The sequence below is a fragment of the Polypterus senegalus genome, chromosome 8 (assembly GCF_016835505.1).
Source record: "Polypterus senegalus isolate Bchr_013 chromosome 8, ASM1683550v1, whole genome shotgun sequence".
NCBI lineage: Eukaryota > Metazoa > Chordata > Cladistia > Polypteriformes > Polypteridae > Polypterus > Polypterus senegalus.
The window spans coordinates 187,499,136-187,565,910 of NC_053161.1; the positions used below are offsets into that span (position 1 = coordinate 187,499,136).

Sequence of the window (66,775 nt, forward strand, 5' to 3'; positions counted from 1 at the left end):
GGAATGAGCCTGCCAAATTTCAGCCTTCTACCTACACGGGTAGTTGGAGAATTAGTGATGAGTCAGTGAGTAAGTGAGTGAGTGAGTGAGTGAGTGAGTGAGTGAGTGAGTGAGTGAGTGAGTGAGTGAGGGCTTTGCCTTTTATTATTATAGATTAATTAATATAATTACAAATTATACAGCCCAGGCTAGATTTTTTAGACGTGTCAAACGTGATTTAAAAGGGAACTACTGCATATTATTTAACTAGGTGTGATTTTTAAAGGGCTGAACTAGCAGTTATCTCAAGCTTTACAAGCTAATCTTTAAAAATCCCTTAACTTTAAAAGATCCATCCGTCATGGACAGAGGGTCTGCGCGGTCTCAAGCACGCTGACGTATTGGGGTAGGAGAGTTTACAGACAGCTGCTGACAAGCAGGCGAGCTCACAGGGACTCACCCAGCGGGGAATGGGTGCTCGAAGCACACAACTGTGTGAAGGCGATCGCGCTCCACTCTGCAGCAGGGGCTGTGCTCTGAGAGAGAGAGACAGAGAGAGAGCACACAGGCCTGCTTGCAAGGGGTCTGCTAAAAGCTGGGGCTGAGAAATGCTCGCAGGGGCTGCTAAAAGCGGGGGTGCTCGATTTCTTTCTCTCTCAATGTGCCTATTGCTGCGGCAAGATAACAAAAGAATCTGTCTGTGAGATGGAAAAAAGTCTGGAGCCGCAAGTCATAAAGCAAAGATGAGATATTTGAATTTCGTGTTTATATTAAAATCATAGATAGAACAAAATGCTTTGTTTTTTATACCGGCCTTTCAGAACTGCCAGGGAAAGTGTTGGGAGGCTGACCGTCAGGTGCTGCCTCACCGGGGCTGAGGTAGGCCCTTCAGGTTGGCAGGGTATGGATGGGAATGTGCTGGGAATGGTGCAGGGCCGAGGCGGCAATCTGCCTAGACTGATCAGGACATGCCACGGGCATGTCTGGACTTGTGCTAGGAAGAGGGCGGGGGCCGAGGCAGACCCCCGGGCATGTCTGGGCCTGTCAAGGTAAAGGCTGTAACATGCCCAGGCTTGTCCTGGTGAGAGGGGGGGCGGTGGTGAGTTCAAGCAGGGGGAAGACATCCATCAAACTGCCCGTTGACAGTTTTTGGAACCAAGCAGGTGCAGGGCAGGTTCAATGAGGGGGCAGACATCCATCAAACTGCCCTTGACAGAAAGGAGAACCAATCAGGTGCAAGGGGAGTGGCTTCAACAATGGGGCAGAAATCCATCAAATGCCCTTGACAGAAAGGAGAACCAATCAGGTGGAGGGGGAGGGTTCAAGGCGGAGTCTGGGTGGAGTTTATTGAACCAATCAGGTGCAAGGGGCGGGTTCAACGAGGGGGCAGACATCCATCAAATGGCCCCTGACAGTTTATTGAACCATTCAGGTGCAAGGGGCGGGTTCAAGGAGGAGTCTGGGCGGGGACAAGGGGCCCTTAACCAATCCGCCACCAGGGGGAGGGGCTAGGTCACAAGGAGGGGCGGGCAGGGGAATTTCGGGCGTGACGTCATCAAGGGGTTACGGGGTGGGACTTCCGGTATGACGTCATGTCGGGATTTCCGGTATGATGTCATAGGGTGCTGGGCTTTAAGGTCATTAACCATTTTGATTGACAGCTCTAATTGCGATTTTGACAGAAGGTGCCTGGCTTATACTACTGACGGGTGCCGGCGTGTCCTGCAGACACCCCCACTCCCTCTGAGTGCGCACACAGGTCGGAGAGATGACCGGTCAGATGTCCTTCTTGCCGACCAGCCCCTTCTCTGCTTAGGAAAGTGGGGGGGCATTACGGCATACTTTCCTTGGGGTGGGACAGCAAGTGGCAGCAGTGTATCACAGCTCTGCCCTTGAGGTGACAGAGGCGCCTACAGCGATTGATCAGAAAGGTGACCCTCCAACAGGTGTAGCCTCAGGGCTGCAAGGTGCTTTTGAAGTGTCCATGATCAATATGCACCACCAAGAGTAGCCTCTTGCTCTATTTCTCTCTCTCTCACTCTCCATGTCTGTGGCACTGTGGCATGTTGGCATGGGGGCCCAGGTGCTCAGAGTTGGCCCTCACTCACACTGGGCAGGGAGTGGAGGCACTCTGGGACATTGAACTGCCACTTCCAAGCGGACAGGTAGGTGCCCAGGTTAACCCTGCCAGTCGATGAGGTTGGGGGAAGGCAACTCAGTGACCATCTCATGAGAGGGCTGGGCAGGCACCAGAGAGGATAGTGCCTGCCACCCGGGCCACTCCAGGCCATGTGTCCGGCCATGCCCTGGGGATGACCCCTTTCCTGGAGGGAAAGACGTGGAAACTCAAGAGGGAAGGGAGGGCATCCTCAGAGGGCACCCCATCCATCTCCCTGGCCCAAGCCCTCCAGAGAGAGAAGGAGGTGAGCCCAAAGCAGGTCCTGGGGGTAGAGAGACACAGGGCCGGGGCCCAGATCTCATTGGAAAGGAGGCATCGGTAATGATCTTTCTGCAAGTTTGCCTAATTAAATCTTGTTATGACTTTTACTTCCTCTAGATAGTCAAGTTCGATTGTCTTCTCGGTGTGTAGACACAAGTTGATCCATTCAGTGTACCACGTGGGTAGCCCCAGACATCTGAGGTCATCTCAGACCTCTTATTGCTCAATCTGGGAAGAACTGGGAGGAATGCAACTGGATTACCAGTTGACATCATTTATGGTCAGAACTACGATGGTATCTGATCATCTTCAAACATTTGACTTTCGTTCTTGATTAATGAATCACTTCCAACAGCTGGGGCGATTTTCATGACACTTGGTACACGTTTCTCATTGGTCGACTAAAAATACTGTAGGATGAAATCAACCCTAACCCACCCCCTTCTGGGTAGGGTGGGGGGTGATCTTGAGGTCTTGTATGCATGTTATCATCCAGTTGACACTCGGAACGACCACCAGAGGGCGAACTGGAGGCAACTGCCAGCATTCTGTATGTTTGAGTACCACCCTAAGAAGGGAGTGGGCTAGGGCTGATTCACCTTACTGTATTTTTAGTCGACCAACGAGGAACATGTGTACCAAGTTTCATGAAAATTGCTCCAGCCGTTTGGAAGTGATGCTGAAACATACAAACATACACACATTGACTGTTTTTTATATATAGATAATTGATAAATTCATCTTCGTTGTATATTATTTTTTCCTTATTCTGCCAAATTCTTAAACTGTTTTAAAAATGAGAGTAACATAAAACAACTTCACTTCCACTGAAAATATCCTAATGTTAGAGGACCAGACCTCAGACAGAAAGACAGACAGACGTGTGGGTGACGTGTAATGATGAGAACAAAATGCATGGACCTGAGTGGCTCTCTGTCACAGAAATCTGTCAGCTGTAGTGGGGATTGTGGAGCTGCTCTCTTGGAGCCACCGTGAGTGGAGTGAAGGGTCTCAGCAGGAGCTCCTGAGATATCACAGTGGAATCGAACCACAGCTGAGAGTGCAGATTTGTGTTTGTAACTGAAGGCCCTTTTATGTCCCACTTTTTACCCTTTTTTATTTTTTGTTCCCTCACATGCCCTCTGCCAGCTCTTGTGGTTGAGGACCACTCCTCTCATATGCTGGCATCATGAATATTTTTATGTAACGACTGAAGAACATTTTCTGTATGTTTATTTAAATATTGGGCACTTTTAACACAATCTTAATAATTGCAATTGACTTTATAAAAAAAATGTCAACCTCTCCCCCAAAAGTGCTTTGCTCAGTTTGAAATCCATTGGTTTAGATAGCAAAAAGTGTCAGTCAGCATAATTATAGAAGAATAAGGCCTTCTACCTCCGAGAATGAATTGCTTCTGTTAATAAATTAACTTTAAAAGTCTTAAAATGTAAAGATGTCTGCCTTTTTAAGACTTTCAGGTTAACATTTTTGTAAAAACCAACTCTAGTTATTTTCAATTAAGAGCATTTTTAATGAAGAACACTGAAAAGCACAAAACCAATAAACCAATTACTTATCAAAATAGGTGTCAGATTAATGAGCTACTGATAAAGACTGTTGTACACATTAAGTATGCCTTGAATAAGCGAATATATATATATATATATATATATATATATATATATATATATATATATATATATATATATATATTTTTTTTTTTCAGGTAGATTCAGGTAGAACTGCATGGTTCAGGTGGACCATAAGTCTGTCTTTTTGGGGTAACACATCTCCTTCTCCAGCTGCTTTGTGTTTTATTGTGTGTTGTTGTGCAGATGTGGCAGTGCTACTTCAGCAGAAGACTTTCATCTTGGTAGCTCTTATGTCCGGTTGATTGTGTTCAGCATGTGGATGACTGCAGGCTTTTCCACAGTATATATGGGCACCTTATCAATGACAATGTCAAACATCACTGCATCTGTAATTTCTTTCTTTCTTTCCACTGTGGGCCCCTTTAATCATTTGAGTTGCGACAGGAAATGACGCCACTACTGTTACCTGCTTTTTAGGTCATTTCATGGCTGCTGCTAACCTGTGCATTTCATAGACCTACTTGCTCGTTTTACTCGGCTGTGACCTTCTGACGGAGATGCTGCAATGCGTTTGTTTTACTGCTTCATTTAGTTGCCACAGACTTTACAATGTCCAGTTTGAAATCCATTGGCCTAAATAGCAAAGGATGTCATTTAGCACAATTATAGAATAATAAGGCGTTCTACCTTTGCATACAAAATTGTCTGTTAATGTGTTAAATTTTGACAGTCCTAAGATGTATAAACTCAGCGGTTTAAAGATTTTCAGTTTATTATTTTTATAATAAGTCATTATTTTTCAGTTAAGAACATGTTTAATGAGGAACATAGAATAACACAAATCCAATAAACTGATTATTTATCAAAATAGGTGTTTGACTAATTAAATACTGATAAAATTGATAAAGGCCATTGTACACATTAAATGTTCCTTAAATGAAGGTAGTCAGTGTTTGTTACTAAAGATATCACGATAACCAGAATTGTATCATAATAATAGAGAAATTCCACAATGTCCAAAACTATCAAAACCACAGCAAAAAGAGAAATCCCATTCATTTTCTGTTAATTAAAAGTCCTCCATTATTCAATTGAACACTATGTCTCTCATTTTGTGTAATATAATACAAAATATCTGAATATTAACAGTAACAACAGCTTTAATACAGCAGAGTATCTATTGAGTTGTCACCCAGCTATCAGTTAAGTAAACTTGGACTGACTTTAAAAGTATCAAAACACTTTGAATTTTAATGTGTAATGGACTTGGCGAGTCCCTAAGTTAGCGCTGGGCTACATGGGTAAAAAATAAAATCTCAAATATTTTAACACCTTTAACACCAATTTACAATTTTAATTGATCTCATTTTTCCTTAAAAACACAAATACATTTTGTTTTAATTTTAACAATTAAAATAAACAAAAGTTTAAGAATTTCCCACATATTTCTTGTGTCACACATGTGAGTCAGAGCACCTTGGCGGCTCATCACAGGCATGCAGTACCCAATTTGATCGAGAGGGGGCGCTGCCGCTAACAGTCATTCCTCTGCAGCAATGTGAAGACGCCCCATCACTGTCAGCCAAAGGAGCTATAAAAGGCCGGTGCCTCATCTCATTTGCACCCAAACCTGATAAAGGACAGAGCTTCTGTAACTGGCCGCTTCAGACATGTACAGCAAGTGGCTTTGAGACATAAGCTCCATAACATCTCTGTTCTTGATTTGTTTCACCTTTTTATAGTCCATGTAAACAGTCCTGACCCTAAAGTCCACCAGTGAGGCCATTTCCAAAGGTTCATCTGTGACAGGGTCACTGTGTTTTCCATCAAGGTGCTCCTGTGTATTTTATTTTAATTAGTTTTGTAAGCTCACTATCTCGTGCCTCAGGTTGTAGGAGACTGTTTGTGAATAGATGAAGCACCAGACTGAGGTAGGAGACACTGACACAAGCCCCCCAGACAGGGCGCCAGAGGAGTCTCAGGGTGATTTCACAGTTTTATTCACTGACTTTAATACGTCGAAGTATTGCCATGTGGGCACAAGGTGCCTGCTTTTCTTCTCTGATCCCAGGACCGGGTGATGGTTCTGTTGCTGAACTCACTCAATCATCCTTTGCCTTGAACCCTACTTAGATGGGGACTGTGTGATAAGCTGGTGAGTGTGAACATCAAGCTCAACTTGTACCACAGCCATCTCTCTCCTGCTTCCCCAAATGAAGGTAAAGAGTGACAACAACCTTTTAACAAACTCCTGTGGCACAGTCAGCCCTGAGGTCCTTCACACCATTCTCTGTACAGAAAGAAAGAAGAAACAAAGTGCAGTGTGACAACATCGACTACAGTCACACACAGCGCTAGACACTGATATGTACAAATTATTTTAATGCAATTTTTATAGAACCAAAATATTTCACCCTTTAACATTATATTGATGTATGCAAAACCCTCTCTTTACTAATGACAGACACACACGTGTGCAGGTGGACATACGCCAAGTGTCTTCACTGTGTGTCTGCCACGTGTGACGCATGTGGGCAGTTTGTTGAAATATCTATTACAGCAAAATGAAATAAAATAAAAATAAACAATTAGTGTAATTTGAAATTTTGATTGCTTCCTTTGCTCAATTAAAAACTTTATAAAGCACCTTTCAGATAAATAAATGCAACTTATAATTAATGCATTATTAAAAAATCAATCAGAAATATTCAAATCATTGAGAGGCTCACCTTTGGCTCCAAAGCACTTCAGGTGCATTCACTCCTTCACTTTTAGAGCTTTGATCAGGTTGCTGCTACTGTCCATAGTCATTGTGACTTGGTAGTCTTCCTTGAAGTTTTGGGAGGTCAATGCACCTTTCAACCCCTGGAGGATTACTCTGCTGGCGGGGTCACTGAGGAAGTGAGATGTTTGGTGGCAGACACTTTGAAGAGTCCACTCATTGGTCACAACATGTGCTGTCACATTCAGGTAGAACTGCATGGTTCAGGTAGGCCATAAGTCTGTCTTTGTGGGGTAACACAACACCTTCACCTTCTGCTTTGTGTTTTATTGTGTGTTGTGCAGATGTGGCAGGGCTACTTCAGCACAAGACTTTCATCTTGGTAGCTCATCTCTGCAATTGATTCTATTCCACATGTGCATGACCCCAGGCCTTTCCACAGTATATATGGGCACCATATCATTGGAGATGTGAAGCTTCACCACATCTGTAATTTTTTTTTCCACACGGTCCCCTTTCATTATATGAGCTGCAATGGGAAAATGATGCCACTACTGTTACCAGCTTTTTTATCTGCTGGAGTATGTGAATTTCCCCTTGGGATTAATAAAGTATCTATCTATCTATCTATCTATCTATCTATCTATCTATCTATCTATCTATCTATCTATCTATCTATCTATCTATCTATCTATCTAATAGCAGACTTTTCATGGGTGCTGTCAGTCTGTACATCTCACAGACCTACACGCTCGTCTTACTCGACTTACTGGTTCCTCTGATGGAGATGCTGCAAATTTGTTTTGCTGCTTGCTTTAGATGCCACAGTGCTTTATAGTGGACAGTGGTCTGTTTGACGTCAGACTTTGTATAACTGAACCATTTCCAAATGACTGAGGGGACACTGCCAGTTTTAGACATGAGCTTCTCACTTGTTAACTTGTGTGCTGCCATTTTGTGTGTGAGGAGGCAGGCAGTTTGATGGACAGCAAGCTGTATTTACCCGGGAAAGTGAATCAATATTTTCATTTCTATACTTCGTCCTAAACCAAAAACTCAAATTCATCAATAAAATCGATTTATTGCCCAGCAACTCCAATAGATAACAACAAGACTTAAGTGCTAAAAGCAGATTTCTGATATACACTAAATGTAATAAGCACATTGTCAGAGTGTTACTTTTGTTGATAAAAACGAAGAGGAAAAATACTCGTCAATGACATTTTTTTTCTTTGATGAAAACTGAACAAAATCGAAAATAAAAATGCTCCTTTAACGATGAACACTAAGACAAATGCTTTTAAAATCATTGTTGATAGAAACTAAACAAGATAAAAAGTTATAGACAGACAACTGGACATTGAGCCATGTGAAGACCTTTGCACATCTCTGTCACACACAACCTGGGGCTTCATGTATAAATGGTGCATACGCACAAAAATGTTGCGTAAGAACGTTTCCATGCTCAAATAGCGATGTATAAAACTTAAACTTGGCTTAAAGCCACGCACATTTCCACGGTAGCTCCAACCCTGGCATACGCAGGTTCTCTGCTCGGTTTTGCAGACTGGCGGCACTCAGCGTCAAAGCAATGCTTTTGTTCCTGTGTGGTTATCCTTTCTTTTTTAGATCCACATCCCTGACACGGTTTTATCAAATACACTGAAATTAACCGCATTATTGCTTATTAGTTTAATGCATCTGATTGTAATTAACCAGTAACAATATAATGGTCCACAGAATGGTCAAACTATTCTAAATACCATAGCGGCTTTAGCGCTGTTACTCTCACTGCACCTTCTTCTTCTTCTATCAGCTGCTCCTGTTAGGGGTTGCCACAGTGGATTATTTTTTTCCATATTACTCTCACTGCACCACTCGGAGTATTTATATCACTGTATCTGAGTGTGGAATCACAGCAGCAGCTGATCGGAAAGAGAATTATCAGTATACAGCATCAAGCACACGCTGCCTCAGCCATGCTGTCTATTTGAACTGCTCTCACATGGCAAACGCTTCAGAGCCTTTCTTGTATGGACCTCGCGGTTCAGACACAGTTTCATCCCAAGAACTATAAACGCACTCGATCAAGTGCTCCTTGTAGAACTGTTTGTACTTATAAGTACAATTACCTCACTGTAAACTAGCGATACAGTTACAATATTGCACAACCTGAGCCACTTTATAAAGCACATGTGTATTTACAACGCTGGGTATTTCAGCTAGTATCTTCAGTTGCAAGAAGCAGATCATGGAATGTTGCATAGTTTACTATCAAATAATGCAAAAAGTACAGTAAACTATGCAACATTCCATGATCTGCTTCTTGCAACTGAACAGGGCACCGTGGCGGATGTTTGCCGAATGGCAGACCAACCACATGCGTTACCTGGTAGGTAACCACCCACACAATTCAGGTCGGGACTCAGACTACGAATGCAATGAATGTAATTCCTCCGATCTACAGGCTGCCAAGTAAATGAACAACACGCCGTGGTGCATCGTAAAGGGACTTCGTCTCTGACGTCTGAGGTTCGATCCCCAAGAGGGGTGCAGTAGAGTGTGTATGCCTGATGAGCCCAAATGAGGGTGTACTCTGTCGCGTACTCTTTGCATTATTTGACAGTAAACTATGCACTATATTACCAAACTTAGTTTTCTAATTTCTATTTTGTTCCCAAAACACATAATTTGGGAAATAACACATCACTTAATTAGCCCAGGAGTCCAATTAAAAACAGAAGCTGGTTGGAACAAAAACCTGCAGCCAGAGTGTTCCTCCAGGATTGAGGCTGGGAAACAATGCGTTAGTGAAAGTAATGCAGTCTCTCGATTAATTACCTATAAGTTATTTTTGTAATTGTGGATTTGCACGCAGGCTAAGCAATAGCAAAGTCAGATCACTCAGGTGAGACACTTTGGAAACAGCACAGCAGAGGCTCTTTATCAAGAGTTCAGATATTGTGGATTGATGTAAAAAACATTGACTCATTTGTTATTATTATTATTTTTTGACAAGCTAATGGTGTAAATATAAATCTTACAAAAGTAAATGTTGCAAACCTAACAGAGTGATTCTCTGACAAACCAGAGTTTAAATGTATTTTGTTACAAAAACAGCTTTTAAGGGTTTGGTTAAATGTAAGAATCCTAAATTATTTTGGAATTCACTAATTCAACAGTGCAGATATAACAATGTTTGAATTTATTTTTAGTTTAATTTTAAGCAGTTTTTTCAGTTATTGGACAGAAAATATGAGAGAATAAATGTAAACTGTGCACGTGTTCAGATACATCAGAGAGTCCATTATGATCTCATTCTTTATAAACCCTGTGCTGAAATGAAATGTGTGCTGCTTGGTCGGACTTTTTGGTAAAATTTTACAGCAGCATAACTAAGGGGCAGAAAAGTGTGATGACAGAGCAGAGCGGCCATTAACTGACCAGGGACCTTTGGAGGAAATCCTCTCTACAGCTAACTCTTCATTTTATGTTCAATAATCAGTACATGTGGTTTGGCTCCTGAGTGTACATGTTAGTATAATAATTTACAGGTACAGTATGTTCTGTGCATATTCATGTATTAAACAAGACATCCATCTGATTTGGACTGTTCGACTAATTTACTTTTACTTTTCGTTGACTAAAACCAATTAACTTTTTCTCAATTAAAATGAATTTATTTTTTGTTGACTAAAACTAACAATAACTAAATGATTAAGGTGTGACTAAAACTAAAATGCAATTTACTCCAAAGATTAAGACTAAAACTTAATGAAAATGTATTGTCCAAATGAACACTGCATTGTCCATGAGAGGTGTCAGTGATTTACAAATCTGTTTTTTACATACCGTGTTCTTAGCCTCATATAAATGTTCCAAATGTCTGAGATACGCCAACACCTAAATTATCAAAACTCCAAAGACAGACTTTTCACTGGCTAATGTAAGGTCTCTGAACAATGACAGCCTCCTAGTACTTCAGTCTTGCAGGTTGAGTATCCACAAAATAACCTTAAGGGTCCTACAGAGTTCTGCACAAGAAGACACAGCCATTGAATTCATGTGTCCCAAAGGTGTCACGTCTCGTAATTGAATTCTGAGGCCTCAATCAGATTGTGGATCGCACTATCTGAAGTTCATGTTAACCATCGACTTTCAGTTGCAGAGTCCGTTATCAAGTTGTGGACTTAAATCTCCTTTCAATCCTTCATGTCAAAATGTTGAGAGACCTGAGTCTGCCATCCCTCTGCTCAGCTCTTGTCATTTGTTTTTAATTTCTTGTCCTCTTTGTTTTGTTTCCACAGTCCCCACTTGCTGAGAGGTCACAGTAAATTTACTTAAAGGAGCCATCAAAAAAGACAAACTGCCATTCAGATCACAGAATCATAAGATGAGTGAAGACAGCTAGTGTAAGAAATCTGTGTCCATGATCTCCAAGAAAGGGAGACGTGATGAAGACGTCAGAGCTCTGTCTGGTGAGTAAAAGCTTGGAGATGTTTGTTTTTGACGTTAAACTGTTTTAAAGTGTCACACTTTATGAAAAGGAAACAGACTTCATACACAATATTTATGTGCTTGCTGTTAACTTTGTAGATGGACTGCTAGGTAATATCACCCAGTGTAATGGAAACTTTTTTTATGTTTTGAATCTTTTCACTTTTTATTTGCTCCTAAAAGTTGAAGGGGGCGGCATGGTGGCGCAGTTGTAGCACTGCTGCCTCACAGTTAGGAGACTTGGGTTTGTTTCCCGGGTCCTCCCTGTGTGGAGTTTGCATGTTCTCCCCGTGTCTGTGTGGGTTTCCTCTGGGCACTCCGGTTTCCTCCCAAAGTCCAAAGACATGCAGGTTAGGTGGATTGGTGATTCTAAGTTGGCCCTGGTGTGCTTGTGTGTGTCCTGAGGTGGGTTGGCATCCTGCCTGGGATTGGTTCCTTCTTTGTGCCCTGTGTTGGCTGGGATTGGCTCGAGCAGACCCCCGTGACCCTGTGTTCGTTTTCAGCGGGTTGGAAAATGTGGACGAAGGTTCAAACAAATAGCAGGCAGACACCAATTCTAATAAGCAGAATCTTTTATTTCTGACTTCTTGGTGAGCAGAGTTGTTCTTCCTTACAGAGAGAAAATGCAAGGAAGGCCCCCGACAAGGGGGGTTCAGCTGCATTTATAACAAAATCTTCAAAGAGAATGGTTAGAAAAAAATAAATCAGTTTCACTCCAAGGCCACAGAGCATCCTTTAGAAACATTTATTGATTACAATGGAAAACATAAATTCTAGTCTTATATTTGGAATGAAGCTTATCAGAAAACTTGTCATATATTTGGCATCTTACTTGGACAATAACCAGACACTGCTTGAGACAAGCCGGGGAGTGGCTGAGAGCTGCATTCCACAGCTGGAAGCACACTTCTGTTAATAATAATACCTAGCCACACAGAGAACATGCAGGTTTTCATACAGAAGCTAGCAATAGATTTTAAATTCCATTCCACATTCCCCCCTTTTTAAACTTAAAAGTTTAAATAATAAGAGAGTTTAAGCTAAACAGTCCAGGTCGAAAGAAGACTGGGAAGAGAATTGGGCCTGGGAAAGAAGATGCATGCGTTCTGTGTGGAGGAAATAAGCTTTAGTTATTGAGGCAGTGAAAAACTTCTGGATAAAATAAAGGATTAACGGAATAAGACAACAGCAAATCAAAAGAATAACAGTTAAAGCAGACATAACCTGTTGTTTTGTGACCGGTCTGGGCGGGTTCTGAATGGTGGTTATGTTGTCTTTTGACAGAGCTCTGGTACCACAAGTGATGTCAAGCCCCAAATATTTGTCAGTGGTTTGAACTAGCGGCAGCTTGGCCTTAGAAACCTTGTGCCCATTTTGTGCAAGATACTTGAGCAATAATTCCGTATCTTGTGTGCATGCTTTCTCTGTTTCACTACAGAGTAATAAATCGTCGACGTACTGTATCAATGCACTTCCCCTCTCAGGCCAGAAGCCTTCCAGGTTTTGAGCAAGCGTTTGGCCGTATACACAAGGAGCCTCTGTATAACCTTGTGGCATAACGGTCCATGTCCAACGGCGGTTTTGAAAAGTAAAAGCAAACCAAAACTGAGAATCAGAATGTACAGGAATAGAAAAGAAAGCATTTGCTAAGTCAATAACTGAGAAATAACGTGCAGATGGAGGGATTGTAGACAGAATAGTGGAAGGATTAGGCACGATCGGTGCTCTAGGAAAGATAGCAGAATTGACTTGTCTGAGGTTTTGGACAAAGCGCCAAGAGCCATCAGCTTTCTTTACTGGCAAGATAGGAGAGTTTACAGGAGAATATTTAATAGGAATTATAGCCCCCCTTTTAACGAGCTCTTTATGTACAGCAGCAATTCCGAGTTCAGCCTCGGGAGAGAGAGGATATTGTGCACGGCGAGGACGGAAGGAGGATTTCGGATAGATTACTAGAGGTTCACAATTTGCTATTCTGCCAAAATCATTTTTCCCATTAGACCACAGTGTGTCAGGAATCGAAGAGAGCCATGGAATGCTATCAGTTTGCAATGAACATAAAGAAAGAGACGGGTGACACAGGGAACGAACGACTGGCAGATCAATCTGAATTAGTACTTTAGTAACTAGATGGTCTGAGGTGTCAAAAATACCTGATGCAACGTACAGCCAATCAGTTCTATTTAGACATTTTTCAACCCAGTCCCCAATTTCAACCCAGCGAACGGTGTCAGATTTAGATAGAGAGACATGGGGCACTGAACCACCTAGATAGAAAACACTTTGTGAACATGTGAGGTGAACTGAAGCAGCAGCTTTAGTAGATGAAACAAAAATACATGGAATGTACTAAGTTTCAGGGCATGTGCCGGAGGAAAGAAAAGATTCTAACCAAGGAGTGTCTACTTCAGCCGGAAAATATTGGGCAGTACAATGCAGGGTGTCTGGGACTTGTAAGATGGGAAATAGGCATGAGGGGAAAGAATGAAGGGCTTTCAAGAGAAGGATGTGCGGTGAGATGTCAAGGGTCCATGCAGCAAAAGAGGGCCTGGTGTGTGTAGTTTGGCATAGGAGCTTAGGAATGGAGCAGTAAAATCCTTGTTTAGTTAAAGATATTGAGACTGACAACTTAGTCATAAGATCCCTTCCCAGCAAGTTCACAGGGCACAAATGATTTAACAGGAAGCGATGAGTTAATGGAGAGCTGATGGTGCTGAGTTGCACTTGCAGAGGCTTTGAAACTAGTAGCGTGTGTGGTTGTCCTGAAGCAGTGAGAAACTTCACAGTGTCTTTCGAGGCAGGGACCTCCAACAGCGATAAAGTGGAGCGCGTGGCTCCTGTGTCCACAAGAAAGACAGTTTCTTTGCCGTTTACTATTAAAGTCAATAAAGGATCAGTATCGGCATGACGAGTAAGCAAAGGAAACTGGAAAAAGTGGCTGGTGGTCCCTGCTAATTCCTAGGACCAAGGAATGTCATTGGGCTCAGGGAGAGGGGGTGGCGGAGGGCGCTTGTGTGGGCAGTTGCGTCTGAAATGTCCAAGTTCACCACAGCCGTAACAGGCATATGACGCTGGCGTCTGCTCCGAAGGGTCAGGCATCTGAGCGAAAGGATTATTAGGGCTTGATAATTGGAACCCTCGTCCTCTCCCGCGCCCTCGCCTTCCAAAGAAATTTCTGCATCCCCTCCCCCTAGCCGGATCAGTTCCACCAGTATAGTAATTTATTTGTGCAGCCAACAGTTTGGTCTGTGTGTCTGACTCTTTTAATTTAGTCTGTCTCTCAGCATGCTCTGCATGACGCTTGACTTCCTCGAACGTAGCACTTTCCCAGCCTATGCAGGACAAGCAAACTTAGCCTTGAATGTCACTTCTCAGTCCCGAGACAAAAGGTGGCACTGCAGCACGAGTTCTATCGTTTTCATTGTCTAGCCCAGAGTGATTAGCCATCAGATCTTGCAATCGGTGAGCCCATTCATCCACTGTCTCGTCTTTTTTCTGCTTAGCGGCTGAAATTAGTGACCAGTCTGTGCCCTTTTTATATTTTTCTGCCAGGGCTCCTTTCAAAGGCTCCCACTGGCCGAGGAAAGGACCTTCATTCCCGGGGCCTCGGTGAAGGGGCACCATTAAGATCACCGTGATTTACAGTTGCCCCTGTGGTGCCCAGCTTTCGGTGGAGAACCTGTGTCCACTCTGCAGCATTTGGTTTATACATATCATCAAGCTGCTGTAACTGTTGCACAAATTTCAGTCCACCGACCGCTTTGGGGTCGGGCAGTTCAGACACCACATCCTTTAATTCTTGAATGTCCCAATTTCGGTGAATCATTACGGTAGTGGGATTATTATTGCCTGGGGGTTGTGCGGGATCATGTCGGGGGTTGGGGACTTCAATGAGGGGCCAAGAGAATGTCAGGCCAGAAGGTTTAAGGGAGCCGAAGGGGGTAGTAAAACTGCCCATAGGTTTAGAGCGGAGGGTCTGACTTCTCATGCGCTGGGAGACAGATGACTCTTCTGGTTTCTGCCATTGCAACCCAGTAGCACCTTGTGAATGATCTGAATCATCTTCCTCAAGGTCAATATGTGAGGACGGGTCATGATGATATTGTTCATCATAAAAACTTGCTCCAGACGGTTCGTCTGTTAACTGGGGTGCAGTTGGAGGAGGGAGTGCAGGAGGTGGAATCGGGGAGTTTGGTAAGGAGGGGGTGGACAGATTACGGGGTATAGGGGGTCTTTCTTTTCGATCTTCTTTCTTTTACTTTAAGGCTTGGGCTCTGTCTCTACCTTCGTTTTCTGCAACGCTAGCAATAACTTTTCCTTTTCTTTCTGTGTTTTGACCTCAGCAGCCAGCACCTCGTTACGCTTCTGCGCCGCTTGCAAGGTCCTATCCTTTATCACCAATTCCCATCTATCAAACATGTCTATTCGATACGGACCTTTGTTACAACATCCTCGTACATTTCTACATACAACATCCTCATGCATTTCTACATAATATTTACCTTATTTCTTGCATTTCTGATATGTCCCCAGTCCTGTCTATCGGCCATCTGCCACCACTCTGTTTATTCCATTTTTTACATGCTTTCTTAAAGTCTAATCCGGTTTTCTTTTCTATTAATTTCCTAGGTGAACCCCCTTTCACTCGGGTCCGAGACACTTTCCAAAAATAATCCTTCTAACAGAGACTTTTGATTTCCCAAGGGAGTCTCTTTGACCGGTTTACTATTTTGCTTTCCCATAATGAATGGCACTGGACCACAGTAGAACAATTCAGCCCTCGCGGCGTTCTGCTCTCAGTCCTGTCCCACTCCCGGATTAGTACTCAAGTGGTTTTGTGTCCATTGTTTAGCAGAATCGTACAACAATATTCAGCGTGGAGTCCAGAATACAAGATGTGCTTAACACCAATTCCTTCGTCAGACGCCTCCTATGTGCCAAACTGCTAGTGCATGTCTCCACCACAGAGCAACCCGTAGAAGCAGGATTATGACCAGACGTTAGGAACAGAAAACTCGTCCACCCACTCAGTGTTATTCCCAGACACTCAATTCATATACTATGCTTTTCTTACTCCCATTCCCCTATTTAATAGGAGTGTGCCACTCACCCCTTTCTATCCCGCTCCCAGGGAGTAACTTACTAACGTACTTGTAGTGTCTTACACTGTCCCCCGAGGGACCAAAGTATTATTCCCTATTTTCCAGTTACCATCCACTACGTTAGTAATACAGAATTTATTTTCCTTAACTTCCCGTAAACCGGTCAAATCCCTGAGCTACTTCATTCACTCAATCGGACTCCCTCGGTCTACTCACCAAGAAATTCGTGACCTGCTAGGGAAATCCCAGTTGGTTCGACCTTCGTATTCGGTCAGAGGAGGCCAGGGACTTCTCACGCAGGATACGCCCGAGGCAGGCCAGTCCTAACTTTTGCCGGAGCTGGATTCTTCCGACCCGGCCGGAGTCGGTCCTTTTACCGGTCCTCTGGACGATCCCGCTCGAGGAGTCACCTGTCCGTCTCTGCCCCACGTTGGGCGCCAGAAAACTGTGAACGAAGGTTCAAACAAATAGCAGGCAGACACCAATTCTAATAAGCAGAATCTTTTATTTCTGACTTCTTGGTGAGTAGAGTGGCTTTTCCTTACAGAGAGAAAATGCAAGGAAGGCCCCCGACAAGGGGGGTTCAGCTGCATTTATAACAAAATCTTCAAAGAGAATGGTTAGAAAAAAAAATAAATCAGTTTCACTCCAAGGCCACAGAGCATCCTTTAGAAACATTTGTTGATTACAACGGAAAACATAAATTCTAGTCTTATATTTGGAATGAAGTTTATCAGAAAACCTGTCATAGCCACTGCTGAAACAGCTGGGAAGAGTCAAAAACTGCATTCCACACCAGCAGCTCTACCCTAATAAGCACACTTATTTTTATCTGTTATAATAATACTAAGGCATACAGAGAACATGCAGATTTTCATACAGAAGCTAGCAATAGATTTTAAATTCCATTCCACAAAAATGGATGGATGGAAGTTGAAGGGCGTTGGGCCTTTAATGTAGTTATAAATTAATCCACATTGTGATGAGGTACAAAGTTAATTGTTAATTCCTAGCAGTTGACAGATTTGTGAAGTTTTTAAGGACAAAATTTCTGACTAACGGAGAAAAGTTAGAGAAGGATAAAATCTGTAAAAGTTTAAAGGAGAAAAGAGCTGAACTGATAAGTGTGTCAGGTAACTGAGCTGAACTGAAGACTGTGTGTACCTTGAAGAGCTGAGAGTGTCAGACCTCAACAATACATGTAGGACGACAAGAAGTCAAGAGAGACCTTAGACATTTGATTAGTTTAAAAGTTAATTTTGCTTTATGAACAGCTGCCTAAGGTTCTTGAAAGTGATTGAGAAAGGCACAAAAGGCACATAAAGGGCATTAGTTGAGCAAAATGTAGCAGAGAGCTGATAAATACAATCAGCTCTGGATGAACACTTGGTCCTCCATAATAGTAGGAGGATTAAGCAGCAGTGACAGGGAACAGCCATCTAGCAATGATTGAATTTAGTTTTCATTCAACTCTTGTTAGACAAAACCAGTTTAGCGCAAACAAATTGTAAAACTAACTCCAGTATGATGACATTCATTTTTACTCTTTGGCTTTATGGATTGAGGTTTCCAGAAGTCCACACCAGAGTGAGATGCCTTGTTAACCAGCGCTTCAACTTCAAGGTTGATGATTGTTTTCTTTACATCTTGTAAAGCACTTTATGCTACATGTAGAGTATAAAAATGTGGCTGTGGATGAGGTTGCACTCCTGTGTATAAACAGAGAACTGGAGGAACTCACCTAGATGTCCTTCAGAAAGACACTGTGCACAACTAAAGTGGTGTTCGAGGAGATTCTGTTCCAGAGAGCTAGTGTGTTATGGTCAGATATAAGCACAAGGCAAGTACTCAGAACTGTCCAGCAGTGTCAGCAGAATTATCAAAGTCCAGCAGTTCAGAGCACCTTGTTGACCAAGATGTCATCTCTGATATCTGACACCCTCAGCAGGACTGAAGACCCTCTGTGCGTCTCCTCTAACTGAACTACCACAGAGAAAAGAAGAACAATAACTGACAGACATACAGAAGTCTTGTCAGGTGGGCTACCATCTCAGTGTTCAAGTAGGAGACTTCCCTGGGCAGATGGGTAAGCTCCAGAGTGGAAGTGGATCCAAGTGTAATTGTCACAGAAAATGCTCAGTGGGTCTTGCACTTACTTCAAAATGAGGAAAAAGATCTAACCAGGCCCCTTGAGCTCTCCAGTTTGGACAGAAAGGCCAGAGTAGGAATAGCTGAAAAGAACCACCAGTTCATCTGTCCTGAATCCACCCTTTAAACATGTACAAGGAGCGTAGGATAAGAAAGAATATCATTGATTGTCCTGGTGAGGATGACTGTCATACAAACTAGGAACCTAATCACTTTTACAGGATATTTTCAATATTTTTCAAGTCAAAGTTATTTCTTCACAATCATTGTGTATCTTAGAATGCTCTAAATTGAAGCATATTTTATAAACCTTAATAAATGCGTATCTTGTTCTTTCCTTTTATAATGGAGGTGAGGAGTACTGGTGTTCTAATGTGAAATAAAAAAGCCCTAAAACATACCAAATATGTCCACTTTGAAGTAGCAAAGGTCTCAGTTTAACAAAATGTTCCTTCCACATTTCTGAAGAATGCTTGTCACGACCCCCCATTGCAGTCCTATGGGGGTGCTGTTGCAGGCTCTTCAGTTCCCATACAGCTGGAGTAAAGCTTGGTCCGCATTGCCGGCAGTAATTTAGATTTAAATCCCAGTGGGTGTGGAGTTTGTCACCAATTTAGTTCATAATCTTTATGGGAAGAATTTCTAGGAGCATCCAAGGAGGGAATCATCTCCATGTGGTGACCTTAGGATGACATCTCTGCTTTTGAAGATGATGTGATCCTGCTGGCTTCATCCTGATGTGACCTCAGGTGCACACTGGGTTTGCTTGTCGCCGAGTGTGAAGCAGCAGTTATGAGAATCAGCATCTCCAAGTCTGAGGTCATGATTCTCGGCTGAAAAAGGGTTTGAGATGGGGTGCTGCCTCAAGTGGACGAGTATCTCAGGGTCTTGTTTATGAGTGAGGGAAGAATGAAGAAGGAGATTGACAAGTGGATCAGTTATGCTTTCACTATACTAGTGAATCCTGATGAAGAGAGAGCTGAGCCAAAAGGCAAAGCTCCCAATTTACTGGTGGATCAACATTCCTGTTTTCACCTCTGGTTAGAAGCTTTGGGAGGTAACTGAAAGAACTAGAAACACAGCACTCAGATGCAAATCAATCCATAAATACACAGAGAGAACATACAAACTACATTTAGACTGGCGCTGTGAGGCAGGAATGACAGCTCTGTGCTACCACAATGCCTATACTAAAGCATCTGTACGAAACTTACTAAACTTCTCTTTGATTTAAACTAAATGTATACCTACAATGTCTGTTCCCTTCTTGTCTGTTGACTGCAATCTTTCTCTTGCTAAAGCACTGAAGTACACGTGTGCATCAACATACGGGCATCAGCAGGCAATATCTTTGCGAAATAATGAAATAAGCTTCTGTATAGTGAAAGAATGTGAATGACTGTGTGAGACTTTTGGTTATTGTTGTCTACAAAACAGAAACAGAAATTCACATCTGGGCCTCAACATTCAATATCAGTAACGGTGATTGGTGACAACTTTCTGAGGTGAATCTACAGCCCTGGGACTGAAAATGTTCTGCAGAGAAGCCAGATCAGTGTAATGTACAGTCAGCCTCCTTTAAAATGGCTGAGTCTCAAAAAATTCTTTGCTTTTTGTTTTTTTCCTTCCTAAAATGACATGAATGTGCTGTTTCGCAATATGAATGCAATGTCAAAAATGGACGTGTTCAGTAACTTTTAATGCTTTTTCTCACTTTGGGGCTCAGTACCCATTAGCTCTGTTGTAAATCACATGAGCAGGCTGGTTATTTTCTTACATTTATAGTTATGCTTCACTTTAGAATACAGTTTCATCTAATAAAATAATATATTATGATTGTGAAGAAAGAACTTTGACTCTCAGAATACCAAATATATCTTTTAAGGCAAACGCCCCTACATTACAAAGAAGCTGTATTTAGATTTGGCTAAGCTTAAAGTTCATATGTTTGTCAAATCAAATTAAAAGTCAAAAAATTGATAATTCATATTCCAGTGGTACTGACTGAGCTGTTATCTTGTTGGACATCTTCAACTTGGTCCAATTTCCTAATGATCAGGGTCTTGTTTTTCAAGAGAGCCAAACTTATTATTAACTAGCCATCCCCCGTGGCTCCGCCAGTGTAGTAGTGAAACAGGACAGTGAGGAGGGCCCCCGTGGCTCCCTAATCCTGATGTCACGCTTCCTCCTCCCCTCAGCCCGCAGCTTCTGTCTTGGATTACCGCGAATATATTGTTCCTGTAACCAAACTATGATTCTTTAGCGCGATGAGAGAAGTTGCAAAATCAACTGACATGTTTAAGCAAATTATAGAAAAAAACCCAATCTAAATCCTCGTTCACTAGCTAAGCAGAGGTAAGGAACGCCTCGAGGCTGGCACATGAGTGAAGAGGCTCAGCCCGCTGCATGTCTCTCAGATTCACAAAAATAAATTGGTACCACAAGCAAACTATGACACATAGTACAATGAGAGAAGTCGCAAAATCGAACGCAATGTTCAAGCAAATTATAGAAAAAAACTCAATCTAAATCTATTAAGTTGTTCTTTCATGAAAAGTGGACAGATAGACCTACAGACAGGCAGACATTGAATTTTATATATATAGAGAGAGATGTTACCTCCAAAAGTCAACTCTGGCAATTGTGTCTCATCTCCTGTACTGCTCTGTGTGCATTTTGATTGGCTGAGATAATGACAGGGAAAAATAGGAGACCAAGCAGACTGGATGCATCAGAATCACATTTCATTGAATTGCTACACGCCACACTCTTCAAAGACGGGAGGAGCTGACCAGCAGCACCTCAGTAATCGGATATAAACTGACAGGCAGATCCTGAGGAAGTCAGGATCATTCAGTTCAATTCCATTTATTTTGTATGGCGCTCTTCATGGAGTGCTGGCTCAGAGTGCCGTAATAAGTTCACACTTAAAACACAATTACATACTTTACAAAATCATAATGCACACAGATATACTGATGAAAGTGTTGGGGTCCTATGTGGGGAAAACCCTCATTTACTGCTGAACTTTAGTGGTTGGGTGGGATGTGTACCAGCAGCTCTACTCCACTGTAGGACAAGGTGGCATTGTCCCATTTGGCTTGGCTTTCAGTGGCACACGAGGCTGATTAATTAATGAGAATAAGAGAGAAGAAGAGGAGCAGAAAGCTGACTTCACTACCACCACCTGAACAGTAAAACGAAGAGCAAAACTGCATCTCTTCCTACATTGTGGTCAGCTCTGTAGTGCATCTGAGAATGAAGACATAATTCAAGGATTAGCTGACATATCTTTGGAGACACCGTCACACAACAAGGTAACCAAAAGGACATTTGTGTTGTGGAAGAAATATGTTGAGGAAGACAGGAGCTTCATCAATCAATCAACAATTGTTATTGGCAACAGATGAATAGTTGTGAGTTCTGTGTTTGCAAGCCAGAGAGAAGCCCCCCTTACAGTCCCCAGACAACTCCTTATATTGTGAGTTTGTTTACCTCTAAAGGAGTTGTTCCTCTTTTTAACATAAGTCGTAAGTCATCTTATAGTTAATAAGTCATAAGATGCTATTTTAACACAAAAGCAGGAGTTCATTAAAAAGCAGTTTGCACTTGAAGCACAGAGTACATTCTTGTTCAACAGTCCAGCTGATGACAGGCCACATGTTAACCCTTAGAATAACAAGGGGATATGTCATTTTTATTCCAGTGTTTTAGGCTTGTAACCCAAAATTGAACTCTGGCTAAACATGATGGACAAAATCAAGCACTGGACCTGTAACTGGAAGGGACTTTGATTCAATTTGATCGCCACAGGCTGTTCTTTCCTTTAAAGTCAGATATGAGCATTTCTTTTGGAGCTGGAAGCTGACCACATTCATGGTGACCGAGACAGCTGTTCTCTTTGAGCCTTGGAGATTAGAACTCATTCATTACATCAGAGATCCACTACTCCAGATCTACACTGTTTTGCCTGTGATTGAGTGCCTTCTTAATCATTTTCTTGATCATCTTGTTGACTTCTCTTGAAGTGATATTACTGACCGAGCAAACCACACTGGCCATCATAGAGTTGTAGAACATGTAAAGGATGTCACTACCAACATTAAAGGAGCACAGTCTCCTCAGTAAAAAGGTCTGCTTTGTCCTTTCTTATATTCAGCAACTCGTGTACATTATGAGACCAGTCCAGCCTGTTGTTGATGCTGTTCCCTCAAATTTACTGTGAGGCCACTACTTAGGATTGAGATAAGCAGTCATGTCAGACTGAATTCTGATCCCCCAACACATTTGTATCTGTGAAGTTTCATCTTTTTTCTTTCCATTTCAGGTTTAACACAGAAGTTTCACAAAGTAATACACACTTTCTCTCATGAGGATCTCCTCAAAATCACTGAGTTCTACAAGCCCTACCTGGTCTATGTGATTGAATACGACATCACGAGTATCCTGCAGAACCTGGTCACCAAGAACATCCTCACCAATGATGAGGCCAAGGTAGGCAGGTCTCCCTGTCAGTATGAGGCACAGAGAGCTGAGCAGAGATGGTGAGCTCAGGAGAATCATCTGAGACTGCCTGACCCTCCATAGGAGGTCTTTCTGTTATTGTGAGGTCATCAGACCCCACTGACCACTCTGCTCTGCTCCCCCAGTGGTCTTTTCTAAATTAGCCCTATGGTTACTTGCTTGTCTTTCAGAGATTCAAAGCCAAAGAAGAGTGTGAGAGGCGAGCAGGTGTGGAGTCCTTCATCAGTGACATAATGAAGATGGACAGTGTGGTACTGGTGAGCCTGTGGGAGGCGCTGGCTGAAGAACTTGCGAGATTTCCATCACCAAACATGACAAGAATACTGGAGGAGGTGACAGAGCGTGGTGAGTTAATAGAGTTCTGTGTGACTGGGAAACACTGAATGTGTGCAAATCACAAAAGGAGACAAAGTGAGAGACACAGGACCACAAAACACAACATTACTGTCTGTAGGCCACCGGACTAACAACGGTCAGGGCCATCACTTACACCGAGACCTCTGCTTGATGGCCGTCAATGCCAACACTTTCTTCAGCTTCTCTGATTTTTTTTATTTTATGTGTCTTGAAGTCTTTAAAGGGGCTGTGGTTCCACCATACTATTTAGTAACTGGTGTGCTACTGTCACCTATGTGTGACCTGTCATGACCCCATATTTGACTTGCATGTCGCCCCTTCTACACTTTACAAGCCTACAGCTACAGCCCACCAGGATGATCAGTAATGATATTTTTTTCTTTCTTTAACAGGAAGTCACCAATTCTGTTGTTTTCCAACTTCCCTGATCTTAGCACTCCCCTCAGGTCGGTGTGTTTAAACATCAGCTTTAGATGCCCCCAGATGCCCACACTCATGCTCATCCATGTTTTTTTCTTCAGATGTTTTACCTTTCAGATCCACATGAAGCTTATTGTACCCCTGAGGTCTCAGTAAAGAGTTCCTGCTCTCCTCAGCATGATAAACACACAATATGTCTACTGTTCCTATTGCTCTCTTATGTGTCATTTCCTGGGTGTTCTTTCCTGGACAGTTAAATGCAGACCTCCCAATATGGACACACATGGGTGGTTTGCTGTTTATTTTCAAATGTTAACTCTTCATTGGTGCCAAACGAAGTCCACTTTAGCAGCAGTCTGTTAGTTTTAGATATTTTTATGTATACCTCACTGTAGTCACTTTTTCTTTTTATTAATTTGCCCCTTTACTGCTGCAATTGTCTCTTCTGTCTCTCTTGTTGTCTTTCCAGGACCAGACCTCTTGATGGACATTCAGGCCAGTCTCAAGCCCGCTCTCATTGATGATGGTATTAAAGGTAAGCCACAGGTCTTGTGTCTCCAGTCATCAGCTCCTCCAGGACTCTGCTGCTCAGTTAGAACATCAGAACAGTTGTGACGAGATCAGGCCATTCAGCTCAACAGGCTCACCTAATCCTATTGTCCTAATCTTTTTTAAAATAACATTGTCAGCTTTGAAGGGTCTTAAAGTCCTAAACTTCACCACACTTTCTGATCACTATTTTCCATGTATCTGTTGTTCTCTTTGTGTAAAAAAAATTTCATATTTGTATGACATTTAAATTATTTTCATAACATTAAAAACTTAATTTATGGTATCGTCATCTGCCTCATTTTAGGCTGAAATGATTCAACTTCTTCAGTCTGTCCTCATGGTGCAGACCTCTCAACCCTGAATCAGCCTTGTTGCTCATCTCTGGACTTTCTTTATTGCTGCAATATACGTTTTGTAAACCAACGACCAAAAGCGCACACAACACTCCAGGCGAGACGTCACTAGTGTGTTATAAAGTGTTAGTATAACCTAAAGTGACTTGTACTCCACATGAAGGCGCTATATAACCTATTATTCTGCTAGCCATACTCATAGCTCCTGTCCGCTGTCTCAATGTAATAAAGATCATTTTACTACAATTCCCAGGCCTTTTTTGTAAGGGGCATGTTTAAGTTTTAGACCCCCCTACCCCAACTCCACTGTGTATTCAAATCAATGTACTCCCTACATGTAATACTTTACATTTATTTACATTAAATCTCATCTGCCACAGATCTGTACAAGTCTCTATGCTGTCCAGATCCCTCTGTAAGAATATGACTGGTTCTGCATTGTCTACCAATACTCCCACCCAGTTTGATATCATCATCATGCTGATGTTGCTTATTTGTATATTCTTATCCTGGTCTTTTATTTTTATTAAAAAGAACAGCAGGCCCTACACTGACCCCTGAGGGACTCCACTGTTATGGCGATCTCATTCTGATAAGGCTCCTCTCCTAACATCTCTTTGCTTCTTGTGTTTAAATCAATTCTGTACCCACCAACAGACTGTGCCCTTTATTCACACTTCATTTACACGTGTCTAGTCATCTGCTTTTATTGCTTCCTCATACAATTTCACTTTTCTAGTGAGACATGATCTCCTCATCTAAACCCATGCTATCCCTCACATGTGCTGCTTTGATCCAGTGATCCCAAGGACCTCAGACCAGTTTCTTTTAATGTCATCCATCATGAAGATCTCTGAGAGGCTGGTCCTGAAATACCTCCAACCCCTGGTTTCAGAACATCTCGATCCTCTAAAGTTTGCCTATCAGACACATGCACAGTAGGTGTTGAAGATGCTTTCATCTCCATGTTCCACAGACTCTACTCCCACTTGCACAAAGATGGTCAGGACCATGGTCTTTGAGTTTTCCCATTGCCTTTAACACCATTCTGCCTCATTGACTGGGGGAAAAAGCTAAAGAATTTGAATCTTGATGCCCCCACAATCTCTTGGGTCTTGGACTACCTGACTAACAGACAGCAGATTGTCAGACTGAGGGACTGTGAGTCAGAAATGGAGGTGTGTAATACTGGAGTAACTTTGAGCGCTTTGAGTAGTGAGAAAAGCGCTATATAAATGCAAAGAATTATTATTATTACCTCAGGGAACTGCTCTGTCTCCCTTCCTGTTTACTCTCAACACAAAGGACTTCCAGTACAATACCAGCACTAACCACGTACAGAAAATCTTGCATGACTCCTCCATCATAGGCTGTGTTATTAATGTAAACAAGTCAGAGCACACAAGGTTTATGGAGGACCTTGTGTTATGGTAAGGAAAATCAACATCAGCAAGACAGATGAGTTGGTGGTGGACTTCTGGCATGCCAAGGAACTTTTGAGATCAGTCATCATCCAGGTGGAGAACGTGGAAGTAGTACAGAGCTACAAGTACCAGTTGTCCATATAAACAACAAACTGGACTAGTCTGACCACACAGTGACACTGGACATGAAGGACCAGAGCAGATTCCTGTTAACTATTCCTGATACTCATCACCTCCTTCTTGGCTGTTCTTTTACTACTAAAATACTGAAAGACTCTCTTTGTCTCATCTTTTATTTTCTCTTAATTATTATTAAGTCCCTTTAAGCTTCCCTGCTATGTCCTCTACCAAGACATTGTGAATTGTATTACATCGTGGTCACTTGACCCCAGTGGTTCAATCACATCCATCCCTTCAATTGTATCCTGATTATTAGCAAATACCAAATCCAGGCAGGCTTCCCTCCTGAGTTAGTGATTTAACATACGGAGTTCTAAACATTCACTCATTACGTCTAAACACTCCTGTTCTTGTCCTCTGCTACTTGTAATGTTAACCCAGCTAATGTTTGGGTAATTAAAAGTCCCCCATGACTTTAAAATCCCCCTTTAAGCTTATCTTTTTAATATTATAAAAGGATGTCAATTGAAGTTATTGATGTCATTAGGTGGTCTGTAACACACTCCAAATATGAGGCCTTGACCCCTAATGTTGTCTCATCGTACCAAACATTGTCACTAAGCTGTGGCTCACCATCTAATTGAAGACGCCTCACATTCAAATCATATTTTATACACATGGCGACTCCCACACCTTTCACTTTTGCTCATCTTTCCACAGTAATGTGTACCCGTCGATGTTCTCCTCCTGCCAGTCTCTGTTATTTAACAAGACAATAATATTATTATTATTATTATTTTTTTTTTTATTAAGTTACATTTATTGAGCTCCTTTTACAAACCCATGATCACTTTACATACAGAGTAAAAAAAAATTACACAGATGACAAAAGTTTGTAGAAGAGGAAAGTTTTCAGTTAAGATTTAAAACTGCAGAAAGAGGAGCAAACAAGGAGAGACTGAGGAAGAGAGTTCCAGAGTTGAGGGGTGCGAACGCTGGCCCCGGCACAGACAGACGGACAACATTTTTGGACCCAACACACTTTTATTTACACAAATATTATATACAAATGGCTCACGTGCACCCCCAGTGTCTTCTCGCACCGATTTCCCCAATGTCCAGGCCCACAGTCTCTTGTGCCTTCCTGGCCGCCTCCTGTCCTCTCTCAAGCCACAACACTGCCTCCCGGCGTCCACCGCTGACTGGAGGCGGCCCTATGGGGGCGGATGGGCTCCAGCTGCTTCCGGCACTTAACGGTGGCCACACCCTGTGTGGCGGAAGTGCCGGCACCGGAAGCCGTCCGTGTCTCCCGGTCGTCTTCCCCTGGCACTTCCTGGTGTGGCGGAAGTGCGGGTTCTGGAATAATTAGGCCCTGGGGCGCCGCCTGGCGGTGGCCACGGGTCCCTACAGGGCTGGGCTTCCAAGCCCTGTACCCGAGGCCCCCTGCATAACCAGGACGGACGCCCCCACTCGGTCTGGAGGAGGCACTCGCCCTCCTCTGGTCCTCCAAAGCGTCCTGCCCGGGCTCCAGCCCCAGCCGAGCACCGTACGGGATAAACCGGCATCGGGGTGCCGCCTGGCGGTGACCACGGGCCCCTACAGGGTAGGGCTTCCATGCCCTCGACCCGTGGCTCCCAACAGAACCAGGACGGACGCCCCTCGCGGTCTGGAGGAGGCACAAGCCCTCCTCACGTCCTCCTGGGCATCCCGGCCAGGGTCCAGCCCCGGCCAGGGACCACAGTGCCCCACTGCTAGCGAGGACACGTGGGTCTGAACGGCACAACCCGAAAGGGCAGCACGTCCCCGGTGAGGGTCCTACTATGTCCCCAGGGTCCAACACGGCACCCTGGGACATCCGTCTTCGGCCCCCCCTCCAGCGCAAACGAGCCCCCATCATCTGCGCCGCTCTCGCCCCCACTGTTCCCCGCAGTTGGGACACTATTGGCCTCCCGGCGTGGAGCTCTCCCGCGGAGCGGCCCGTTTCAGGAGGGCAGGTCCCTGACGCGTCGTCCCCAGCGCTCGTCGGGGCTTCGGGCCTGTGGAAAAAGGAAAAAGAGGGCCAGAAGCACTGCCAGGACACTCACCCCGAGTGCCCTGCCGGTCTCCGTACCCGCAGTGCTCCTGCCCCCTTCCGACAGCCTCTGACTTGCCTGCTGAAGTCCTCCGTCGCAGGTTCCATGCCCGTCCGCTCGTTGTCTGCGGCACCGCTCTCGCAGGCAGCTCGCCCAGCAGCCCAGGGGATCTCCTCTGCCCGCACAGAGGACGGCCCTTCTCCGGACTCGTGCACCCAGCGCCGCGTCCTCTCCTATCGGAGGAACCGGCACTCACCCTTCAGTTCCTCCTTCTTCTCTTGGACGCCCCGATGGTCTGAGTCTGAGCACAGCAAAAGCTCAAATCCAGCCCTGTCTGCGTCCAGGCAGAGCGACAGGAGACAGCTGCGGGCTTGAAGCGCAGGGCGCTAGGACCCAGGCCACTCAGCAGCGCCGATCCTACCAGCTCCTGCGTGTTCGATCTCCCAGCCTTGCTAGCCGTCTGCACCGCCGCGTCCGCTGTTGGGAAGTTGCCTACTTGGAGCCAGTCGTCCCGTAAACGGTCACGGCCATGTTCGGCGAACCCCCCACTTGCTTTACGGAACAGCAACACTCACCACTCCCGCTGTGTTCTGCCGGCCTCCGGTTCCAGTGCCGCGCCGATCCTCCGTCTCACGCGGCGTCTCTCCCGACGCGACCGCCTTCCCCATCAGCCGCTCACACTGAGCGGTGAGAACCACAGCAAATCTGCAGCGGCGACCGGCGGGCGAGGGATTCCCCGACTCACGCCCGAGCCGCTGGTGGAAACAAAGAGACAGACGTCAGTGGGCTTACCTGTCTATCAGCTCCACTCGACGCCTGCCTCCTGTGGGCCACCCCCTCTGGCCCAATCGGGTCTCGTTTTGGCACGAGACTGGCGTTCCTAGGTCCCACCTCCATCCAATCCTCGGCGGGCACACCAGACACACCAACCAATCCCGTGCCTGTCAGCGGGCGGGACCTCCGGCCCGCGGCCATCTTGTCTCCCCTGCTCTGGCTGCGGAGACGTGCCTCTTCGTCGCGCCGCAGGGGCTTCGATTTCGCAGCCTCCTCAGCGGCCATCGCCACGCTGCCGACAGCCCGTGGCCCGGCGTGCTCTTGCCACGGACGCGGATCCGGTTCGTCCCTCCCTGTGAAGAACAAGGTACGTCCAACCCCGAATGGCCGATTAACGCAGGGCAGGGTACTCACCTCCCGAATCCCGTCGTGCCGAGGCCCCTGCCTCGGTGTGGCCTTCAGTGAAGCAACGCCGGCCTGGCTGTCCATCTCGACAGCGCTCTCGGAGCCCGCTGCGCTCCAGCGAGGTCCGTTCCTCCTCCGCACACGGGGATGGCCTCTCTGCGGTCCGGCGGCGGTTTCCGGGGTAAAACGCTCCGCGGGGCCGTGCACGGGCCGCTCCTGCGGCCAGTGTGTGGGTTCCGCTGCTGCGCCAGGCCGTTCACAGAAATTTCACAGACAGATGGACAACATTTTTGGACCCAACACACTTTTATTTACACGAATATTATATACAAATGGCTCACGTGCACCCCCAGTGCCTTCTCGCACCGATTTCCCCAATGTCCAGGCCCACAGTCTCTTGTAACTTCCTGGCCGCCTCCTGTCCTCTCTCAAGCTTCGCCAACACTGCCTCCCGACGTCCACCGCTGACTGGAGGGAGGCGGCCTTTTATGGGGAGCCGGATGGGCTCCAGCTGCTTCCGGCACTTACGGTGGCCACCCCCTGTGTGGCGGAAGTGCCGGCTGCGCACCCGGAAGCCGTCCGTGTCTCCCCGGTCGTCTTCCCCCTGGCACTTCCTGGTGTGGCGGAAGTGCCGGGTTCCCGGAATAATTAGGCCCTGGGGCGCCGCCTGGCGGTGGTCACGGGTCCCTACAGGGCTGGGCTTCAAAGCCCTGTATCCGAGGCCCCCTGCATAACCAGGACGGACGCCCCCACTTGGTCTGGAGGAGGCACTCGCCCTCCTCTGGTCCTCCAAGCCGGGGACCACAGGGGCAATAGCACTGAAGGACCTGCCTGCCAGGGTGGAGCGTCTGGTGCGTGGGACAGTAAGGAGATGACTGCTCGAGGTCCTGAGAGAGCAACAAGGAGTGTAAGGAGCTAGTAACTGAGTGAGGTAGAAGGGGGCAAGGTTATGTAGGGCTTTGAAGGTGAGAAGCAGAATCTTGAATTTAATCCTTGATGGAACTGGTAACCAGTGAAGCTGGGAGAGAACTGGGGAGATGTGAGCAAAATACTTTGTGTGGGTGAGGACTCTGGCTGTGGAGTACAGCCATATACTGTAATCAATACAAGACATTATGAAATAATGAACCAGAGTTTGAGCATCACTAAACAACAGAAATGGACGGAGGCGGGCAACGTGACAGAGATGATAGAATGACATTTTGGAAAGAGACCTAATGTGTAGCTCAAAGTTAAGTGATGAATCAAACAAAACACCGAGATTTCTGACAACAGGAGCAGGTTTGACAAGTGGACCATCAACAGAAATAAAGAAATTGGATGCCTTAGAGAGTTGGGATTTTGGACCTACCAGTAACACCTCAGTTTTATTGGCGTTACGTTTGAGAAAGTTAGTTATTTTTCATCCATAGCTTAAGATTAGTGATGCAGTCAGTGAGTGTGCTGGGAGCCAAGTCTCTACTAAGTTATAAGTGTATATCGTCTGCATAGCAGTGGAAGTTAAGGCCATGTCTGCGAATAATCTGACCCAAAGGAATGATATAAAGTAGAAAAAGTAACGGTCCAAGGACTGAACCCTAAGGGACGACATGTGACACAGGTGAGGTGGAGGATTTATATGGGCCAAGTGTGACAAACTGTTACCTATTAGAGAGATATGATGTGAGCCATTGAAGAGCTAAGCCAGAGATGCCTACAGCAGAGAGACATAACAGGAGGATTTTGTGATTAACAGTGTCAAATGCTGCACTTAAGTCGAGAAGGAGGAGAATATGAAGTGAACCATAGTCTGCAGACCGGAGAAGATCTTTGACTACACGGAGAAGAGCTGTCTCAGTGTTGTGCTTTGTACAAAAGCCGGACTGAAAAGGCTCATAGAGTGTATCTGTAAGTTTCTGTAAGAAGAAACATGTCCACTTGCTTCTGGGAGATGAGGTCGTTAATCAGGGAGGTTTTGTTAGTGATGGAGCAAGTGTTCAAAAGGGCGAACCTAAAGTTGGAACAGCTGGGAGAGTAGGGTGCAGACACTTCCTGAAGATGATGAAGGTGGCCCATGTTTATTCATCGTACAGCCCTAGCATTACGCCAGTCAACACGGTGAGATTTCAATATATTGGAATCGACGCGTCCGAGCCATAGATCTGCGAGGGGCCTCTTTTAGACCAGTGAATATAGCGAGGACACTGAGTAATTCCAAGCGACTGGCAAAAATTATTAGTCAGAGAGACCAATCGTGGTTGACAGTCAAGATTTTTAAGTTCATATGGAGAATATATGAGCTGCATTGCCAAAAAAGTAGAAATGACAACACACAGCACAACTCCAAACCAGAGACAGAACAGGCTAAGAATATCAAGACAGCGGTGGACACTGCCAAGAGCGAAAAGAATGCCTCACAACATCATACTAACTCCAGCTCCACATGTTAGCCAACCCAAATCTCACTGCATAACCAGCCAGAAAAGGAAAAGCACAGCAGGCAGGCTGCACATTCGCAGTTCAGACTGGCGACTGCAAATGAAGCAAAAGTAGATTCATACTCACTGCGAAGGCAGTAACAGGAGAGAAGGAAGAGGGGCTCACGCAGGACTGAAGCAGGTGTAATCTAGGCAATCGCCAGTGGCATTCGTAAGTAAAATTCGAAAAGAGCAATCAGATCAGAAGATAAAGGTGGAAAAGTCGACGGGACAAAACAAATACAACGACACCGGTGAGAAGCGGCAGCCTAATGCGCACAGCGTACTCTCAACCGGAAGTAAAAAGCTGGCTACCTTTAACAAGGTTTCTCTTACTGCTATAATATTATAAATGCAGTGGATTCAGAAGTATTCTGACCCCTTCACCTTCTACACACTTTACTGTGTTTTAGGTTTAATTTGAAATGGAGAAATTGGACGTTTCTGCCCTTCATTGTACATTCAATAACTCATAACGACAAAGTGACTTTGTGTTTTCAAAAAGGTTTACAAAAAAACATTCAAAATCAAAAACTGAGATCTTTCATTCCTAGAAGTCTTTAGACCATTTGCTGTGACACTCCAAGTTGTGCTCAGGTGCCTCTTGTTTGCTTTAATTATACTTGAGATGTTTGAAGAACTTGATTAGAGTCCACCTGTGTCCCCCTGAATTGATTGGATGTCCTTCAGAAAGGCACACATGTCCATGTGTATAGAAGATTCAACAATTCACACTGCATCACAGGACAAAAAACAAGCCATGAAGTCCAAGGAGCTCTCTGTAGACCTCCACAATCAAATTGTGCTGAATCATGGAATGAAGCAAAGGGATAAAACCATTTCTAAAGCTTTGAGGAGCACAGTGGCCTCAAGAATTGTGAAATGGAAGAAGTCTAAAACCACCAGGACTCTTCAGGGAGACTTTTCTATCCATCCAGACTGAGTAGCTGGACAAGAATGGCCTCGGTCAAGGAGGTGACCGACAACCCAATTGTAACTCTTAGAGCTTCAGAAGTCCTCTGCTGAGGTGGGAGAACCTGCCAGAATGATATCCATCTCAGCAGCACTCTATCAATCAGGCTGTAACATATGTTTAATATGTCACTGTCCTCTGAACAAAAATATTTTATAAATCTACTCACATGAACAGTGGACACAGATCTGGCACAGGGGCTCATCATTTAGAACTGCTAGGCAAGCAAAAGAAGACAAGACAGGGACAACTGTGCAATGGGCATTGTTAGACTATTTTTGTGTGTCAAAGTCAGCATGAAACTGCATCCCCTTTTCCTTGTTTGGAATGGCATGATTCACCTAAGTGGGGGTCTGCACATGAAGAGAGAGTATAAGGCCTTGAAACATTGCCCGGCACACCCCTGAAGCCAATGGACGGATGGGAGATAACGTCATCCAATCCTGAAAAATCCTTCCAACGCAGCGACGCAGACTCTACACATTGGGCCCCCACTCCTGAAAGTCTTGCTATTCCTTTGACTGTTATGGAGTGTAAACTGTCATTAAAGTAAGCTAGGTCATTTCTCCTACGTGATTTCACATCGCCGTATCACTCACTAAGGGAGGGGTATCACCTTTTAATATCATATCTATATAGACTCAGGTTATGTAACACGCCACAATTACAAAAGAACTCATTCCAACAAGGGAGCTAGCGTCCCCTGCTGGATACACAGGCATCTTTTGGTGATTTGCTAGATGGAAGCCCCTATTAAGTAAAAGGCATATGACAATATCAAGAACTATGAGAACAGGAGGGAAAAAGAATCTCTGGTCTGGGGAGACAAAAACAGAAATCTTGGGTCAGAAGTCCAAGCACTTTGTCTGTCAAAGACCAGGCACTGCTCATTATCTGTCTAATACAATCCTACAGTGATGGTTGGAGATGACAGCATCTTGCTATGGGGGTACAGGGACAGGGAGACTGGCCAGAATTGATGAGATAAGGAATGCAGACAAATCCAGAGAAGCCCTTGAAGAAAACCTGCTCCAGAGTGCACATTACTGGGGTGACTGCTCAGTGACCTGAAGAATACAGCAAAAACAACACTGAAGCGGCATCTGGACAAGTCTCTGAGTGTCCTTGAGTGGGCCAACCAAAGCCCAGTCTTACACTCCATAGAACATGTGTGGAGAGACCTGAAGATGGCAGTTTACAGACATTTACCATCCAGCCTAACAGAGTCTGAGAGGATCTATCAGGAATAATGGGATAAACTGAACAAATCTAGGTGTGCAAAGCTTATAGAGACTTAGCAAGAAGACTAGCAGTTTGAAAAGTTGCCAAAGGGGCTTCTTCAAAGTACTGAATTAAGTGGCTAAATACTTCTATTAATGAGAGATTACAGGTTTTGATATTTAAAATTTGAACACTTTTGTGTGTACTGCATGTCCAACAATGACTCACCTGTTTCTACCTGTCTGCTTGAAGTCTCCTCTCTGGTTCACACTATCCCCTAAAAGACACCTGGGCAAGATCTGTAATCTCCTACCTGACCACCGGTTAGCCTCCTTTTCTTCAAGTTCAGTGACCCTGACTGCAAGGTGTTGATCAGACTCCAGAAAGTTCATTCTTTATTTTTCTTTTTTCACAAGTTCTCTTTATCACTTTCAGGTCTCCATGAGACACACAGAGGTGGTGTGTCTAAATCTACAAGATCTTTGGAGGATCCGACTTCCCCTGGAGATCCATGCACCAGAGCTGTGGGCTTTGAGACTCGATACACAGAGCTGATGGTCTTTAAACAGTTCAAAAGGACCTACGGTGAGAGGCTCCATGAACTTGAGAAGATGGGGAGACAACATGCAGAGCTAATAGAGGAGCGGACAAAAGAGAAATGTGAGCGAATCTGGACTGAGCAGCTTTTTAGGAGGAATCCTGGAAGTGATACAGACCCTCACATTGTAGTGGTCAGTGGCGTGGCTGGAATTGGGAAGACCACCATGATCCAGAAGATAATGTTTGACTGGGCCAGAGGCACTCAGTACCAGAGGTTTGCATTTGTTTTCCTGTTTAAATTCAGGGAGCTCAACCTACTAGACACAGAGACAGAGCCACAGATGCCTCTGACCAGGCTGATTGTAAGGCACTATAAATATCTCAATGACCCAAAGTTGAGAGAAATCCTGCAGAAACCTGAATCTCTCCTCTTTATATTTGATGGGCTGGATGAGTATAAACACAAACTGGACTTCACACAGCAGCGGCTCTGCTCAAACATAGATAACTACTATCCTGTTCACTCCCTGGTCACTAGTTTGGTCAGAAGGACATTACTGAAGGGCTGCATAGTCCTGATAACCACCAGACCAACAGCCCTGGAGACGCTGGACATGGAGAGAGTTGATCGATTTGCAGAGATCCTGGGGTTTTTCCCTGAACAAAGGCTGATTTACTTTAAGAAGTTCTTTGGTGATGCTGATCAGGGCTCTGAGGCTTTTCAATACGTCGAGGAGAACGAAATCCTGTACACCATGTGCTTCAACCCCTCGTACTGCTGGATTATCTGCTCTGTGCTGAAGAGCCACTTCATGACACCTGAAGAAGAGCGAGGAGCTGCCCCCAGAACTGTTACTGAGCTCTTTGTGATGTTTCTTCACAACATCCTCACCAATCACAGACGAGAAGCAAAAGACCAGCGAGAGATTCTGGTCAAACTAGGAAAGATGGCTTATTATGGGGTGGTGAACAGGACTCTTGTGTTTTATTACAAGTTTGAGATGTCCACATTTGGTCTCCAGCCCATCCTGTCCTCTCCATTCCTCTCAGGGTTCCTCAAAGAAATCCTTCAGAGGGAAAGCACTCTGGAGCACACGACGTACACATTCTACCACCTCACCCTGCAGGAGTTCATGGCCGCCTGCTCCTTCTACCTCGATCCATCAGGGGGCATCGAGGAGCTGCTTGAGAAGTTGGACTCATGTAAAGATGGCCGGTATGAGATTCTCACTCGATTCCTGACAGGACTGGCCAGATATTCTGTGTTTAAAACACTGGGGGGAGTCATGGGGGAGTTTAAGATGAAGACAGCAAAGCAGATACTGGAGTGGGTGAAGAAGAAAGCTGAAGAAGCACTGAGAGGTGAAGATAAAAGTGAAGCTCTGCGAGTGTGTCAGTGGCTCTATGAGACTCAAAATAAGAAGTTAATCAGAGACGCCATTGGGAAGGAGTTAAAGATGGACTTTAATAAGATGACTTTATCTCCTCTGGACTGTGCTGTGCTGGGCTCTGTCATCAGCTGCTGTGGCGAACTTGAGGAGCTCAACCTGTCAGACACAAACTTCACCTCAGAGTGCATCAGGAGACTGGCACCGGGGCTCATCTGCTGCAGACGAGTCGAGTGAGTAAAAAACCTTCATGAGTTTAGTTTGACTGTCTGTGGACTCAGAGGGTGACATTAGTGTGTCCAGCAGGGGGTGTCAGGCCTACAAATAGACGAGGGTCCATGTCAGAACATACACTGCTGTGTGTCACAGTGCCACCTAAAAGGCAAAACAGCAGCTAAATAACAACAGAAATCAAATAATAATTTATACTTGGTTTGTTTGAATGAATCTTTCAGCACAGAAATTCACTATTTAGACCCTCTTTGTTGAGAAATGAGAAAAGTACAACTGATTAGAAAGTTTTAGAAAAGTCACTTTCATGTTATTGTTAGTATGTCTGTGCACGGAAAGCCTGTTTTGTAATTTTTGGAGTGTGTTATTTTTAAAACAATTTTCATTAATAGCTGCAGGATTGAATAACTTTAATCACAATAAGTCAGTTACAAATCTGTAGAATGTTCAGTTTTGTCTAAAGAAGCTCTCAGGTAATAATGAGACTCCCCTTCATCATGGAGAATGTGAAAGATCAAACACACCTCAGTGTCCACAGAACAGTGACAAGTGACGGGGACACAACTTGTGTGGGGTCTTCATTGATAAATAAACTGTGGTGTGTGCCGTGGCAGGAGATAAGGGAGCAACACACTCCTTAGCCCCCCAGTAGACGTCATCAGGCAGGTGACGGGGTCAGACACTGGTCAGAGATGGCACAATTACTAATTAAGACAAATGTAGCAACAGATGCATTAATTCAAAAATAAAGAAAATGTTCATCACGAGAAAAAAATGATAGCAAAACACCAAAGCAAAGAATAAATATTCACCTGTTGCACTCGTTCAAATCGATAATTTTGAAAAAAAAAAAAACATGAAACAAATAAATAGATAAATAAATCAATAATTCTCTAAGAGCCCAGCAGCCATCAGCTTACTAAAGTGGCTCCCAATGGCGAGACAAACCACAGCCGTCTAACCTGAGCGCTCCGTCCACTAAACCTGAGCCGCTTCTCCCAAATCAGTTCCCCTCCTGAACTGAAAATCCCCCCTCAGTCTGCTTTCACAGGGTCTGTAAATGAACCAGCTGTCTGCAACACTAAATTAACATGCGGCCATCTTGTAATGCATTCTGGGAGTCCCCCATTAATAAGAATAACACGGTTAGCACTAATGAACTCCTCTAAGAACTAAAGGGACAACAAACCAACTTCCTCCGGCTGGTCGTCTCTCCCCGATTGCTGAGTTTGTTTTATTTCCCCTCCTCACTCGTCAATCACAAATCACCAGCAGCCTCATATTGGCGTCCAACGGCAGCAGCTGCGTCCTTCACGTGCACCGCGGGTGTAGTCAGGAATGTGGAGCCCCCCAGCCGTGTAAAGCCAATCAAATCACAGTGACGCCCCACTTACATCATTCTGACTAATTAGGACAACAAAGTAAATACTTTCAAAAATAAGGAAAAGAAAGAACTCGCTACTAACTCAAGGTGGTCTCGTTATTTATGGTTGATAAAACATTTTAAGTACAAGTGGGGCTGCAGCCTCTCACACCTAAACACTGAAACATCTTTGAATAGAAAAAAAGGTTCAAAATGTAATCTTTTTATTGGAAACACAAGTTCCATAATTACTGTACTTTGTTAACAATTTTCTAAAAAATAAATCTTTTTTTAATAAAGTCATTATAAAACACACTACTGTATGGCTCATCTAATAATAGAAGTGCCAGTCTGAGGAGCTGCCATTGTGCCAGTGCCCTCCACAGAAGAGTCGTCGTCTGTCGCTGGCATCACGTGTGCTGTAGAATGTCAAGTAATCATACGTGAGTGCTCAGTTATTTCACGTGTGCTGCGGTCATATTAATACTTTTTTTAAAGTAATTTATATCCTGTGCCCAGTATGTCATGAAAGTGTAAAGTGATGTCTTTATAAATTAAAATGCTGATTATAAAGAGCGTAGAGTTGGCGGATAATAAACAGCCTGTAGCAGAATCTTTGTGGTGAGCAGTCGGTGATGAAGGAGTCCCGCTGAGCATGAAGAGGCGCCATGAAGAGACAGCACTGACCCTCAAACACTTCAGAGACCCTTCTGTGCTGTAAAGTCCGTCAGTCCAAGTGCTCGCCGCCCGCCTGCCCGCCGGTGAGTGGAGGTGAAGGTCCAGCCTTGGAGTGTCGCCCAGAGCTGAGCTGAGTACAATACAATAGCATAGAGTGTGTGTGTGTATAGCGCCCTCTACTGAGCGCAGGGACAGACTCTCAGGTGAGTATTGATGATCATAAATATACAATTAGCACAAGTAAAGAAACAGATTTGTAAAACACACAGAAAACAACGGAGAGAGTGAGCTACAGGAATGGAAAACAACAAAATCTGTCCACTAATTGATTGGTGAACTCTGGTCTGGTTATTCAAAGAAATGAAAAAAACAGATTTGTATTTCATTTCAGTTCGTTTTCTGTATGCAATTTTAGTTTCAGTTTAGTTTTTATTTCTCACTCTTTTACTTTCACTTTTATTTCATTTAACATAACACTTTTTCGCCACTTTAGTCGCAGTTTTCATTAACAATCCTAACCTCTGAACTCCGGCTGTCCGCACTCATACTGTAGAAATATGGAGTTCACCTCTGGAACTCGTTTTAGTCAAAGTGATCCTTCACGGGGGGCAGCACAGATGTGAGCACTGCTACCCCACATCTCCAGGCCGCAGGTCAAATCCCACCCTCTTCACTGACTCCTTAAGGTCTTTAGGGTGTAAAGCAGTTCAGAAGTAAACCCCCCGATGATCGTCACGTAGCTGACTGGCCTGTCCATACGACAGCAGGACATTAGCAGCAGATTTGTGATGGAGTCACACCTGAGAGTCGACACCATCAGGACTGGCAGCCCTGACACCATGTGGTGTGCCAGCTTTGTGTGGTCAGCAGTGACAGGAGAAGGTCATCAGTCTGACCACTTCATGGGCTCACATGTCACATGTCACTTTATATTTACTAACTGACTGAATGTCTTGTCTGAATTCTAGTAATCGACTGACTGCCACCTCTAATCTGACAGCCATATTTAAAATGTTTCTAAATTCACAAACCAAATGCTCAATAGATGGACAGCACTGCTGACTTGTCTTGTCATTGTGAATGTCCATTCAGGTGGCTTCTCATCAAGCAGTGACATCAAATGACCAACATGAGCTGACTTTTAGAATCAGGATTTGGCTGACAACCAAACACGTCCTTTGTTAATTCAAACATCCCCTCCATCTTTAGGGTCTCCAGCCAAACAAATCACATGGTGACTGACTGGTCCTTTACGTGACTCCCACCAGCTACTGGCAGACCACCAGCACCTTGATTTATGTGAGCACTTGAAGTAAAAAGTTCAGTTAGAGTTTGTCACAAAGTAGCTGTGACTTGTGTCATCGGGGTCTTTAAATCTTTAATCTCTCTCTTTAGGGGCTTCTTATCTTTATAAACCCGTCTTCTCTCACTGATTCACTCATTTAAATGATCCGAGTTTAAATCAGGCCGTCAATAAAAACAGTAGAAAGAAAAGGAACTGAGAGAAAGATGGGAATCGAGAGCCAGAAGAGGAGATCAGAACTGGAAGATCAAAAAGCCGAGTGTCAGAAATGAAAGTGAAATCCAAACTCACAGTCGAAACACAAAGCACCAGTTGTGACGTCTGACTTTTAAACACGCGTCTGCTTATTCTTTATGTCACATCCACAAACTCAGATAACACAGAAGTCTAATGGACTGAACTTTGTACTCCTTGATCTTTGACAAAACGCTTAGTGTGACCCTGATTGTCACTTTGTAGCAACTCCTTTACAACAGACACACAGAATAGTGACACACAAGAAGTGAAGATGGCGTCACAAAAAAACAGAAAATATCATCAACTACCTCAAAGAGTAAAGAAATCAGAAGAAGTCATAACAGAAATAACCCAAATGACACTTAAGAACAAGAAAAACAGAAATACATTTGCATATTAACATAATAAAAAAATCAGTGCAAATCATCACAATTACAGAGTGGGACAAACATGGGGTACAAGACCACTGAACAGCTCACCTCGTCCTTGGATCTTTTGAAAAGTTTGATGCCCCCCCGAGTCCTGACCTCGTCTTTGGTTCATCTTCTCATCACCCATTACGAAGATTTCAGTTGTGAGTTGAGCACACAGACTCAGCTCAGTGTGTCCTCCTTGTTGAAGTTCTCTGGCACTTCAGAGTTTGTCCAATGACATTTGATTTGTGGCCCTTGTCACTTGTATGTCACTGTCATTTGTACACATTTTACTTTAGAAGTTGATTGTCAACATGTCTTTGAGTACTTGAATTAAAAATGTGAAGTCAGCCAACACACAAAGAATCCAAACCAAGAGCTCAGCCGTGTGTTCAGATTTGCACCCTGGTCCCTGATGTGTGTCTAACCACTGTGCCACTGTCCTGTTCATGTCACACGTTTGAGTGTGTGTGTGTCACTTCAGCCCTCCTTAGCCTTCACACTTTGACCAAATGTTTAACAACACAATAATCAAACACTTCAGTCAGTCGACATTTTTAGGTCATCTAAAGACACCAAAGTGTCCCATTTGATCAAAGGCCTGATAAATCAAATTCACTGCGATGGCCGCCTTCTCTTCACACCTCCTCAGGCTGACTGACAGCTCATGTCCCGCCTCCTCTGTCATTCTGGCCAATCCTGATTCCCAGTTCACTGGCCCAGTGGCTGAGGTACCGCACTTGACATCCCAGTAACGCGGGTTCAGTTCCTGCCTGTCACATGCTGTGTGACCCTGAGTGAGTCACATCACCTGTCTGTGCTCAGAGTAAGAATACAAGGAGAGAGCTGGACATGTAAAGTGACTTTGGATTGAAAGGCGCTATATAAAATAAAGGCGATGGCTTTGTCTGTATTCATATTTTTTATCGCCAATGTCTTCATCAATATTTTCACACAAATTCTAATTTGTAAACTGAGTCCATTTGTCCACTTTGTCACAGAGACACTCAAACACATTTTAATTCTTTATGTGATTTTCATTTTTCTAACTCTTATTATTTTATCCTCTGACTTATTTATTTATTCCCCATGGGCTCACCACCTATGGGAGGGGCCAAGGAGGTTGGGTGCAGTGTGAGTTGGGTGGTGGCGGGCGGGACCTTGGCGGTCTGATCCTCGGCTACAGAAACTGGCTCTTGGGACGTGGAATGTCACCTCTCTGAAGGGGAAGGAGCCTGAGCTAGTGCGCGAGGTCGAGAGGTTCCGGCTAGATATAGTCGGACTCACCTCGATGCACAGCTTGGACTCTGGAACCAATCTCCTTGAGAGGGGCTGGACTCTCTACCACTCTGGAGTTGCCCCGGTGAGATGCGCCGAGCAGGTGTGGGCATACTTATTGCCCCCACTGGAGCCTGTGCATTGGGGTTTACCCCGTGGACGAGAGGGTGGCCTCCCTCCTTCGGGTGGGGAAGGGTCCTGACTGTTGTTTGTGTGTATGCGCCGAACAGCAGTTTGGAGTATCCACCCTTTTGGAGTCTCTGGAGGGTTGCTAGAGGGCATACCTTCTGAGGATTCCCTCGTTTTGCTGGGAGACTTCAATGCTCATGTTGGGCAATGACAGTGAGACCTGGAAGGGCGTGATTGGGAGGAATGGCCCCCCCGATCTGAACCCGAGCGTGTTTTGTTATTGGACTTCTGTGCTCGTCATGGATTGTCCATAACGAACACCATGTTCAAGCATAAGGGTGTTCATATGTGCACTTGGCACCAGGACACCCTAGGCCTCAGGTCGATGATCGACTTTGTGGTCGTGTCGTCGGACTTGCGCCATATGTCTTGGACACTCGGGTGAAGAGAGGGGCGGAGCTGTCAACTGATCACCACCTGGTGGTGAGTTGGCTTCGATGGTGGTGGTAGGCCCAAACGTGTTGTGAGGGTCTGCTGGGAACAGCTGGCAGAGTCCCCTGTCAGAAGTAGCTTCAACTCCCACCTCCGCAGAACTTCAACCACGCCCCGAGGGAGGTGGGGACATTGAGTCCAATGGGCCATGTTCCGTGCCTCTATTGTTGAGGCGGCTGACCGGAGCTGTGGCCGCAAGGTGGTCGGTGCCTGTCGCGCGGCAATCCCCAACCCGCTGGTGGACACCGGTGAGGGATGCCGTCAAGCTGAAGAAGGAGTCCTATAGGACTTTTTGTCCTGTGGGTCTCTGGAGGCAGCTGATAGGTACCGCAGGCCAAGCGAACGCGGTTGTTGCTGAGGCAAAAACTCGGGCATGGGAGGAGTTTGGAGAGGCCATGGAGAACGACTTTTGGACGGCTTCGAGGAGATTCTGGTCCACCGTCCGCGCCTCAGGAGGGGAAGCAGTGCAGTGTCAACACCGTATATAGTGGGATGGTGCGCTGCTGACCTCGACTGACGCTGGGTCGGTGGGAGGAGTACTTCAAGACCTCCTCAATCCCACTAACATGCCTTCCAATGAGGAAGCAGAGCCTGGGGACTCTGAGGTGGGCTCTCCCATCTCTGGGACTGAAGTCACCGAGGTGGTCAAAACTCCTTGGTGGCAGGGCCCCGGGGTGGATGAGATACGCGAGTTCCTTAAGGCTCTGGATGTTGTAGGACTGTCTTGGTTGACACGCCTCTGCAACATCGCATGGACATCGGGACAGTGCCTCTGGATTGGCAGACCGGGTGGTGGTCCCCTCTTTAAAAGGGGACCGGAGGGTGTGTTCCAACTATAGAGGGATCACACTCCTCAGCCTCCCTGGAAAAGTCTATTCGGGGTTCTGGAGAGGAGGGTCCCGGATAGTCGAACCTCGGATTCAGGAGGAACAGTGTGGTTTTCGTCCTGGTCGCGAACAGTGGACCAGCTCTTCACCCTTAGCAGAGTCCTGGAGGGTGCATGGGAGTTTGCCCGACCGGTCTACATGTGTTTTGTGGACTTGGAAAAGGCATTCGACCGTGTCCCTCGGGAATCCTGTGGGGGTGCTCGGGAGTATGGGGTACCGGACCCCTGATAAGAGCTGTTCGGTCTCTGTACAACCGTGTCAGAGCTTGGTCCGCATTGCCGCAGTAAGTCGAGCCCGCTTCCAGTGAGAGTTGGACTCCGCCAGGGCTGCCCTTTGTCACCATTCTGTTCATAACTTTTATGGACAGAATTTCTAGGCGCAGCCAGGGTGTTGAAGGGGTCCGGTTTGGTGGACTTAGGATTGGGTCACTGCTTTTGCAGATGATGTTGTCCTGTTTGCTTCATCAGGCCGTGATCTTCAGCTCTCTGGATCGGTTCGCAGCTGAGTGTGAAGCGGCTGGGATGAGAATCAGCACCTCCAAATCCGAGAGCATGGTCCTCAGCCGGAAAAGGGTGGAGTGCTCTCTCAGGGTTGGGGAAGAGATCCTGCCCCAAGTGGAGGAGTTCAAGTATCTCGGGTCTTGTTCACGAGTGAGGGAAGAATGGAGCTGAGATCGACAGGCGGATCGGTGCGGCATCCGCAGTGATGCGGCTCTGCATCGGTCTGTCGTGGTGAAAAGGAGCTGAGCCGTAAGGCAAAGCTCTCAATTTACCAGTCGATCTACGCTCCTACCCTCACCTATGGTCATGAGCTATGGGTAGTGACCGAAAGAACGAGATCGCGAATACAAGCGGCTGAAATGAGTTTCCTCCGCAGGGTGTCTGGGCTTTCCCTTAAAGATAGGGTGAGAAGCTCAGTCATCCAGGAGGGGCTCAGAGTAGACCTGCTGCTCCTCCGCATCGAGAGGAGTCAGATGAGGTGGCTCGATCATCTGATCAGGATGCCTCCTGGACGCCTCCCTGGTGAGGTGTTCCAGGCACGTCCAACCGGGAGGAGGCCCCGGGGAAGACCCAGGACACGCTGGAGGGACTATGTCTCCGGCTGGCCTGGGAACGCCTTTGGGATTCTCCCGAAGAGCTGGAAGAAGTGGCCGGGAGAGGGAAGTCTGGGCCTCTCTGCTTAAGCTGCTGCCCCCGCGACCCGATCTTGGATAAGCAGGAGAGGATGGATGGATGGATGGACTTATTTATTGTTCAGTTTTATAAATTTGGTGCTTAAGTGGCCATGAAAAGCGGAGGCCTTTCCAGGGTCCAAACACTTTACTGACCACCAAAGCTCTTCAGTCCACTGTGTCTGTGACAGCTGGTGTGTGCAGTGACACTGAGAGAGACCCTCGCTATGACTCAACAAGCCTGTCACCTTGAACCCGTGTCACCTGCCGGCTGAGTGGAGTTTGTCCATTGAGCTCAGGTGGCTGATAGGCCCTAGAGAAGATGACTGGACAGAGTGGAGTGTCACTAAGCAGCTGGTGACCCTCTGTGTGTCCCTCCTGGACTGGACTGTCATGTCCTCCCGTGTCACATCACCTCTCCCTTGTCACTTATTTATCTTTGACTTCATTGTCTTTATTTGTCCTCTTGTTTGTGTTATTAATTTGTGACTAACACTCTATAAACTAAAGGCTAACTGATTTACAGCTGCTGTCACTGCACATCTGGAGAGGCTGGCATTTGTAAATGGCCTCCTGTCAATCATTTCAGTTGTGTCCTCACCCTGAGTCCTGAATGATGGACAGAAATCTGAGTTTGTCACTCGGCTGTCACCAACTCAGAGAAGTGCATCTGAACACTCAAGTGGAGGACAAGGTCAGTCCTGCTGTGTGACACTCCTGTCCAGTGTGAGGCTGATGTCCTCTCATCACCCAGGGTAACCTGACAGACAGAAGATGCTTCAGGTATATAGCGCCTTGAAGGGCAGCATTGGTGTGGAGTTCAAATTGTGTTTCAGTTCAAATGCTAGCAGCAGCCTGCTGTTCAGTGACACACCTGAGCATCCAGCTCTGCTTGTAGTCACCATGTCACTTATTGAGACCCCCAACAGTCTGTCTGTCTCTCCTCATGTCCTCACTTCTCTCTCTTCTCCTCCACAGCCTGTCTCACTGTGGTCTCACCTCCACATGCTGCTCAGCTCTCTCCTTAGCTCTTTCTTCTCCACACTCACAACTGACTGAACTGAACCTGAGCAACAACAACAACATGAAGGATTCAGGAGTGGATCAGCTGTGTGAGGGGCTGAGGAGTGAAAACTGCAAATTAGAGAAACTGAAGTAAGTGAACAACAAGTGTGTGTGTGTGTGTGTTTGTTTGTTTGTTGAATTTTATTTCTTCTGATTTTATGGCTCTTTACATTCCACACCCCCCATATAAACATTGTGTTTAATCAGGACAGACGTCAGTGTCACACTTGGACAGACAGATGGATGTGACGAGGACACAGCTGCAGATTTCTCTTTATTCATTAAATTCTTAAAGACAACATTGTGACCCTGAGCCCTTCGCCCAAAGTGGTCTCTTTCATCCTCTCGGTGTCCTTTCTGTGCAGCCTATTGGTTTTTTTTTTCCTTGTCCCACAATCCCACGTTGTCCATTCTTTATTTTGGTCTTGACCTTCTCCTCATCCCCTTGTTATTAACTAGAGAGTCCCAAGCACGTAAGTCCCAAATAATAGAAATCAAAATGACTACAAGAAGGGGGAGCCATCAAACTGTGGGTAGGCACCAAAAAGGGCAATGAAGAATCTTTATAAATACAAAGGCTTATTTTCGAAAAAATGCTGTAAGGCACAAAATAAACTCCAAAGAGCACAAGAGGAGTTGCTGAAACAACAAAGAGAATCCAAGGCCAATAACGTCCCAATACACAAAGTCAAAGTATGGTAAAAAAAAATCAAAACTCCAGTAATGACGAAAGCACAAGAATAGTCACAAATGCAACTAAACTCGGCACAGCAGGAATCAAAAGGATTTGAATTTCAAAGAGTGTGGACAGTAAGGTGAGACAGGAGGTGACCACAGGAGGACAGACAGCTCTGCAGGTGTCCAACATTACTGGTGAGTCTTCTGTAAAGTCAAAGTCAAAGTGAACTTTATTGTCATCTCAACCATATACAAGTATACAGATAGACGAAATTGCGACGCTCAGGGTCCACAGTGTAACAACATGAAGTGCAAATAATAAATTAAAAATAAATTAAAAATAGAATTAAAATTTAAATTTAAAATGAAAACACAAACAAGACAAGAAAGAAGTAGCAGCAATATTGACGTGTAGTTAGCATAATAAACATTGATGCAATGTGTGGTATTTGCAATCTAGATACATAAATATAGTCAATAAATATGTAATATAATAAATAAATAATACATATAGATAATACAGAAATTATCAGTGCAGTGATAATAGGTGTTTAAGGCATGTAAACAATGACAGGTCAGAATGTTTCACAGCAGAAGGATATCAAGAATGTCCAAATCCTTAAAGGTCAGTATGAGATCTTCAGTTCTTTTCTACCTGCACACTCGTCTTTGCAGGAAAGTGGCTCGCATGTATAAAAATTCTGTTTTTAGAGGTGGTTGAGGCCGTGTGGAAGATCCCAGAGGGCAGCATAATGTTAAGAAGTCTGACAGCTTGGGGGTAAAAACTCTCCTGCAGCCTGGCAGATCTGGCTCTGATGCTGCAGTATCTTCTCTTGGATGGCAGAAATGTGAAAAGTCCATGTGAGGGGTGTAAGGGGTCCTGAACAATGCTGACAGTGCGTTTGTAAAATATGTCCTGTAGTAAAGGGAGAGGCACCCTAATAATGTTCTCTGCTGTCTTCACTATCCTTTGCAGGTGCTTGCGGTCGGATGTGTTGCAGTTGCCATACCAGACAGTGATGCAGCTGGTCAGAACACTCTCCATGGTGCCTCTGTAGAACATGGTGAGGATGGAAGGGGGAAGACATGCTCGCTTCAGCCGCCTCAGGAAGTGTAGTCTCTGCTGGGCTTTCTCGATTAGTGATGAGGTGTTGTCTCCATGTAAGTTCCTCAGTTATGTGCACTCTGAGGAACTTGGTACTCCTAACAGTCTCCACATCTAAACCGTTGATGCCGAGTGGGATGTGGTCAGGATGTGATTTTCTGAAGTCCACAATTATCTCTTTTGTCTTCTCGACATTGAGAGTTAGATTGTTGCCTTCACACTATGCAGACAGCCATTGCAACTCATCTCTGTATGTTGTTACATCATCTCTGCTTATAAGCCCCAGCACCGTCGTAGCTTCCTCAAACTTGATGATGTGATTGGTGTTGTGTGTGGCTGTGCAGTCGTGAGTCAGCAGGGTGAACAGCAGTGGACTAAGCACACAGCCCTGTGGTGCTCCATTGCTCAGTGTGATGATGCTGGAAGTGTTGTAGCCCATCCAAACTGACTGGGGCCTCTCTGTCAAGAATTCCAGGATCCAATTGCAGAGGGTGGTGTTCAGGCCCAACCTGCTCAGTTTTACAACCAGCTTTTGAGTGATGATTGTGTTGAAGGCAGAGCTAAAGTCTATGAATATCATCCTGACATAGGTGTCTTTTTTATCCAGATGTGTCAGGGAGAGGTGAAGGGCAGAGCATATGGCATCCTCAGTTGACCTGTTTAAGCGGTATGTAAACTAAAGAGGGTCAAGGGAGGCAGGGAGATTAGTTTTTATGTGTGACATGACTAACCTTTCAAAGCACTTCATTATGATTGGCGTGAGTGCAACTGGTTGGTAGTCATTCAAGCACTTTCTATTAAAAATAGTCAGTAAAACAAGACATAAGCCACAGATCTGTGGAGGAGGCGCACTGAAATAGTCAGAGGGCTTAGAGACCAACAGGCTGACACACATTATGTGACATGTCCAGAGACACTGAGAGGAATTCTGGGAAGGTGACGGGTGACTGAGGTACTGCAGAGTGTGAAGTGCTGCCCTCTTGTGTTTGTAACTCACACTTGTGTTTCTTGTGGACATTTAAAAAAAACATCTACTTGTAAACTAAGTGCAGGCTATCAAGTGACTTTCTAATCAGTCCAGTATATAGCGCCTTTTATGTTTTATACACCTGTTTAGCTGCAGATTGCTGGTGTGATTAGAGGTCCAAACCCCCGGCTTCACAAATCCTTCTTTTGTTATTTCAATCCACACATCTCAGGTCCTCAGTGGCAGCAGACAATCAAATGGCCGAACAGAGATGTGAATATTCTGTCACTACACGGCCATTAAGGACTCCTGTCACACTTGCCCTGTGTCCCCTGTCACTCTGGTCACAACATCATAATTCTTAATAAAGTATCTGCTTTTCCATTTTTATAAACTGAGCGACATGTGATGCAGAAATCTAACTTGCTTAAGAAATTGTCTATCTAGCTTCTGTGCTGTTAATCATTTAGCATTTTTAAATCCTCTAAGTTTTTATGATCAGTGTTTTGTGTTGGTAGAGTGATATTTTACTCTACTTTCCCTTTTTGTATTATTAATGTGTAGCCTTTGTCAGAATGCCTCAAATCTCACAGACTTACCACTGCTTATAAGGTATTGTACTTTATAACTTCTCCTGACCTTCCCTTCTATATCTATGACCTCACGCAATTAGGTGTAGAAAAAGACAAGCAAAAGTTAAGTTACACTTTAAATAATGTATTATTGATAATATTCATAAATAATAACAATATGTAAAGTACAAGTGAATATTGGCAACCATACAACCTGATAAATGCTGGTGTGTAGTTTCAGGCGGCACACAGACTTGTTAGTTACTTTAAATGTCTCTAGTTAAGTCCAATATGGCTTCTGAGCTGTGCTCTTCATTGTGTTGTCCTTTTCAGTTCATGGTGTATGTGAGCTGCTCCTTCATCAGTTGCTCAGAGAGAGAGATAGAGAGATAAAGCCAGCACATTTATAGATTTTTATGTCCACACCCTACAGCCAATAGGGCGTCGTGGTACTTAAAGGCTTCTGATACAAGCCAATTGCAAACAGCCACACGTCAGACCAATGGGGCACAGAATACCTTCACACCTGCCACCCCCCAAAACCATCTGTTGAGCTGATGTTTGCCAGATAGGCACTCTGGCTTTCCTGTGGGGGCTGACTGAGAGGGTCCTGCAGAGAATCACTGGCCAAACTTGTTTTAGACATTTCCACCAACCCTGTCATTAAATTCACTATCCTTACTTAGTCCTGGGGGTTAAACATGAATGCTTTTCATTAATGAAATACTAATATTACATTTGCTTTGCCTCAATTACAAGTAAAGACATACAAAATATTTATCATCTTGTATGCAAAATTCACATCACAACAATCAGTGTGTATAATAAAAGGACACACAGCACCTTCAAGACAATGATAACAACCTTTAAACAGTCAAAGACTTCTTGAGCTTCAGGATTTCACACAAATGTCAAGGAGTTTATTAGTGGACTGGTAACTGGAGAGATAACAGCACTGGAGAAGTGACTATGAGAATTCACTAAGTCGACAAATTGTAGGATTTTTAAACAAAAAAGTAACAAGCAGGCGTGTATTCAGAAAAATACCACGAGAAAAAGCCATAATTAAATTAAATAACTACTGAAATAAAAATTAAATGTGTAGTTTTAGACATTTATATTGAAAAAAAGTAACATTTCAATACAATCTTATGTTATTAAAAAGAAAAAAATGAACTTCTTATAATCCAGCGTTTCTCAACCTTTAAGTATTTGCTGGACCGTTTTAATCATGTCCCCCTAACTTTTTTTGAAAACCCTAATAAAATTTATTAATATATTTTTTGCTGCCGATACACCACTACAAGTTTTATTATCCCTACTTAACTTTTATATTTTTCTAAATTTATTTTTCTACTATCAGAATGTAGTTTAAGTTCATTTGTTTTGGTTTCAATAGATGTATTTTTCATATTTTCGATTCTTGTTTTCTTTTTTTCACATCTTCGCACCCCATTTTTGGTTACTTCGTGCCCCCCTGAGAACCGCTGTTATAATCTGTACACAGTGAGTTTATATGTAAAAAGCAAAACAGCGGATGTTCATGCAAAAAGATAAAATGTTAAAAATATGTTTTGGTGATGTGAGCTTCGCTTATTTCAAAAGTGTGAAACTAGTCCTGACAGCCAGATTTGATACCAACAATAACTCATAGATAGACAGAACAAACAAATTAACTCACTTACTTACCCCTACACCCCCTCAAGGGAGATATTTGGCTTTGTACAGAAGCTCTTAAATAAATTAATACATAAATAGATAAATGAATATATGTGCACAAACACACTGTGGTCTAAACACACACCACAATGTTAAAAACCAAGAAAATGAAAAAGAAAGAAAACTACTTCTGATTTGGCAGCCCCAGTCCCCGTGAGGATGTTTACACAAAACTGAAAAGACTTCAGGGCCTCCATATAACAAAGCATAAGAAGAGAAGACAATGCTTATCTCAACAGGTTTCTTTAAATTTAAAGGTGAATTCTTGAGAGCAGAGATTTCTGTAGATGCCGGTAGACACAGAAGGCACTGCATTATATATGAATCACCTTTGAATTTTACATCTTTGAGCGAAGTGTTCAAATACGACTCTGGGGAAAATGCACCTCTAGTTTCTATGTCTTAACAGTGAAAGGGAAAGCATAGGAACGAAAGAGCATAGGAAGGAGCTATAGTGAATTTATTTGAATGATATACAACACACTTGATTGGTCTCCTTTATGAATTTATATTAATAACATTTTAGTCTGAGTAATGAGTAGCGAGGACTTACTGGAGAATATAACAAAGTAAAAAGTACACCGAGCTCAAAATGTAGTGACGTAAAAATAAAAGTACATTTAGCTATGAAAGAAATTTACTAAAGTTCACTCTTCAGTTCTTGTCTCTTAAGTCAATCAGCTATCCTACCAAACTGAAGTCGAAATTAAATTCTTTAATAAGTTTCTTTGTAAGAAGATGAGACTGAATGGTGCTAAAGGCTAAAGAGGTCTACAAAAAGGAGCCTCACATGAGTCTTGGTGCTCTACAAGGGGTCATACAAGAGATGAAGAAAAGTGACATAAGAACATAAGACATTCGACAAAACAGAGGAGACCATTCAGTCCATCAAGACTGTGTGTTTAGTTAATAGCTAAGCTGCCCCGATGTCTCATCCAGATTCTTCTTAAAGGTTGTCAAGGTTTCTGCTTCAACTCCATTTCTCAGTAGTTTGTTTCAAAGTCACACAACACTTTGCATACTGAAGTTCTTCCTGGCTTCAGTCCTAAATGCACTTTCTTTTAATTTCCACTGATGTCCTCAAGTACGTGATTCACCCTTAAGCTGAAAGAATTCTGCAGGATCTCCTTTATCAATGCCTTTGAGAATTTTAAACATCTGGATGAGGTCCCCACACAGTTAACTCTGTTCAGACTATACAGATGTAATTCCCTGAGTCTGTCACAATAGAAATTGTCCTTCAGGCCCATGATGCAATTGGTTGCTCTCCTCTGCACAGCTTCAAGTGTTCCTATGTCTTTCTTATATCATAGTGACCAGAATTGCACACAATACTCCAGATGTGGTCTCACTAGTGCATTATATATTTTGAGTATAATGTCCCTGCTACTGGTCACCACTAGAACCGTCAGTCTCAATGTCTGTGACGTTCTTATCCAGTGTTGATGTCCACATGTCAGTCTGAATGACTTTGTACCAGTCAGTCCAGTGTGAAGGCAGGAGAACCTGTCAGGTATATAGCGCCTTACGCTGTAAGAATGGCAGTGGTCTCGTGTTCACACTGCACTTCAGTGAAAAGTCAGAATACTAGTGTCCATTGAACCTTTGTGTTGTTTGTCCTTCTCTATGTCTGTGTGTCTCTCCTGATGTCCTCACTTCTCTCTCTTCTTCTCCACAGCCTGTCTCAATGTGGTCTCACCTCCAGATGTTCCTCAGCTCTCTCCTCAGCTCTTTCTGCTCCACACTCACGACTGACTGAACTGAACCTGAGCGACAACAACATGGAGGACTCAGGAGTGGATCAGCTGTGTGAGGGGCTGAGGAGTGAAAACTGCAAATTAGAGAAACTGAAGTAAGTGAACAATAAGTGTGTGTGTGTGTGTTTCATGAATTTTATTTCCTGTCACATTATGGCTCTGCCTTTTCTACTCCCACAACGCAAACGCTGTGTTTAATCAGGACAGACTGCAGTGTCCCTTATGGACAGACAGATGGACGTGAGGTGACACAACTGCAGATTTGCCTTTAATAATTCAATTCATAAAGACAGCATTGTGACCCTGAGCCCCTCCACCACACTGGTCACTCTCCTCATCCTCTCTGTCCAGACTGTTGTTTTATTTCTTGTCCCACAAGCCCACGCTGTCCATTGTTTATATTAATCTCGTACTTGTCCCTGTCCTCCATTGTCACTTTCCCCCTTACACTCCTCTGATGTCCTCACTAAAGTTTGTTAAAATCACTAAATTAGAAAAAAGTAGGAGAAACACAGTTAGTGGCAGGAGAAGAGCTGACTAAAGTGACTGAAGACAAAGAGGAGTGGACAGCTAGAGCTGGACTGGAGTGACAGATAAGGAAAAGGAGAATAGAATAGCAAAAATAAGGAGACAATAGAAGGAGATGAACAGAAAGAAGAAAAGGATGAATAAAGAGGGGGACAAGAAAGAGGATAAGGAGAAGGAGAGAGATGAGAACAGACAGAAGAGAAGGTCACAGAGAGGAGAGGATTAGGACTGAAGGCAGTGTGGACAGTAAGGTGGGAGACACAGGAAGTGACCGCCATTATAGACAAGTGGACTGAACAGGCAAGACATGACCCCCAGGTCTACACAGGACATCGACATATATCTGTCAGTGGGCTTAGTGACCGACAGGTGGACACACACATCATGTGCAGTAGATGTCAGAGACACTGAGAGGATTCTGGGAAGGTGACCTCAGTGGGCGTGTCAGTGAGATACTCCAGTGTGAGGAGTGGCGCCCTCTTGTGTTTGTAACTCACACTTGTGTCTCTTGTGGGACATTAAAACAAGAATCTCACCACATGATCAGTGTAGGCTATCACATGACTTTCTCAATAATCCAGTATATAGCGCCTTTTTGATATTTTTCTACACACATGGTCTTCACTGATGTCATCACAGGTCCAGACCCTCTGCCTCACAAATCCTTCTTTTGTCATTTCACTCAGTCAGGGTCTTCCTCAATACCAGCAGACAATCAAACGGTCGACTGGAGATGTGAATAATTTGACGTCACTAAGGACACCTGTCACACTAGTCCTGTGCTCCACTGGTCACTCTGGTCACTGCGTGATTCTCTTTACTACTAAATACAAAGCTGTGTGGTGACACATGTCAGGGGTCAGTGGTTGTGTGCAGGTTTTTAAATTAAAATGGTGGACTCAGAGGGGCGTAGGTGGATGTGGTAGTGTGGGGGAGCAGAGCAGCCCTGGAGTGTTGGTGGTGAATTGGCGGAGCGCACTTTACACCTGCAGACACGTGTGGTTCAGCCAGTGTCCTCATTAGTGTTCTGGGGTCTGTAATTAGACACCTGCACCCCAGTGAGTTTAAAATGAGTCTGAGTAGGATAGTCAAGAACAAAACTGAACAGGAAAGAAAAATGAAAAGATGGAGACGGAGGTTAAATGAGAAGTAAAGTAAATGCAGAATTGTGGCTGAGCTGATGCAGTGGAGTGGACTCAAGAAGTGGCCGTGAGAGGAGTGAACACATGGCACTCAAGGGGTAAGGACAAAACCTACATTGTGCCCAAGGAGCAACAGTGACCAACTGCACCGAGTGGGCTTCTGCTGAAGGCTGAGGGATGGCATTAGGAGAAAGGAGACGGTCTCACGAGGCACCCTGCTGAAGGCCATGTGATTGTGGTGGGAACACAAGCTGAGTTTGGGGTCCTCAGCGGTGACCAGATAAGGTGGCTGGGGCAGAAGCCGATGTGAAGGATGACTGTCATTGCCGGTGGTCTCTTGGCTTGGTGAGGAGAACTTAAATAGTAAGCAGAGGAGATGTCAGTTTTAGGTGGCACAGAAACTCTTGTTGTTTTTACATACAATAATGCCAGTGCAGTGAGAATTGTGCAAATAATACTACTATCAAAGTGACAGGTGGCACATGATATTAAACACAATATTAATGTGACAAATACTTAAGTGACATATCATTAAAGTAAAATAAAATAAAGTGACGTGACTTATGTTGATAGGATAACATGTTTGAAATGACCCATAACAAAATAAAAAAAAAAAAAACTTCTAGAGCAGTGAGCTAATAGTGAGATATCAGATGTGGTGCCCAGCTAATACAGTCAATACAGCTTAGGAGGAGAGAAGGAGCGTCAGGCCCAGAACTCAACCACCACCCCCTGTTATGAAGAGTTAAAGAGTCTAATGGCTCTGAGGACTAAAGATCTCTGGTATCTGTCCATATTGCAGTCCTGTTATAGCAGCCTACCACTAAACAAACTCCTCTGATTAGTTATGGTGGTGTATAGTGGGTGATGTTCATTGTCCATAACAGATAGCAGCTTGCACAGTGTCCTTCTCTCTGCCACCATCACCAGAGAGTCCATTTCCATGCCAGCCACAGATCCTACTCACCATCTCTCTTCTTCAAGCTTGATCACTTTATATAAAGTGATAGATAACTACAACGGTGAACAGATATAATGGACATAATTAAGGACAATACACATAATCCAAACAGACAATATCGGTCTGCTGATATGGTGACTGGAGGACAGACCTGCACAAGTTGCTTTGTAATGTCGGGGCACCAACTGGGTGTCCCTCTTTAATGAAGTCAAATGAAACAAAACAAAAGTGGACGCGATGGCCCAACAAAACACACCTTTACAGCCCAATAGACACATTTTCTTTGCAGATGTGTCAACACGATGGCGCTTGCTCCATGTTGAGTTTCTGGGTGCAACAGCAGACTCCATCCTCTGGGGGGCTGGCAGCTTTTCAAGAGTCCCACCCAGAAGGACAGGGGCAGCTCTTGGCACTGCGGCTGAGTCAGTTCCCCTCATTTGGTTTCTTCTCAGAGCTCCAGGTTGATAAGGAGAGACAGTCAGTGTGAGCGCCCCCTCTCGTCTCAGAGTGTTATCACTTATCTCACAGAGACAGGAAGGTCATCTCCAGGTGGACACACATGTGTGACAATACATAGAACTGGCCTGCTCATTTGTTTGCACTGCTTGTATTGTTGTATTCAGCAGCACTTTGAGAATTGATTCTCATTACATGTTTATTTGCACTTCATTTTTGTTCATCTTTGTATTAACATGGAGTTGATAGTTTGGAAATGTAACAATAAATGTAATAAATGATTCCTGTAAATTTAAAAAATAGCAAATGTAAATTTGGTGTAAAACACATTATGACATCTTTATCGACTTCAAAATTAAGACTTGACTCAAAACCTGCCTAACAATATTTATTTATAGAGCATATTTTCATATAAATAATGGAGCTCATAGTGCTTTACATGATGAAGAAAGAGAAAGAAAGAGAAAAAAGACAAAATAAATAAAAATTGAACTTAGGTAACACTAATTAACATTAATAAAAGTAAAGTCTGATGGCCAGGGAGGACAGAAAAATAAAAAAACAACTCCAGACGGCTGGAAAAAAAATAAAATCTGCAGGGGGTCCGAGGCCACGAGCCCACCCAGGCCCCTTTAGGCATTCTACCTAACAACAATGACCTCAGTCAGTCCTCGTGGTGTTCAGGGTTCACTTGATGATGACGTCCCATAATGCACTTGGTTGCTCTGCTCTTCATATCTTCAAGTGCTGTTATGTCTTTCTTGTACTGAGGAGACCAGAACTGCACTCAGTACTCCAGATGTGCTCTCACTAGTGTATTATAAAGATGAAGATGGCACTGACTGTTGAGGCACGCCGTCAACCGCTCTGGCTTTTTTGTTTCTTGTCAGTCGTGCTTTTTCCTCGGCTTACCTGTTCCTGTGATGCTCTTCTTGACTCGGTCATTTCTTATGATCGCCTCACCCTTCTGGCTCTTCGAACGAGTGTGGGGATTACTCAACATCTGACCCCTGAATTCAGTCAAGCCTTTGGCCGACTGTTTGAGGAAGTCCCACCTTTCCTCATCACTGCCTACGGCTTGGCCGGTCGCCGATGGAAACGCCGCCGCCGGGGGAAACGCGGTGGCACCAGGGCTCGGCTCTGAGCTTCCCGGATCCTCTCTAGGAACAACTCTCCTGGTTCCCAACATGAGGTAATGTTGCCGGAATGCCATTTGCCCTCAGACGCTCCGGTGTACCTCCCTGCCTCACTCCGTCACCGCCGCCGGGGGGTGAACTTTAACAACCTATACGCCGTATCATGACAATGACAGCCGCCACGACTGGTGTGTCTCTTTTGACGTCCTCCCAGCCGGTTCGTTTCGAGCTGATAAATGCCAGATCGGTCGTAAACAAAACTTTCATCCTGAAAGACTTTTTTCTTTCTAATGGCCTGGATTTTTTATGTACCGCTGAAACCTGGATTTTACCGGGCGGGACGCTCCCACTCACTGAAGTTTTGCCCCGGGGTGTTCCTTTATCAACACGCCGAGAGCGCAGCGCCGCGGCGGGGGCTTACCGACCTTATTTAAATCTGATTTTATTTGCAACCGCCCTTCCTTTCCCCTTTCATTTTCACCTTCAACTTTTGAGCTCAGTATGTTTGAACTAGTCTGCTCACCACCGCTGCTGTGCACACTCATTTATCGCCCTCCAAAATACAATAAGATCGTTTTAGATGAATTTGCAGCTTTCCTGGCTGATTTTACCTGCAGATATGATCGCTTCCTTTTTTTGGGTGATTTTAATATCCATGTCTGCTGTCCCGTTAATCCTCTAGCAAAAGACTTTCTGGACATTATTGACTCCTCTGGTCTCTCTCAACTAGTGAACGGACCAACACATGGACAGGTTCACACACTGGACCTGGTTCTTTCTCGTGGTCTCAGAATCAGTGACTTGGACATTCTGCCTCCCAGCTTTTCTGATCACTCGCCTGTTCTGTTTAATCTGGATTTGGTCTCTGTTCAGCATGGTAAATCCACCACCACCCGTCCCTCCTGTGTCATTCCCCCTCTGCTGCTGAAGATTTTGCAGCTGTTTTTTCACCAATCTCCACATCATGTGAATCCACGGATGCTGATGTTTTATTGCAAACTTTCCACACTTCCTGCTGTTCTGTGATGGATGTCGTAGCCCCACTCAAACGGAGACAATCCAAAGTCAAGCATGACCCATGGCTAAACGAACAAACTCGCTCCATCAGGCAAAACTGTAGGCGGCTAGAACGTAAATGGAGGAAAGATGGTCTCACTGTTACCTTCGACTGCATGAGAGACGCGTGGTCCCAATACCAGAGAGCAGTCAGAGGTGCAAGGAACCGTTTTTTCGCTGACATCATCTCAAAAAACTCTGCCAATCAACGTGTCTTATACAAAACACTAAATGCTGTCCTCTCTCCAGCCATAACCGTTTTCTCTTCTGCCTCCACTGCTCTTTGTAATCAGATCCTCACGTTTTTTCTGGATAAGGTCACGAACATTAAATCCCAGATCTCCATTTCTTCTTCTGGCTCTGTTGATCTAGCCGCTCCTGCGCACGGTTCCCTCACCAGCTTTGAACCCATTTCGCTCCCCCATCTGGAAAAAATTGTCGCCTCAATGAAGCCTTCGGGCTCTCCGGACGATGTGGTGCCGTCCAGACTGCTGAAAGATGTGTTTCCTGTGATTCGATATTATGTCCTAAAGATCATAACTAGTAGTCTATCCTCGGCTATAGTTCCTCGTGCTTTCAAACACGCAGTTGTACATCCAATTGTGAAAAAACCTGATCTTGACCCTGCCGTTCTTTCCAATCTTCGTCCAATCTCCAAACTACCTTTCTTGTCAAAATACTAGAAAAGTAGTTTATGAGCAATTAACTCATCACCTACAGGACCATCAGGTAATGGATCTTTTTCAGTAAGGCTTTAGGCCCCAACACAGCACAGAAACCGCGCATTTACGTGTCCTAAATGACGTCCTTTTGGCATTGGACTCAGGACTCCACGTGGTTATGGTTCTTCTCGACTTATCTACCGCATTCGACACAATCGACCACGACATCATGATCTCCGACTCGAATCCTGGGCTGGTGTATCTGGCTTAGCCCTCGACTGGTTCAGGTCATATTTCTGCAACAGGACTCTCAGAGTCACGCTAGACGATTTTTCATCTGAATCAGTCCCACTCCCATGTGGGTCCCCAGGGTTCCATTTTAGGGCCACTACTTTTTCAATCTACATCCTGCCGGTGCAATTTTTAGAAAACATGCAATTTCATATCACCTATATGCTGACGACTGCCAAATTTATTTCTTCCTCAAGCCAACTGACTCCACTAAACTTCTCCTCGACTGCCTATCTGACATTAAGGACTGGCTGGCTGTAAACTTCCTTCACCTGAACGATTCAAAAACCGAGGTCATTGTTTTTAGTCCCGAATGCAAACAGGCTCCACCCCTTGGCCTCGTTTCTCTTCCCATTCCAGTAACTTCGTCTGTCTCCAATCTTGGAATCAAAATGGATACGTTCCTGAAAATGGATGCTCAACTCAACAGCACAGTAAAATCCTGCTTTTTCCATCTAAGGCGAATCGCCAAACTCAAGCCTATTCTGTCTAACCACCTCCTGGAGTCAGTAATCCATGCATTCATTACGTCCCGGCTTGACTACTCTAATTCCTGCCTTTTTGGTATCAGTAAAGCCAGTCTTTCTAGACTCCAACTTGCTCAAAATGCGGCTGCAAGGCTTCTAACTGGAAGTAGCAGAATCCAACACATTTCACCGATTTTATAAACCCTACACTGGCTGCCGGTTAGATTCAGAATCGATTTTAAGATTCTCCTCCTCACCTATAAGGCATTAACCGGTCGAGCCCCCGCCTATTTGAGTGTCTTGCTCCATCATCACAATCCCCCTCGTGTTCTTAGATCTGCAGATCAGCTGCTCCTAACCGTTCCCAAGGCACGTTTTAAAGCTCGTGGTGAAAGGGCTTTCTCCGTCTGTGCACCCAGGCTCTTAGAGGTTAGGCAAGCCGCTTCAGTCGCCACATTCAAATCTCGCCTAAAAACGCACTTCTTCACATTTGCTTTTAATTCTTAACCTGTCTCATTTCCACTTGCTTCTTCCTATTTCTCTATTTTATTGGGTCCTCTGACCTGTTTTTAGTATCTCTGTTTTAATTCTCTCTTAATGTTTGTTTTTAATATTTTGCTTTTAGTCCTGCTTGTTTTAACTGTACAGCGCTTCGGTCAGTTGCAATGCTGTGTTTTTAAGCGCTCAACAAATAAATATGGTATGGTATGGTATTATAAAGTAAGAGTATAATGTCACTTGATTTAAATTAAACAGTTTTTAGATAGATAGATAGATAGATAGATAGATAGATAGATAGATAGATAGATAGATAGATAGATAGATAGATAGATAGATAGATAGATAGATAGATAGATAGATAGATAGATACTTTATTAATCCCAAGGGGAAATTCACATAATCCAGCAGCAGTATACTGATAAAAAGAAACAATATTAAATTAAATAGTAATAAAATGAAAAGAATTAAAATAAAATTAATGTTAGCATTTACTCCCGGTGGAATTGAAGAGTCGCATAGTGTGGGGAGGAACGATCTCTCAGTCTGTCAGTGGAACAGGACAGTGACAAAAGTCTGTCACTGAAGCTACTCCTCTGTCTGGAGATGACACTGTTAAGTGGATGCAGTGGATTCTTCATGATTGACAGAGTTTGCTTAGTGCCCGTCACTCTGCCACAGATGTTAAACTGTCCAACTTTAATCCTACAATGGAGCCTGCCTTCTTAACAAGTTTGTCCAGGCGTGAGGCGTCTTTCATCTTTATGCTGCCACCCCAGCACACCACCGCGTAGAAGAGGGCACTCGCCACAACCGTCTGGTAGAACATCTGCAGCATCTTACTGCAGATGTTGAAGGATGCCAACCTTCTCAGAAAGTATAGTCTGCTCTGACCTTTCTTACATAGAGCATCAGTATTGGCAGTCCAGTCCAATTTGTCATCCAGCTGCACTCCCAGATATTTATAGGTCTGCACCCTCTGCACACAGTCACCTCTGATGATCACAGGGTCCATGAGGGGCCTGGGCCTCCTAAAATCCACCACCAGCTCCTTGGTCTTGCTGGTGTTAAGGTGTAAGTGGTTTGAGTCGCACCATTTAACAAAGTCTTTGATTAACTTTCTGTACTCCTCCTGCCCACTCCTGATGCAGCCCACAATAGCAGTGTCATCAGCGAACTTTTGCACGTGGCAGGACTCGAGTCATATTGGAAGTCTGATGTATATAGATTGAACAGGACCGAGAAAGTACAGTCCCCTGCGGCGCCCTGTATTGCTGCACACAATGTCAGACCTGCAGTTCCCAAGAGCACATATTGAGGTCTGTCTGTAAGATAGTCCACAATCCATGCCACAGGTGTGAATCTACTCCCATCTCAGTCAGCTTATCCCTAAGGAGCAGAGGTTGGATGGTGTTGAAGGCCTAGAGAAGTCCAAAAACATAATTCTTACAGCACCACTGCCTCTGTCCAGGTGGGAGAGGGATCGATGAAGCATATAGATGATGGCATCCTCCGCTCCCACCTTCTCCTGGTATGCGAACTGCAGAGGGTCGAGGGTGACGGACCTGTGGCCTCAGGTGGTGAAGCAGCAGCCCTCCATGGTCTTCATCAGATGTGACGTCAGAGCAACAGGCCGGAAGTCATTCAGCTCACTAGGACGTGATACCTTTGGGACAGGAGTGATACAAGATGTTTTCCAAAGCCTGGGACTCTCCCCTGTTCCAGGCTCAGGTTGAAGATGCGCTGTAGAGGACTCCCCAGTTCCAACGCACAGGCCTTCAGCAATCGTGGCGATACACCATCTGGACCCGCTGCTTTGCTGGCACAAAGTCTTTTCAGCTCTCTGCTCACCTGGGCTGCTGTAATTGTGGGTGGGGATGTCTCACCTATGCTGGTATCAGCAGAAGGATGGTTGGAGGATGCAGTACTCCGAGGTGAGAGTGGGTTACTGTGATCAAACCTATTAAAGAAGTTGTTCATTTGGTTTGCTCTCTCCATGTCTGTCTCGATTGCGGCACGCTTCGAGCTGCAGCCAGTGATAATCTTCATCCCATCCCACACTTCCTTCATACTGTTGTTCTGCAACTTCTGCTCCAGCTTTCTCCTGTACTGCTCTTTCGCCGCCCTGAGCTGGACTTGGAGTTCCTTCTGCACGCACTTCAGCTCATGCTTATCACCACCTTTAAAAGCCCTTTTCTTCTGGTTCAAAAGGCCCTTGATGTCACTTGTAATCCATGGCTTGTTGTTAGCATAGCAGCATACTGTTCTTACTGGAACTACAATGTCCATACAGAAGTTGATGTAATCAGTTGTGCATTCAACAGCCTCTTCAATGTTCTCACTCTGTGACCCAGCAATATATCCCAGTCTGTAGTTCCAAAGCAGTCTCTCAGAGCCTGCTCTGCCTCAGGGGACCACTTCCTGAATGAGCGTGTGGTTGTAGGTAGCGCCTCACTCTTGGTTTTTATTGAGGCTGAAGCAGAACCAGGTTATGATCTGCTTTCCCAAGTGCAGGCAGCGGGGTGGTGCTGTATGCATCTTTAATGTTTGCATACAGTAGGTCGATAGTCCTGTTTCCCCGAGTGTTACAATCCACATACTGGGAGAAGGCAGGTAATGTTTTGTCCAGCGTTACATGGTTAAAGTCTCCAGCGATTAGCACAAGTGCCTCAGGGTGCTGCGTTTGTAACTTAGCAACTGCGGAATGGATGATGTCACTGCCATCTCCGCTCGCTTGAGGGGGATGTAAACAATAACAGCAATCACGTGTCCAAACTCTCTGGGCAAGTAATAGGGACGCAGACTTACGGCCAACAGTTCGATGTCCCTGCAGCAAGTGGAGATTTTAACGCTTACATGTCCTGAGTTGCACCACTTTGTATTGACATAGAGAGCGAGTCCTCCTCCTTTTTCCTTTCCACAGGTACTTGCGTCTCTGTCCGCTCTAACTGTGCTAAACCCGGGTAGCTCCACGTTAGCATCTGGGATGATAGACGTTAGCCATGTTTCACTAAAACACAGCAAGGTGCATTCTCTGTAGGTTCTGACATTTTTCACCAGCACAGCCAGTTCGTCGATCTTTTTTGGTAGTGAGTTTACATTTCCCAGGATCACAGAAGGCACCGACGGTTTATAACGCCATTTTCTCGATTTAATCTTATTTTTTATCTTTACGCCGGCTCGGCTGCCCGATATCGTCTTCTTACCTCGTCAGGTAAATAAGGAACCACACCGGCATAAGCATTTCTTCTCAGTGCTTTAAGCTGACTACTTGAATAGGCGATTCTCGGAGTGTAACAATCCATGTCAAATAGTAAAATAGTAAAAATGTGTAAAAAGTGTCCAGGGAGCAATTCCACATAAAAGAAAGTGGTAGAAGTGATCAGTGAGATACAGATAAATAGAGATAAAAAGGTAAAAAGATAAAGTCGTATACGGAGCTGCTGGAAAGGCTGCCACTCGGATGCGGCGCTGGAAATAATATATATAAATGATATATAAAGTATATAAATGATATATATATAAGATATAACCTCACATTTTATATGATCTTTTTAATTGCTTCTGTACATTACTTAGTCAATGAAAATGTTGTGTCAACATAAACCCCTAAATGCTCTTCAGAGGTCTCCTCCTGTAGCTCAGTGTCTCCCATTTTGTATTTATATTTGGCTGAACTGAATCACTGAGGTGAATAGAAGACGCATCGGGATGACAGCAAGTGAAGTGAAAAAGTATCACCAAAATAATACAAACAAATAAAAGAGGAGACTCCATAACACTTCAGGGACACATATATTCATTAATTCCTGTTTAGAAAATAAACTCATAATAATTAATCAAAAAATTTAAAACAACTTCAACAAAGACGGAGACAAACATATCTGCTGCTGGTCACCACTAAAGCTGCCAGTCCTGAGTGGTAAATGACAGACCAGAATTCCACTTTGTCATCCTCACCCCGTGGTCACCTGTGACAAGTCCATCTGGTCACCTCAGTGCAGGACGCCGTCAGTCTCATGTCTGTGACGTTCTTATCCAGTGTTGATGTCCACATGTCAGTCTGAATGACTTGGCACCAGTCAGTCCAGCGTGAAGGCAGGAGACCCTGTCAGGTATATAGCGCCTTACTTTATAAGAATGGCAGTGGTCTCGTGTTCACACTGCACTTCAGTGACAAGGCAGAATACAAGTGGCCATTGAACCTTTGTGTTGTTTGTCCTTCTGTCTGTCTTTCTGTCTCTCCTCATGTCCTCACCTCTCTCTTCTTCTCCACAGCCTGTATCGTTGTCGTCTCACCTCCAGATGTTGCTCAGCTCTCTCCTCAGCTCTTTCTGCTCCACACTCACGACTGACTGAAGTGGACCTGAGCTATAACAACATGAAGGATTCAGGAGTGGATCAGCTGTGTGAGGTGCTGAGGAGTGAAAACTGCAAATTAGAGAAACTGAAGTAAGTGAACAACAAGTGTGTGTGAGTGTGTGTGTGTCTCATGAATTTTTTTTCTTGTCACTTTATCGCTCTGACTTTTCCACTCTCACAACACAAACGCTTTGTTTAATCAGGACAGACTGCAGTGTCCCTTAACAGAGTTAAGACAGAGTGACATGAGGTGACACAACTGCAGATGACTCTTTAATAATTTAATTCATAAAGACAGCATTGTGACCCTGAGCCCCTCCACAACACTGATCACCCTCTTCTTCCTCTCTGTCCAGAGTGTTGTTTTATTTCTTTTCCCAAAAGCCCACGCTGTCCATTCTTTATTTTAATCTCATACTTCTTCCTGTTCTCCATTGTCACTTTCCTCCTTACACTCCTCTGATGTCCTCGCTAAAGTTTGTTAAATTCACTAAAATGGAATAAGGAGGAGAAACACAGTCAGTGTGAGGAGAAGAGTCGACTAAAGTGACAGAAGACAAAGAGGAGTGGACAGCTAGAGCTGGACTGAAGTGACAGATAAGGACAATGAGAATAGAATAGCAAAGATAAGGAGAGACAAGAGAAGGAGATGAACAGAATGAAGAAAAGGACGAATAAAGAGGGGGACAAGACAGAGGATAAGGAGAAGGAGAGAGAAGTGGACAGACAGAGGAACAGGAGGAAAGGTGGACAGCAGCAGTAGAAATGACCAGCCAGCCATACACAGAAAGAGAAGGTCACAGGGAGGAGAGGATTAGGACTGAAGGCAGTGTGGACAGTAAGGTGGGAGACACAGGAAGTGACCGCCATTATAGCCAAGTGGACTGAACAGGCCGACATCATTCTACAAGACATGACCCCCAGGTCTACACAGGACATCGACATATAATAATACATTTTATTTATTTGTAGGTGCCTTTCTAAACACTCAAGGACACCAAACAATAGACAGAACACAGATTATAAACAAAAGTAAAATACAAAAGTTAAAATCAGAAAAAGCAATTGTAATCAAACAGAAATAGTAGTCTTAAACAAATGAGTTTTAAGTTTAGATTTGAATAGAGAAAATGATTCAATATTTCTAAGCTCAGGTGGTGGTGAGTTCCAGAGCAAATGAATGCTGTGCCCCCCATGGTGGTAAGATGGACGAAGGGGACAGTCAAGTGGAAAGAGGAAGAGGATCTGAGGGTGCGGGAGGGAATGACAACATGGAGGAGGTCAGACAGATATGGTGCGCGAGGTTGTGGGGAGCCTTAAAAGTTAGTAGCAGAATTTTGAATTGAATTCAAAACTGAACTGGAAGCCAATGAAGCTGCTTTAAAACGGGAGTGATATGGTGAATAGTGGGGGCTCTAGTAATGATGCGGGAGGCCAGCTGAATTCTGGACCAGTTGAAGCTTATAAAGAGATTTGTGAGAAAGACCAAAGAGAAGGGAATTGCAATAATGGAGACGAGAAGTGACAAGGCTATGAACGAGGATAGCAATGGTGTGGGGAGTGAGGGAGAGGTGAATACGATTAATGCTACACAAGTGGAAATATGAAGACCGGGAGATGTTATTGATGTGGGACTGAAAGGATAAAGTCCTGTCAAGGATGACACCTGTGGGGAAGGGGAGACAGAGGAATTATCAATAACAAATGAAAAATGACCTATTTTGGATAATGTTGATTTTGTACCAATGAGGAGAACCTCAGTTTTGTCACTTATTTAATTTAAGAAAATTTGAAGTAAACCAGGATTTGATTTCTGCTATGCAATCAGTAAGTGAGGAGGGTGGAAAGGAAGCAGTGGGTTTGCTAGTGAGACAGAGCTGGGTGTCATCAGCATAACAGTGAAAGCTAATGTTATATTTACAAAAGATATTACCAAGAGGAAGGAGGTAAATAATGAAAAGGTGGTCCCAGGACAGAGCCCACCTGAAGTAACAGCGGTGGGTTGGGATGTGAAAGTTTTAAGCTGAACAAACTGAGTGCGGCCTGAGAGGTGGGATCTGAACCAATCTAGTGGAGTGTGGGTAATGCCAATGGAAGATAATCTATTGAGAAGAGTAGTGGACAAATAGTGTCAAAGGCTGCACTCACATCAAGGAGGATGAGAATAGGAATTAAACCAGAATCAGCTGCCATAAGGAGGTTGTAAGTAATTTTTAAAATTGCCGTTTCTGTACTGTGGAGGTGACGAAAACCAGACAAGAACTGTTCATACAGATTATTTTGAGAAAAATGAGAAGGAAGTTGAATAGCCACTGTTATATTTTCAATTTTGGAAATGAAGGGTAGATTCGAAATAGGACGAAAATTAACTAAATTTGTTGTATCGGCACCAGGTTCTGTCAGTATTCGGGTTATTGCAGCAGTTTTAAAAGATGAAGGAACAGTACCAGTAGTGAGAGAAGAGTGGATTATAGCAGAGATAAGGGGGACTAGAGAGGGGAGGCAGGCTTTGACCAGAACTGTAGAGAGGGGGTCCAGTTGACAGGTGGATGGCTGAGACTTACAGACAAGATCTGAGATTTCTGAGAAGGTAGGAAGCTGAAAAGAGGAAAATGAGTGAGATAGTGGGTTAAATTCAAATGAAGTACTAGAGGAATCTGTACAGAGAGACTGATGAATCTTCTGGATTTTTTCATTAAAAAAGGACATAAGGGAATTGCAAAATTCAGTTCAGTAAAGATGAGAAGGTAAAGAATCAGGGGTTGTGTGATATTGTTAAGTAGTGAAAACAATGACTTGGTGTTTCCTTCATATTTGTCAGTGGGCTAAGTGACTGACAGGTGGACACACACATCATGTGCAGTAGACGTCCAGAGACACGGAGAGGATTCTGGGAAGGTGACCTCAGTGGACGTGTCAGTGAGATACTCCAGTGTGAGGAGTGGCGCCCTCTTGTGTTTGTAACTCACACTTCTGGGACATTAAAACAGAAATCTCACCACATGATCAGTGTAGGCTGTCACATAACTTTCTCAATAATCCAGTATATAGCGCCTTTTTGATATCTTTACACACACATGGTCTTCACTGATGTCATCACAGGTACAGA

At 44.4% G+C, this 66,775-nt stretch overlaps 1 protein-coding gene across 1 annotated transcript; it reads left to right on the forward strand.

Annotated features, from left to right (window-relative positions):
• The first annotated feature begins 11,045 nt into the window (after positions 1-11,045).
• LOC120534770 (NACHT, LRR and PYD domains-containing protein 3-like) lies at positions 11,046-55,225 on the forward strand. Its single transcript, XM_039762350.1, has 8 exons — positions 11,046-11,214; positions 22,811-22,977; positions 23,178-23,352; positions 24,254-24,319; positions 34,570-36,295; positions 45,223-45,328; positions 52,132-52,202; positions 55,063-55,225. Exons 1-8 carry the CDS (start codon positions 11,166-11,168, stop codon positions 55,223-55,225), a joined length of 2,523 nt encoding a protein of 840 aa, XP_039618284.1. The 5' UTR covers positions 11,046-11,165.
• The last annotated feature ends 11,550 nt before the right edge of the window (positions 55,226-66,775 follow it).

Coding starts and splice junctions, on each gene's coding strand:
- LOC120534770 (XM_039762350.1), top strand. CDS start 11,166: ATGATCTCCAAGAAAGGGAGACGTGATGAAGACGTCAGAGCTCTGTCT. Junction 22,978..23,177: donor TCACCAATGATGAGGCCAAG/GTAGGCAGGTCT, acceptor CTTGTCTTTCAG/AGATTCAAAGCCAAAGAAGA. Junction 45,329..52,131: donor ACCTGAGCAACAACAACAAC/ATGAAGGATTCA, acceptor AGCGACAACAAC/ATGGAGGACTCAGGAGTGGA.